The sequence below is a fragment of the Oncorhynchus tshawytscha genome, unplaced genomic scaffold, assembly GCF_018296145.1.
Source record: "Oncorhynchus tshawytscha isolate Ot180627B unplaced genomic scaffold, Otsh_v2.0 Un_contig_1801_pilon_pilon, whole genome shotgun sequence".
Classification (NCBI taxonomy): Eukaryota; Metazoa; Chordata; class Actinopteri; order Salmoniformes; family Salmonidae; genus Oncorhynchus; species Oncorhynchus tshawytscha.
The window spans coordinates 867-72955 of record NW_024608989.1 but is presented as its reverse complement, the minus strand read 5'-3'; the positions used below and the strand labels follow the sequence as shown (position 1 = coordinate 72955).

The 72089-nt window shown below is 44.9% G+C and overlaps 1 protein-coding gene and 1 pseudogene across 1 annotated transcript; both read right to left on the bottom strand.

Moving 5' to 3' along the window:
• Positions 1–41500: 41500 nt before the first annotated feature.
• On the bottom strand, positions 41501–53001 carry LOC121844091 (translation initiation factor eIF-2B subunit beta-like). The gene is given in 9 exon segments (XM_042313972.1): positions 41501–41721; positions 42505–42571; positions 42751–42888; positions 43155–43250; positions 49748–49911; positions 50335–50416; positions 50419–50485; positions 52206–52326; positions 52634–53001. Coding segments are annotated over 9 exon segments (1065 nt in total). The 5' UTR covers positions 52806–53001; the 3' UTR covers positions 41501–41563.
• Positions 53002–58547: 5546 nt separating this feature from the next.
• Positions 58548–69420, bottom strand: LOC121844092 (annotated as a pseudogene).
• Positions 69421–72089: the final 2669 nt, after the last annotated feature.

Below are 72089 nucleotides of genomic sequence, written 5' to 3'. Positions count from 1 at the left end.
GTTCTCTATATACCACAGTACCTTTCAGAGAGGCCAGACTGTTCTCTATATACCACAGTACCTTTCAGAGAGGCCAGACTGTTCTTTATATACCACAGTACCTTTCAGAGAGGCAAGACTGTTCTCTATATACCACAGTACCTTTCAGAGAGGCCAGACTGTTCTCGATATACCACAGTACCTTTCAGAGAGGCCAGACTGTTCTCTATATACCACAGTACCTTTCAGAGAGGCCAGACTGTTCTTTATATACCACAGTACCTTTCAGAGAGGCCAGACTGTTCTTTATATACCACAGTACCTTTCAGAGAGGCCAGACTGTTCTCTATATACCACAGTACCTTTCAGAGAGGCCAGACTGTTCTCTATATACCACAGTACCTTTCAGAGAGGCAAGACTGTTCTCTATATACCACAGTACCTTTCAGAGAGGCAAGACTGTTCTCTATATACCACAGTACCTTTCAGAGAGGCAAGACTGTTCTCTATATACCACAGTACCTTTCAGAGAGGCAAGACTGTTCTCTATATACCACAGTACCTTTCAGAGGCCAGACTGTTCTCTATATACCACAGTACCTTTCAGAGAGGTCAGACTGTTCTCTATATACCACAGTACCTTTCAGAGAGGCCAGACTGTTCTCTATATACCACATTACCTTTCAGAGAGGCCAGACTGTTCTCTATATACCACAGTACCTTTCAGAGAGGCCAGACTGTTCTCTATATACCACAGTACCTTTCATAGAAGCCAGACTGTTCTCTATATACCACAGTACCTTTCAGAGAGGCCAGACTGTTCTCTATATACCACAGTACCTTTCAGAGAGGCCAGACTGTTCTTTATATACCACAGTACCTTTCAGAGAGGCCAGACTGTTCTTTATATACCACAGTACCTTTCAGAGAGGCCAGACTGTTCTTTATATACCACAGTACCTTTCAGAGAGGCCAGACTGTTCTTTATATACCACAGTACCTTTCAGAGAGGCCAGACTGTTCTCTATATACCACAGTACCTTTCAGAGAGGCAAGACTGTTCTCTATATACCACAGTACCTTTCAGAGAGGCAAGACTGTTCTCTATATACCACAGTACCTTTCAGAGAGGCAAGACTGTTCTCTATATACCACAGTACCTTTCAGAGAGGTCAGACTGTTCTCTATATACCACAGTACCTTTCAGAGAGGTCAGACTGTTCTCTATATACCACAGTACCTTTCAGAGAGGCCAGACTGTTCTCTATATACCACATTACCTTTCAGAGAGGCCAGACTGTTCTCTATATACCACAGTACCTTTCAGAGAGGCCAGACTGTTCTCTATATACCACAGTACCTTTCATAGAAGCCAGACTGTTCTCTATATACCACAGTACCTTTCAGAGAGGCCAGACTGTTCTCTATATACCACAGTACCTTTCAGAGAGGCCAGACTGTTCTTTATATACCACAGTACCTTTCAGAGAGGCCAGACTGTTCTTTATATACCACAGTACCTTTCAGAGAGGCCAGACTGTTCTTTATATACCACAGTACCTTTCAGAGAGGCCAGACTGTTCTTTATATACCACAGTACCTTTCAGAGAGGCCAGACTGTTCTTTATATACCACAGTACCTTTCAGAGAGGCAAGACTGTTCTCTATATACCACAGTACCTTTCAGAGAGGCAAGACTGTTCTCTATATACCACAGTACCTTTCAGAGAGGCAAGACTGTTCTCTATATACCACAGTACCTTTCAGAGAGGCAAGACTGTTCTCTATATACCACAGTACCTTTCAGAGAGGCAAGACTGTTCTCTATATACCACAGTACCTTTCAGAGAGGTCAGACTGTTCTCTATATACCACAGTACCTTTCAGAGAGGTCAGACTGTTCTCTATATACCACAGTACCTTTCAGAGAGGCCAGACTGTTCTCTATATACCACATTACCTTTCAGAGAGGCCAGACTGTTCTCTATATACCACAGTACCTTTCAGAGAGGCCAGACTGTTCTCTATATACCACAGTACCTTTCAGAGAGGCCAGACTGTTCTTTATATACCACAGTACCTTTCAGAGAGGCCAGACTGTTCTTTATATACCACAGTACCTTTCAGAGAGGCCAGACTGTTCTTTATATACCACAGTACCTTTCAGAGAGGCCAGACTGTTCTTTATATACCACAGTACCTTTCAGAGAGGCCAGACCGTTCTCTATATACCACAGTACCTTTCAGAGAGGTCAGACTGTTCTCTATATACCACAGTACGTTTCAGAGAGGCCAGACTGTTCTCTATATACCACAGTACCTTTCAGAGAGGCCAGACTGTTCTCTATATACCACAGTACCTTTCAGAGAGGCCAGACTGTTCTCTATATACCACAGTACCTTTCAGAGAGGCCAGAATGTTCTTTATATACCACAGTACCTTTCAGAGAGGCCAGACTGTTCTTTATATACCACAGTACCTTTCAGAGGCCAGACTGTTCTTTATATACCACAGTACCTTTCAGAGAGGCCAGACTGTTCTGTATATACCACAGTACCTTTCAGAGAGGCCAGACTGTTCTTTATATACCACAGTACCTTTCAGAGAGGTCAGACTGTTCTCTATATACCACAGTACCTTTCAGAGAGGTCAGACTGTTCTCTATATACCACAGTACCTTTCAGAGAGGCCAGACTGTTCTCTATATACCACATTACCTTTCAGAGAGGCCAGACTGTTCTCTATATACCACAGTACCTTTCAGAGAGGCCAGACTGTTCTCTATATACCACAGTACCTTTCATAGAAGCCAGACTGTTCTCTATATACCACAGTACCTTTCAGAGAGGCCAGACTGTTCTCTATATACCACAGTACCTTTCAGAGTGGCCAGACTGTTCTTTATATACCACAGTACCTTTCAGAGAGGCCAGACTGTTCTTTATATACCACAGTACCTTTCAGAGAGGCCAGACTGTTCTTTATATACCACAGTACCTTTCAGAGAGGCCAGACTGTTCTTTATATACCACAGTACCTTTCAGAGAGGCCAGACTGTTCTTTATATACCACAGTACCTTTCAGAGAGGCCAGACTGTTCTCTATATACCACAGTACCTTTCAGAGAGGCCAGACTGTTCTCTATATACCACAGTACCTTTCAGAGAGGCAAGACTGTTCTCTATATACCACAGTACCTTTCAGAGAGGCAAGACTGTTCTCTATATACCACAGTACCTTTCAGAGAGGCAAGACTGTTCTCTATATACCACAGTACCTTTCAGAGAGGCAAGACTGTTCTCTATATACCACAGTACCTTTCAGAGAGGTCAGACTGTTCTCTATATACCACAGTACCTTTCAGAGAGGTCAGACTGTTCTCTATATACCACAGTACCTTTCAGAGAGGTCAGACTGTTCTCTATATACCACAGTACCTTTCAGAGAGGCCAGACTGTTCTTTATAAACCACAGTACCTTTCAGAGAGGCCAGACTGTTCTCTATATACCACAGTACCTTTCAGAGAGGCCAGACTGTTCTCTATATACCAAAGTACCTTTCAGAGAGGCCAGACTGTTCTCTATATACCACAGTACCTTTCAGAGAGGCCAGACTGTTCTCTATATACCACAGTACCTTTCAGAGAGGCCAGACTGTTCTCTATATACCACAGTACCTTTCAGAGAGGCCAGACTGTTCTCTATATACCACAGTATATTTCAGAGAGGCCAGACTGTTCTCTATATACCACAGTACCTTTCAGAGAGGCCAGACTGTTCTTTATATACCACAGTACCTTTCAGAGAGGCCAGACTGTTCTTTATATACCACAGTACCTTTCAGAGAGGCCAGACTGTTCTCTATATACCACAGTACCTTTCAGAGAGGCCAGACTGCTCTCTATATACCACAGTACCCTTCAGAGAGGCCAGACTGTTCTCTATATACCACAGTACCTTTCAGAGAGGCCAGACTGTTCTCTATATACCACAGTACCTTTCAGAGAGGCCAGACTGCTCTCTATATACCACAGTACCCTTCAGAGAGGCCAGACTGTTCTCTATATACCACAGTACCTTTCAGAGAGGCCAGACTGTTCTCTATATACCACAGTACCTTTCAGAGAGGCCAGACTGTTCTCTATATACCACATTACCTTTCAGAGAGGCCAGACTGTTCTCTATATACCACAGTCCCTTACAGAGAGGCCAGACTGTTCTCTATATACCACAGTACCTTTCAGAGAGGCCAGACTGTTCTTTATATACCACAGTACCTTTTAGAGAGGCCAGACTGTTCTCTATATACCACAGTGCCTTTCAGAGAGCCCAGACTGTTCTCTATATACCACAGTACCTTTCAGAGAGGCCAGACTGTTCTTTATAAACCACAGTACCTTTCAGAGAGGCCAGACTGTTCTCTATATACCACAGTACCTTTCAGAGAGGCCAGACTGTTCTCTATATACCAAAGTACCTTTCAGAGAGGCCAGACTGTTCTCTATATACCACAGTACCTTTCAGAGAGGCCAGACTGTTCTCTATATACCACAGTACCTTTCAGAGAGGCCAGACTGTTCTCTATATACCACAGTACCTTTCAGAGAGGCCAGACTGTTCTCTATATACCACAGTATCTTTCAGAGAGGCCAGACTGTTCTCTATATACCACAGTACCTTTCAGAGAGGCCAGACTGTTCTTTATATACCACAGTACCTTTCAGAGAGGCCAGACTGTTCTTTATATACCACAGTACCTTTCAGAGAGGCCAGACTGTTCTCTATATACCACAGTACCTTTCAGAGAGGCCAGACTGTTCTCTATATACCACAGTACCTTTCAGAGAGGCCAGACTGTTCTCTATATACCACAGTACCTTTCAGAGAGGCCAGACTATTCTCTATATACCACAGTACCTTTCAGAGAGGCCAGACTGTTCTTTATATACCACATTACCTTTCAGAGAGGCCAGACTGTTCTCTATATACCACAGTCCCTTACAGAGAGGCCAGACTGTTCTCTATATACCACAGTACCTTTCAGAGAGGCCAGACTGTTCTTTATATACCACAGTACCTTTCAGAGAGGCCAGACTGTTCTTTATATACCACAGTACCTTTCAGAGAGGCCAGACTGTTCTTTATATACCACAGTACCTTTCAGAGAGGCCAGACTGTTCTCTATATACCACAGTGCCTTTCAGAGAGCCTCGACTGTTCTCTATATACCACAGTACCTTTCAGAGAGGCCAGACTGTTCTCTATATACCACAGTACCTTTCAGAGAGGTCAGACTGTTCTCTATATACCACAGTACCTTTCAGAGAGGCCAGACTGTTCTCTATATACCACAGTACCTTTCAGAGAGGCCAGACTGCTCTCTATATACCACAGTACCCTTCAGAGAGGCCAGACTGTTCTCTATATACCACAGTACCTTTCAGAGAGGCCAGACTATTCTCTATATACCACAGTACCTTTCAGAGAGGCCAGACTGTTCTCTATATACCACAGTACCTTTCAGAGAGGTCAGACTGTTCTCTATATACCACAGTACGTTTCAGAGAGGCCAGACTGTTCTCTATATACCACAGTACCTTTCAGAGAGGCCAGACTGTTCTCTATATACCACAGTACCTTTCAGAGAGGCAAGACTGTTCTCTATATACCACAGTACCTTTCAGAGAGGCAAGACTGTTCTCTATATACCACAGTACCTTTCAGAGAGGCAAGACTGTTCTCTATATACCACAGTACCTTTCAGAGAGGCCAGACTGTTCTTTATATACCACAGTACCTTTCAGAGAGGCCAGACTGTTCTCTATATACCACAGTGCCTTTCAGAGAGCCTCGACTGTTCTCTATATACCACAGTACCTTTCAGAGAGGCCAGACTGCTCTCTATATACCACAGTACCCTTCAGAGAGGCCAGACTGTTCTCTATATACCACAGTACCTTTCAGAGAGGCCAGACTGTTCTCTATATACCACAGTACCTTTCAGAGAGGCCAGACTGCTCTCTATATACCACAGTACCCTTCAGAGAGGCCAGACTGTTCTCTATATACCACAGTACCTTTCAGAGAGGCCAGACTGTTCTCTATATACCACAGTACCTTTCAGAGAGGCCAGACTGTTCTCTATATACCACAGTACCTTTCAGAGAGGCAGACTGTTCTCTATATACCACAGTACGTTTCAGAGAGGCCAGACTGTTCTATACCACAGTATATACCACAGTACCTTTCAGAGAGGCCAGACTGTTCTCTATATACCACAGTACCTTTCAGAGAGGCCAGACTGTTCTTTATATACCACAGTACCTTTCAGAGAGGCCAGACTGTTCTTTATATACCACAGTACCTTTCAGAGGCCAGACTGTTCTTTATATACCACAGTACCTTTCAGAGAGGCCAGACTGTTCTGTATATACCACAGTACCTTTCAGAGAGGCCAGACTGTTCTTTATATACCACAGTACCTTTCAGAGAGGCCAGACTGTTCTCTATATACCACAGTACCTTTCAGAGAGGTCAGACTGTTCTCTATATACCACAGTACCTTTCAGAGAGGCCAGACTGTTCTCTATATACCACATTACCTTTCAGAGAGGCCAGACTGTTCTCTATATACCACAGTACCTTTCAGAGAGGCCAGACTGTTCTCTATATACCACAGTACCTTTCATAGAAGCCAGACTGTTCTCTATATACCACAGTACCTTTCAGAGAGGCCAGACTGTTCTCTATATACCACAGTACCTTTCAGAGAGGCCAGACTGTTCTTTATATACCACAGTACCTTTCAGAGAGGCCAGACTGTTCTTTATATACCACAGTACCTTTCAGAGAGGCCAGACTGTTCTTTATATACCACAGTACCTTTCAGAGAGGCCAGACTGTTCTTTATATACCACAGTACCTTTCAGAGAGGCCAGACTGTTCTTTATATACCACAGTACCTTTCAGAGAGGCCAGACTGTTCTCTATATACCACAGTACCTTTCAGAGAGGCCAGACTGTTCTCTATATACCACAGTACCTTTCAGAGAGGCAAGACTGTTCTCTATATACCACAGTACCTTTCAGAGAGGCAAGACTGTTCTCTATATACCACAGTACCTTTCAGAGAGGCAAGACTGTTCTCTATATACCACAGTACCTTCCAGAGAGGCAAGACTGTTCTCTATATACCACAGTACCTTTCAGAGAGGTCAGACTGTTCTCTATATACCACAGTACCTTTCAGAGAGGTCAGACTGTTCTCTATATACCACAGTACCTTTCAGAGAGGCCAGACTGTTCTCTATATACCACATTACATTTCAGAGAGGCAAGACTGTTCTCTATATACCACAGTACCTTTCAGAGAGGCAAGACTGTTCTCTATATACCACAGTACCTTTCAGAGAGGTCAGACTGTTCTCTATATACCACAGTACCTTTCAGAGAGGCCAGACTGTTCTCTATATACCACAGTACCTTTCAGAGAGGCCAGACTATTCTCTATATACCACAGTACCTTTCAGAGAGCCTCGACTGTTCTCTATATACCACAGTACCTTTCAGAGAGGCCAGACTGTTCTCTATATACCACAGTACCTTTCAGAGAGGTCAGACTGTTCTCTATATACCACAGTACCTTTCAGAGAGGCCAGACTGTTCTCTATATACCACATTACCTTTCAGAGAGGCCAGACTGTTCTCTATATACCACAGTACCTTTCAGAGAGGCCAGACTGTTCTCTATATACCACAGTACCTTTCAGAGAGGCCAGACTGTTCTTTATATACCACAGTACCTTTCAGAGAGGCCAGACTGTTCTTTATATACCACAGTACCTTTCAGAGAGGCCAGACTGTTCTTTATATACCACAGTACCTTTCAGAGAGGCCAGACTGTTCTTTATATACCACAGTACCTTTCAGAGAGGCCAGACTGTTCTCTATATACCACAGTACCTTTCAGAGAGGTCAGACTGTTCTCTATATACCACAGTACGTTTCAGAGAGGCCAGACTGTTCTCTATATACCACAGTACCTTTCAGAGAGGCCAGACTGTTCTCTATATACCACAGTACCTTTCAGAGAGGCCAGACTGTTCTCTATATACCACAGTACCTTTCAGAGAGGCCAGAATGTTCTTTATATACCACAGTACCTTTCAGAGAGGCCAGACTGTTCTTTATATACCACAGTACCTTTCAGAGGCCAGACTGTTCTTTATATACCACAGTACCTTTCAGAGAGGCCAGACTGTTCTGTATATACCACAGTACCTTTCAGAGAGGCCAGACTGTTCTTTATATACCACAGTACCTTTCAGAGAGGTCAGACTGTTCTCTATATACCACAGTACCTTTCAGAGAGGTCAGACTGTTCTCTATATACCACAGTACCTTTCAGAGAGGCCAGACTGTTCTCTATATACCACATTACCTTTCAGAGAGGCCAGACTGTTCTCTATATACCACAGTACCTTTCAGAGAGGCCAGACTGTTCTCTATATACCACAGTACCTTTCATAGAAGCCAGACTGTTCTCTATATACCACAGTACCTTTCAGAGAGGCCAGACTGTTCTCTATATACCACAGTACCTTTCAGAGTGGCCAGACTGTTCTTTATATACCACAGTACCTTTCAGAGAGGCCAGACTGTTCTTTATATACCACAGTACCTTTCAGAGAGGCCAGACTGTTCTTTATATACCACAGTACCTTTCAGAGAGGCCAGACTGTTCTTTATATACCACAGTACCTTTCAGAGAGGCCAGACTGTTCTTTATATACCACAGTACCTTTCAGAGAGGCCAGACTGTTCTCTATATACCACAGTACCTTTCAGAGAGGCCAGACTGTTCTCTATATACCACAGTACCTTTCAGAGAGGCAAGACTGTTCTCTATATACCACAGTACCTTTCAGAGAGGCAAGACTGTTCTCTATATACCACAGTACCTTTCAGAGAGGCAAGACTGTTCTCTATATACCACAGTACCTTTCAGAGAGGCAAGACTGTTCTCTATATACCACAGTACCTTTCAGAGAGGTCAGACTGTTCTCTATATACCACAGTACCTTTCAGAGAGGTCAGACTGTTCTCTATATACCACAGTACCTTTCAGAGAGGTCAGACTGTTCTCTATATACCACAGTACCTTTCAGAGAGGCCAGACTGTTCTTTATAAACCACAGTACCTTTCAGAGAGGCCAGACTGTTCTCTATATACCACAGTACCTTTCAGAGAGGCCAGACTGTTCTCTATATACCAAAGTACCTTTCAGAGAGGCCAGACTGTTCTCTATATACCACGGTACCTTTCAGAGAGGCCAGACTGTTCTCTATATACCACAGTACCTTTCAGAGAGGCCAGACTGTTCTCTATATACCACAGTACCTTTCAGAGAGGCCAGACTGTTCTCTATATACCACAGTACCTATTTCAGAGAGGCCAGACTGTTCTCTATATACCACAGTACCTTTCAGAGAGGCCAGACTGTTCTTTATATACCACAGTACCTTTCAGAGAGGCCAGACTGTTCTTTATATACCACAGTACCTTTCAGAGAGGCCAGACTGTTCTCTATATACCACAGTACCTTTCAGAGAGGCCAGACTGCTCTCTATATACCACAGTACCCTTCAGAGAGGCCAGACTGTTCTCTATATACCACAGTACCTTTCAGAGAGGCCAGACTGTTCTCTATATACCACAGTACCTTTCAGAGAGGCCAGACTGCTCTCTATATACCACAGTACCCTTCAGAGAGGCCAGACTGTTCTCTATATACCACAGTACCTTTCAGAGAGGCCAGACTGTTCTCTATATACCACAGTACCTTTCAGAGAGGCCAGACTGTTCTCTATATACCACATTACCTTTCAGAGAGGCCAGACTGTTCTCTATATACCACAGTCCCTTACAGAGAGGCCAGACTGTTCTCTATATACCACAGTACCTTTCAGAGAGGCCAGACTGTTCTTTATATACCACAGTACCTTTTAGAGAGGCCAGACTGTTCTCTATATACCACAGTGCCTTTCAGAGAGCCCAGACTGTTCTCTATATACCACAGTACCTTTCAGAGAGGCCAGACTGTTCTTTATAAACCACAGTACCTTTCAGAGAGGCCAGACTGTTCTCTATATACCACAGTACCTTTCAGAGAGGCCAGACTGTTCTCTATATACCAAAGTACCTTTCAGAGAGGCCAGACTGTTCTCTATATACCACAGTACCTTTCAGAGAGGCCAGACTGTTCTCTATATACCACAGTACCTTTCAGAGAGGCAAGACTGTTCTCTATATACCACAGTACCTTTCAGAGAGGCAAGACTGTTCTCTATATACCACAGTACCTTTCAGAGAGGCAAGACTGTTCTCTATATACCACAGTACCTTTCAGAGAGGCCAGACTGTTCTTTATATACCACAGTACCTTTCAGAGAGGCCAGACTGTTCTCTATATACCACAGTGCCTTTCAGAGAGCCACAGTGCCTTTCAGACTGACTGTTCTCTATATACCACAGTACCTTTCAGAGAGGCCAGACTGCTCTCTATATACCACAGTACCCTTCAGAGAGGCCAGACTGTTCTCTATATACCACAGTACCTTTCAGAGAGGCCAGACTGTTCTCTATATACCACAGTACCTTTCAGAGAGGCCAGACTGCTCTCTATATACCACAGTACCCTTCAGAGAGGCCAGACTGTTCTCTATATACCACAGTACCTTTCAGAGAGGCCAGACTATTCTCTATATACCACAGTACCTTTCAGAGAGGCCAGACCGTTCTCTATATACCACAGTACCTTTCAGAGAGGTCAGACTGTTCTCTATATACCACAGTACGTTTCAGAGAGGCCAGACTGTTCTCTATATACCACAGTACCTTTCAGAGAGGCCAGACTGTTCTCTATATACCACAGTACCTTTCAGAGAGGCCAGACTGTTCTCTATATACCACAGTACCTTTCAGAGAGGCCAGAATGTTCTTTATATACCACAGTACCTTTCAGAGAGGCCAGACTGTTCTTTATATACCACAGTACCTTTCAGAGGCCAGACTGTTCTTTATATACCACAGTACCTTTCAGAGAGGCCAGACTGTTCTGTATATACCACAGTACCTTTCAGAGAGGCCAGACTGTTCTTTATATACCACAGTACCTTTCAGAGAGGTCAGACTGTTCTCTATATACCACAGTACCTTTCAGAGAGGTCAGACTGTTCTCTATATACCACAGTACCTTTCAGAGAGGCCAGACTGTTCTCTATATACCACATTACCTTTCAGAGAGGCCAGACTGTTCTCTATATACCACAGTACCTTTCAGAGAGGCCAGACTGTTCTCTATATACCACAGTACCTTTCATAGAAGCCAGACTGTTCTCTATATACCACAGTACCTTTCAGAGAGGCCAGACTGTTCTCTATATACCACAGTACCTTTCAGAGAGGCCAGACTGTTCTTTATATACCACAGTACCTTTCAGAGAGGCCAGACTGTTCTTTATATACCACAGTACCTTTCAGAGAGGCCAGACTGTTCTTTATATACCACAGTACCTTTCAGAGAGGCCAGACTGTTCTTTATATACCACAGTACCTTTCAGAGAGGCCAGACTGTTCTTTATATACCACAGTACCTTTCAGAGAGGCCAGACTGTTCTCTATATACCACAGTACCTTTCAGAGAGGCCAGACTGTTCTCTATATACCACAGTACCTTTCAGAGAGGCAAGACTGTTCTCTATATACCACAGTACCTTTCAGAGAGGCAAGACTGTTCTCTATATACCACAGTACCTTTCAGAGAGGCAAGACTGTTCTCTATATACCACAGTACCTTTCAGAGAGGCAAGACTGTTCTCTATATACCACAGTACCTTTCAGAGAGGTCAGACTGTTCTCTATATACCACAGTACCTTTCAGAGAGGTCAGACTGTTCTCTATATACCACAGTACCTTTCAGAGAGGTCAGACTGTTCTCTATATACCACAGTACCTTTCAGAGGCCAGACTGTTCTCTATATACCACAGTACCTTTCAGAGAGGCCAGACTGTTCTCTATATACCACAGTACCTTTCATAGAAGCCAGACTGTTCTCACAGTACCTTTCAGAGAGGCCAGACTGTTCTCTATATACCACAGTACCTTTCAGAGAGGCCAGACTGTTCTTTATATACCACAGTACCTTTCAGAGAGGCCAGACTGTTCTTTATATACCACAGTACCTTTTAGAGAGGCCAGACTGTTCTCTATATACCACAGTGCCTTTCAGAGAGCCCAGACTGTTCTCTATATACCACAGTACCTTTCAGAGAGGCCAGACTGTTCTTTATAAACCACAGTACCTTTCAGAGAGGCCAGACTGTTCTCTATATACCACAGTACCTTTCAGAGAGGCCAGACTGTTCTCTATATACCAAAGTACCTTTCAGAGAGGCCAGACTGTTCTCTATATACCACAGTACCTTTCAGAGAGGCCAGACTGTTCTCTATATACCAAAGTACCTTTCAGAGAGGCCAGACTGTTCTCTATATACCACAGTACCTTTCAGAGAGGCCAGACTGTTCTCTATATACCACAGTACCTTTCAGAGAGGCAAGACTGTTCTCTATATACCACAGTACCTTTCAGAGAGGCAAGACTGTTCTCTATATACCACAGTACCTTTCAGAGAGGCAAGACTGTTCTCTATATACCACAGTACCTTTCAGAGAGGCCAGACTGTTCTTTATATACCACAGTACCTTTCAGAGAGGCCAGACTGTTCTCTATATACCACAGTGCCTTTCAGAGAGCCTCGACTGTTCTCTATATACCACAGTACCTTTCAGAGAGGCCAGACTGCTCTCTATATACCACAGTACCCTTCAGAGAGGCCAGACTGTTCTCTATATACCACAGTACCTTTCAGAGAGGCCAGACTGTTCTCTATATACCACAGTACCTTTCAGAGAGGCCAGACTGCTCTCTATATACCACAGTACCCTTCAGAGAGGCCAGACTGTTCTCTATATACCACAGTACCTTTCAGAGAGGCCAGACTATTCTCTATATACCACAGTACCTTTCAGAGAGGCCAGACCGTTCTCTATATACCACAGTACCTTTCAGAGAGGTCAGACTGTTCTCTATATACCACAGTACCTTTCAGAGAGGCCAGACTGTTCTCTATATACCACAGTACCTTTCAGAGAGGCCAGACTGTTCTCTATATACCACAGTACCTTTCAGAGAGGCCAGACTGTTCTCTATATACCACAGTACCTTTCAGAGAGGCCAGAATGTTCTTTATATACCACAGTACCTTTCAGAGAGGCCAGACTGTTCTTTATATACCACAGTACCTTTCAGAGGCCAGACTGTTCTTTATATACCACAGTACCTTTCAGAGAGGCCAGACTGTTCTGTATATACCACAGTACCTTTCAGAGAGGCCAGACTGTTCTTTATATACCACAGTACCTTTCAGAGAGGTCAGACTGTTCTCTATATACCACAGTACCTTTCAGAGAGGTCAGACTGTTCTCTATATACCACAGTACCTTTCAGAGAGGCCAGACTGTTCTCTATATACCACATTACCTTTCAGAGAGGCCAGACTGTTCTCTATATACCACAGTACCTTTCAGAGAGGCCAGACTGTTCTCTATATACCACAGTACCTTTCAGAGAAGCCAGACTGTTCTCTATATACCACAGTACCTTTCAGAGAGGCCAGACTGTTCTCTATATACCACAGTACCTTTCAGAGAGGCCAGACTATTCTCTATATACCACAGTACCTTTCAGAGAGGCCAGACCGTTCTCTATATACCACAGTACCTTTCAGAGAGGCCAGACTGTTCTCTATATACCACAGTACGTTTCAGAGAGGCCAGACTGTTCTCTATATACCACAGTACCTTTCAGAGAGGCCAGACTGTTCTCTATATACCACAGTACCTTTCAGAGAGGCCAGACTGTTCTCTATATACCACAGTACCTTTCAGAGAGGCCAGAATGTTCTTTATATACCACAGTACCTTTCAGAGAGGCCAGACTGTTCTTTATATACCACAGTACCTTTCAGAGGCCAGACTGTTCTTTATATACCACAGTACCTTTCAGAGAGGCCAGACTGTTCTGTATATACCACAGTACCTTTCAGAGAGGCCAGACTGTTCTTTATATACCACAGTACCTTTCAGAGAGGTCAGACTGTTCTCTATATACCACAGTACCTTTCAGAGAGGTCAGACTGTTCTCTATATACCACAGTACCTTTCAGAGAGGCCAGACTGTTCTCTATATACCACATTACCTTTCAGAGAGGCCAGACTGTTCTCTATATACCACAGTACCTTTCAGAGAGGCCAGACTGTTCTCTATATACCACAGTACCTTTCATAGAAGCCAGACTGTTCTCTATATACCACAGTACCTTTCAGAGAGGCCAGACTGTTCTCTATATACCACAGTACCTTTCAGAGAGGCCAGACTGTTCTTTATATACCACAGTACCTTTCAGAGAGGCCAGACTGTTCTTTATATACCACAGTACCTTTCAGAGAGGCCAGACTGTTCTTTATATACCACAGTACCTTTCAGAGAGGCCAGACTGTTCTTTATATACCACAGTACCTTTCAGAGAGGCCAGACTGTTCTTTATATACCACAGTACCTTTCAGAGAGGCCAGACTGTTCTCTATATACCACAGTACCTTTCAGAGAGGCCAGACTGTTCTCTATATACCACAGTACCTTTCAGAGAGGCAAGACTGTTCTCTATATACCACAGTACCTTTCAGAGAGGCAAGACTGTTCTCTATATACCACAGTACCTTTCAGAGAGGCAAGACTGTTCTCTATATACCACAGTACCTTTCAGAGAGGCAAGACTGTTCTCTATATACCACAGTACCTTTCAGAGAGGTCAGACTGTTCTCTATATACCACAGTACCTTTCAGAGAGGTCAGACTGTTCTCTATATACCACAGTACCTTTCAGAGAGGCCAGACTGTTCTCTATATACCACATTACCTTTCAGAGAGGCCAGACTGTTCTCTATATACCACAGTCCCTTACAGAGAGGCCAGACTGTTCTCTATATACCACAGTACCTTTCAGAGAGGCCAGACTGTTCTCTATATACCACATTACCTTTCAGAGAGGCCAGACTGTTCTCTATATACCACAGTACCTTTCAGAGAGGCCAGACTGTTCTCTATATACCACAGTACCTTTCATAGAAGCCAGACTGTTCTCTATATACCACAGTACCTTTCAGAGAGGCCAGACTGTTCTCTATATACCACAGTACCTTTCAGAGAGGCCAGACTGTTCTTTATATACCACAGTACCTTTCAGAGAGGCCAGACTGTTCTTTATATACCACAGTACCTTTCAGAGAGGCCAGACTGTTCTCTATATACCACAGTGCCTTTCAGAGAGCCCAGACTGTTCTCTATATACCACAGTACCTTTCAGAGAGGCCAGACTGTTCTTTATAAACCACAGTACCTTTCAGAGAGGCCAGACTGTTCTCTATATACCACAGTACCTTTCAGAGAGGCCAGACTGTTCTCTATATACCAAAGTACCTTTCAGAGAGGCCAGACTGTTCTCTATATACCACGGTACCTTTCAGAGAGGCCAGACTGTTCTCTATATACCACAGTACCTTTCAGAGAGGCCAGACTGTTCTCTATATACCACAGTACCTTTCAGAGAGGCCAGTCTGTTCTCTATATACCACAGTATCTTTCAGAGAGGCCAGACTGTTCTCTATATACCACAGTACCTTTCAGAGAGGCCAGACTGTTCTTTATATACCACAGTACCTTTCAGAGAGGCCAGACTGTTCTTTATATACCACAGTACCTTTCAGAAAGGCCAGACTGTTCTCTATATACCACAGTACCTTTCAGAGAGGCCAGACTGCTCTCTATATACCACAGTACCCTTCAGAGAGGCCAGACTGTTCTCTATATACCACAGTACCTTTCAGAGAGGCCAGACTATTCTCTATATACCACAGTACCTTTCAGAGAGGCCAGACCGTTCTTTATATACCACATTACCTTTCAGAGAGGCCAGACTGTTCTCTATATACCACAGTCCCTTACAGAGAGGCCAGACTGTTCTCTATATACCACAGTACCTTTCAGAGAGGCCAGACTGTTCTTTATATACCACAGTACCTTTCAGAGAGGCCAGACTGTTCTCTATATACCACAGTGCCTTTCAGAGAGCCCAGACTGTTCTCTATATACCACAGTACCTTTCAGAGAGGCCAGACTGTTCTTTATAAACCACAGTACCTTTCAGAGAGGCCAGACTGTTCTCTATATACCACAGTACCTTTCAGAGAGGCCAGACTGTTCTCTATATACCAAAGTACCTTTCAGAGAGCCAGACTGTTCTCTATATACCACGGTACCTTTCAGAGAGGCCAGACTGTTCTCTATATACCACAGTACCTTTCAGAGAGGCCAGACTGTTCTCTATATACCACAGTACCTTTCAGAGAGGCCAGACTGTTCTCTATATACCACAGTATCTTTCAGAGAGGCCAGACTGTTCTCTATATACCACAGTACCTTTCAGAGAGGCCAGACTGTTCTTTATATACCACAGTACCTTTCAGAGAGGCCAGACTGTTCTTTATATACCACAGTACCTTTCAGAAAGGCCAGACTGTTCTCTATATACCACAGTACCTTTCAGAGAGGCCAGACTGCTCTCTATATACCACAGTACCCTTCAGAGAGGCCAGACTGTTCTCTATATACCACAGTACCTTTCAGAGAGGCCAGACTATTCTCTATATACCACAGTACCTTTCAGAGAGGCCAGACCGTTCTTTATATACCACATTACCTTTCAGAGAGGCCAGACTGTTCTCTATATACCACAGTCCCTTACAGAGAGGCCAGACTGTTCTCTATATACCACAGTACCTTTCAGAGAGGCCAGACTGTTCTTTATATACCACAGTACCTTTCAGAGAGGCCAGACTGTTCTTTATATACCACAGTACCTTTCAGAGAGGCCAGACTGTTCTTTTTATACCACAGTACCTTTCAGAGAGGCCAGACTGTTCTCTATATACCACAGTGCCTTTCAGAGAGCCTCGACTGTTCTCTATATACCACAGTACCTTTCAGAGAGGCCAGACTGTTCTCTATATACCACAGTACCTTTAAGAGAGGCCAGACTATTCTATATATACCACAGTACCTTGCAGAGAGGCCAGACTGTTCTCTATATACCACAGTACCTTTCAGAGAGGCCAGACTGTTCTCTATATACCACAGTACCTTTAAGAGAGGCCAGACTGTTCTATATATACCACAGTACCTTTCAGAGAGGCCAGACTGTTCTTTATATACCACAGTACCTTTCAGAGAGGCCAGACTGTTCTCTATATACCACAGTGCCTTTCAGAGAGCCCAGACTGTTCTCTATATACCACAGTACCTTTCAGAGAGGCCAGACTGTTCTTTATAAACCACAGTACCTTTCAGAGAGGCCAGACTGTTCTCTATATACCACAGTACCTTTCAGAGAGGCCAGACTGTTCTCTATATACCACAGTACCTTTCAGAGAGGCCAGACTGTTCTCTATATACCACAGTACCTTTCAGAGAGGCCAGACTGTTCTCTATATACCACAGTACCTTTCAGAGAGGCCAGACTGTTCTCTATATACCACAGTATCTTTCAGAGAGGCCAGACTGTTCTCTATATACCACAGTACCTTTCAGAGAGGCCAGACTGTTCTTTATATACCACAGTACCTTTCAGAGAGGCCAGACTGTTCTTTATATACCACAGTACCTTTCAGAGAGGCCAGACTGTTCTCTATATACCACAGTGCCTTTAAGAGAGGCCAGACTATTCTATATATACCACAGTACCTTTCAGAGAGCCTCGACTGTTCTCTATATACCACAGTACCTTTCAGAGAGGCCAGACTGTTCTCTATATACCACAGTACCTTTAAGAGAGGCCAGACTATTCTATATATACCACAGTACCTTGCAGAGAGGCCAGACTGTTCTCTATATACCACAGTACCTTTCAGAGAGGTCAGACTGTTCTCTATATACCACAGTACCTTTCAGAGAGGCCAGACTATTCTCTATATACCACAGTACCTTTCAGAGAGGCCAGACCGTTCTTTATATACCACATTACCTTTCAGAGAGGCCAGACTGTTCTCTATATACCACAGTCCCTTACAGAGAGGCCAGACTGTTCTCTATATACCACAGTACCTTTCAGAGAGGCCAGACTGTTCTTTATATACCACAGTACCTTTCAGAGAGGCCAGACTGTTCTCTATATACCACAGTGCCTTTCAGAGAGCCCAGACTGTTCTCTATATACCACAGTACCTTTCAGAGAGGCCAGACTGTTCTTTATAAACCACAGTACCTTTCAGAGAGGCCAGACTGTTCTCTATATACCACAGTACCTTTCAGAGAGGCCAGACTGTTCTCTATATACCAAAGTACCTTTCAGAGAGGCCAGACTGTTCTCTATATACCACGGTACCTTTCAGAGAGGCCAGACTGTTCTCTATATACCACAGTACCTTTCAGAGAGGCCAGACTGTTCTCTATATACCACAGTACCTTTCAGAGAGGCCAGACTGTTCTCTATATACCACAGTATCTTTCAGAGAGGCCAGACTGTTCTCTATATACCACAGTACCTTTCAGAGAGGCCAGACTGTTCTTTATATACCACAGTACCTTTCAGAGAGGCCAGACTGTTCTTTATATACCACAGTACCTTTCAGAGAGGCCAGACTGTTCTCTATATACCACAGTACCTTTCAGAGAGGCCAGACTGCTCTCTATATACCACAGTACCCTTCAGAGAGGCCAGACTGTTCTCTATATACCACAGTACCTTTCAGAGAGGCCAGACTATTCTCTATATACCACAGTACCTTTCAGAGAGGCCAGACCGTTCTTTATATACCACATTACCTTTCAGAGAGGCCAGACTGTTCTCTATATACCACAGTCCCTTACAGAGAGGCCAGACTGTTCTCTATATACCACAGTACCTTTCAGAGAGGCCAGACTGTTCTTTATATACCACAGTACCTTTCAGAGAGGCCAGACTGTTCTTTATATACCACAGTACCTTTCAGAGAGGCCAGACTGTTCTTTATATACCACAGTACCTTTCAGAGAGGCCAGACTGTTCTCTATATACCACAGTGCCTTTCAGAGAGCCTCGACTGTTCTCTATATACCACAGTACCTTTCAGAGAGGCCAGACTGTTCTCTATATACCACAGTACCTTTAAGAGAGGCCAGACTATTCTATATATACCACAGTACCTTGCAGAGAGGCCAGACTGTTCTCTATATACCACAGTACCTTTCAGAGAGGCCAGACTGTTCTCTATATACCACAGTACCTTTAAGAGAGGCCAGACTGTTCTATATATACCACAGTACCTTTCAGAGAGGCCAGACTGTTCTTTATATACCACAGTACCTTTCAGAGAGGCCAGACTGTTCTCTATATACCACAGTGCCTTTCAGAGAGCCCAGACTGTTCTCTATATACCACAGTACCTTTCAGAGAGGCCAGACTGTTCTTTATAAACCACAGTACCTTTCAGAGAGGCCAGACTGTTCTCTATATACCACAGTACCTTTCAGAGAGGCCAGACTGTTCTCTATATACCACAGTACCTTTCAGAGAGGCCAGACTGTTCTCTATATACCACAGTACCTTTCAGAGAGGCCAGACTGTTCTCTATATACCACAGTACCTTTCAGAGAGGCCAGACTGTTCTCTATATACCACAGTATCTTTCAGAGAGGCCAGACTGTTCTCTATATACCACAGTACCTTTCAGAGAGGCCAGACTGTTCTTTATATACCACAGTACCTTTCAGAGAGGCCAGACTGTTCTTTATATACCACAGTACCTTTCAGAGAGGCCAGACTGTTCTCTATATACCACAGTACCTTTCAGAGAGGCCAGACTATTCTCTATATACCACAGTACCTTTCAGAGAGGCCAGACCGTTCTCTATATACCACAGTACCTTTCAGAGAGGCCAGACTGTTCTCTATATACCACAGTACCTTTAAGAGAGGCCAGACTATTCTATATATACCACAGTACCTTGCAGAGAGGCCAGACTGTTCTCTATATACCACAGTACCTTTCAGAGAGGCCAGACTGTTCTCTATATACCACAGTACCTTTAAGAGAGGCCAGACTGTTCTATATATACCACAGTACCTTTCAGAGAGGCCAGACTGTTCTTTATATACCACAGTACCTTTCAGAGAGGCCAGACTGTTCTCTATATACCACAGTACCTTTCAGAGAGCCCAGACTGTTCTCTATATACCACAGTACCTTTCAGAGAGGCCAGACTGTTCTTTATAAACCACAGTACCTTTCAGAGAGGCCAGACTGTTCTCTATATACCACAGTACCTTTCAGAGAGGCCAGACTGTTCTCTATATACCACAGTACCTTTCAGAGAGGCCAGACTGTTCTTTATATACCACAGTACCTTTCAGAGAGGCCAGACTGTTCTTTATATACCACAGTACCTTTCAGAGAGGCCAGACTGTTCTCTATATACCACAGTACCTTTCAGAGAGGCCAGACTATTCTCTATATACCACAGTACCTTTCAGAGAGGCCAGACCGTTCTCTATATACCACAGTACCTTTCAGAGAGGTCAGACTGTTCTCTATATACCACAGTACCTTTCAGAGAGGCCAGACTGTTCTCTATATGCCACAGTACCTTTCAGAGAGGCCAGACTGTTCTCTATATACCACAGTACCTTTCAGAGAGGCCAGACTGTTCTCTATATACCACAGTACCTTTCAGAGAGGCCAGAATGTTCTTTATATACCACAGTACCTTTCAGAGAGGCCAGACTGTTCTTTATATACCACAGTACCTTTCAGAGGCCAGACTGTTCTTTATATACCACAGTACCTTTCAGAGAGGCCAGACTGTTCTGTATATACCACAGTACCTTTCAGAGAGGCCAGACTGTTCTCTATATACCACAGTACCTTTCAGAGAGGCCAGACTGTTCTCTATATACCACAGTACCTTTCAGAGAGGCCGGAATTTTCTCTACATACCACAGTGCCTTTCAGAGATGCCAGACTGTTCTCTATATACCACAGTACCTTTCAGAGAGGCCAGACTGTTCTCTATATACCACAGTACCTTTCAGAGAGGCCGGAATTTTCTCTACATACCACAGTGCCTTTCAGAGATGCCAGACTGTTCTCTATATACCACAGTGCCTTTCCTACATCAACAACACAATAGGTAATATCAGCTCACTTGTCCATGGGAATTATAAGCTCCTGTACATTCTTCTTGCAGCAGAACTTATAATAACTCAAATGGAACCCTATTCCCTATTCCCTACCTAGTGCACTACTTTAGACCAGGGCCCATAACCACCCTATTCCCTACATAGTGCACTACTTTAGACCAGGGCCCATAACCACCCTATTTCCTACATAGTGCACTAGTTTAGACCAGGGCACTTAACCAATTCCCTACATAGTGCACTACTTTAGACCAGGACCCATAACCACCCTATTCCCTACATAGTGCACTACTTTAGACCAGGACCCATAACCACCCTATTCCCTACATAGTGCACTACTTTAGACCAGGACCTATAACCCCCCTATTCCCTACCTAGACCCATAACCACCCTATTCCCTACATAGACCCATAACCACCCTATTCCATACCTAGGGTTAGAGTGTAGAGGAGGCAGGTAGCCTAGTGGTTAGAGTGTAGATGAGTCAGGTACCCTAGTGGTTAGAGTGTGGAGGCAGCAGGTAGCCTAATGGTAGAGTGTGGAGGCAGCAGGTAGCCTAGTGGTTAGAGTGTAGGGGCGGCAGGTAGCCTAGTGGTTAGAGTGTTGGACTAGTAACCAGCAGGTAGCCTAGTGGTTAGAGTGTTGGACTAGTAACCAGCAGGTAGCCTAGTGGTTAGAGTGTTGGACTAGTAACCAGCAGGTAGCCTAGTGGTTAGAGTGTTGGACTAGTAACCAGCAGGTAGCCTAGTGGTTAGAGCGTTGGACTAGTAACCAGCAGGTAGCCTAGTGGTTAGAGCGTTGGACTAGTAACCAACAGGTAGCCTAGTGGTTAGAGTGTTGGACTAGTAACCGAATGGTTGCTGGATTGAATTCTCCGAGCTGACGAGGTAAATATCTGTCGTTCTGCCCTCCTGAACAGGCAGTTAACCCAATGTTCCTAGGCCTTCATTGTAAATAACAATTTGTTCTTAACTGACCTAGTTAAATAAATAAAAATCTGAGGTCTGCCAGGTGAAGGATAAGATAGTTTTTTAGTAAAACCTGACTGAATTCACTACTGTATCTCCTAAAGAGCAGAGTTCAGTTTGGTGCGACCTACGTGAACAGAATCTCAATCAATCTCAACCAATTAACAGTCCGCTGATTTTAACCCTACAGATTTGGTGAAGAGAATCTTCATCTGATGTCTCCTCGCTCAATTTACAAGGCCGTGTTTCTGTTCTTTGCCTAAACGAGAAGTAAAATGTCCACGGGGTTCATTCAATGGAATTTCAGCCTATGCAATGTACGGTCTTCCCAATCAAGCTGCACTGTAAAGAAATAGTGTAGTTTCTTGTAAAACTGCTTGTTTGGACTGCAGCTGTAGACCAGACGTAGCTGTGGTTTCCTCCTCCGTGCAGGTGTCTCCTCGGCTCAGACAGCTTTCGTCAGGTCATGTTACCCAACGCAGCCGGAACAGGAGCAATGAAATGAAACTCACAACACACCTCTTTGTGTGTTCCCTTTGTCCTCCCTCTTTCCACCTTCTTCCCTTTCCACACTCTCTCTTTCCCCTCCTTCCCTTTCTTACATCCTCTAGGCGGGATCAAGGAGTTCCTCACTGGGGAAACACGACCCCCTGCCATAATGCGTCCGACACACACACACACACACACACACACACACACGCGCGCGCGGGCGGTTGGGAGCACAAACACACGCACATGCACACACACCGCAGAGTGTCGCTTTCATTAAAGAGTGAACGGGTTCCTAAAAAGACCGGGTGCCACTGGAGTCCATCACAGAGAGACCTATTCTATTGTCATGATGATCAGGGAGACCTATTCTATTGTCATGATGATCAAGGAGACCTATTCTATTGTCATGATGATCAGGAGACCTATTATATTGTCATGGTGATCAGGGAGACCTATTCTATTGCCATGGTGATCAGTGACACCTATTCTATTGTCATGATGATCAGTGAGACCTATTCTATTTTCATGATGATCAGTGAGAACTATTCTATTGTCTTGATCAGGAGACCTACTCTATTGTCTTGATCAGGGAGACCTATTCTATTGTCATGATGATCAGGGAGACCTACTCTATTGTCTTGATCAGGGAGACCTATTCTATTGTCATAATGATCAGGGATACCTATTCTATTGTTATGATCAGGGAGACCTATTCTATTGTCATGATCAGGGAGACCAATTCTATCGTCATAATGATCAGGGAGACCTATTATATTGTCTTGATCAGGGAGACCTATTCTATTGTCATGATGATCAGGGAGACCTACTCTATTGTTATGATCAGGGAGACCTACTCTATTGTTATGATCAGGGAGACCTATTCTATTTTTATGATCAGGGAGACCTATTCTATTGTCATGATGATCCGTGAGACCTATTCTATTGTCATGTTCAGGGAGACCAATTCTATTGTCATGATCAGGGATACCTATTCTATTGTTATGATCAGGGAGACCTATTCTATTGTCATGATCAGGAGACCTATTCTATTGTCATGATGATCAGGGAGACCTACTCTATTGTTATGATCAGGGAGACCTACTCTATTGTTATGATCAGGGAGACCTATTCTATTTTTATGATCAGGGAGACCTATTCTATTGTCATGATGATCCGTGAGACCTATTCTATTGTCATGTTCAGGGAGACCAATTCTATTGTCATGATCAGGGAGACCTACTCTATTGTCTTGATCAGGGAGACCTACTCTATTGTCTTGATCAGGGAGACCTATTCTATTGTCATAATGAGCATGGAGACCTATTATATTGTTATTATCAGGGAGACCTATTCTATTGTCATGATCAGGGAGACCTACTCTATTATCATGATGATCAGGGAGACCTACTCTATTGTTATGATCAGGGAGACCTACTCTATTGTCATGATCAGGGAGACCTATTCTATTGTCATGATGATCAAATCAAATTTATTTAGCTGATATCTCAAAGTGCTGTACAGAAACCCAGCCTAAAACCCCAAACAGCAAGCAATGCAGGTGTAGAAGCACGGTGGTTAGGAAAAACTCCCTAGAAAGGCCAAAACCTAGGAAGAAACCTAGAGAGGAACCAGGCTATGTGGGGTGGCCAGTCCTCTTCTGGCTGTGCCGGGTGGAGATTTTAACAGAACATGACCAAGATGTTCAAATGTTCATAAATGACCAGCATGGTCCAATAATAATAATCACAGGCAGAACAGTTGAAACTGGAGCAGCAGCACGGCCAGGTGGACTGGGGACAGCAAGGAGTCATCATGTCAGGTAGTCCTGAGGCATGGTCCTAGGGCTCAGGTCCTCTGAGAGAGAGAGAGAAAGAAAGAGAGAAAGAGAGAATTAGAGAGGGCATACTTAAATTCACACAGGACAACGGATTGGACAGGAGAAGTACTCCAGATATAACAAACTGACCCTAGCCCCCCGACACATAAACTACTGCAGCATAAATACTGGAGGCTGAGACAGGAGGGGTCAGGAGACACTGTGGCCCCATCCGAGGACACCCCCGGACAGGGCCAAACAGGAAGGATATAACCCCACCCACTTTGCCAAAGCACAGCCCCCACACCACTAGAGGGATATCTTCAACCACCAACTTACCATCCTGAGACAAGGCAGAGTATAGCCCACAAAAGATCTCCGCCACGGCACAACCCAAGGGGGGGGCGCCAACCCAGACAGGAAGATCACATCAGTGACTCAACCCACTCAAGTGACGCACACACACACATGATCAGGGAGACCTATTTTATTGTCATGTTGATCAGGGAGACCTATTCTATTGTCATGATGATCAGGGAGACCTATTATATTGTCATGATCAGAGAGACCTATTGTATTGTATTGATCAGGGAGACCTATTCTATTGTCATGGTGATCAGGGAGACCCATTCTATTGTCATGATGATCAGGGAGACCTATTCTATTGTCATGATGATCATGGAGATCTATTCTATTGTCATGATGATCAGGGAGACCTATTCTATTGTCATGATGATCATGGAGATCTATTATATTGTCATGATGATCATGGAGATCTATTCTATTGTCATGATGATCAGGGAGACCTATTCTATTGTCATGATGATCAGGGAAACCTATTCTATTGTCTTGTCTCCATGTGGGATGTTTGAAAAGTCGGAAACATCCTCAGCTGACAGAGGCTAGTGTGTGTGTGTGTGTGTGTGTGTGTGTGTGTGTGTGTGTGTGTGTGTGTGTGTGTGTGTGTGTGTGTGTGTGTGTGTGTGTGTGTGTGTGTGTGTGTGTGTGTGTGTGTGTGTGTGTGTAACACACTTCACAGGACATGAAAGAGAAAAGACTGTAGACCTTCATGAGGCCCTGGGGGTTGATGACGCTGTGACGGTGGTGTGAGATTTACTGTAAGAACTACCTGTGACACCTAACCGCAGCACACACACACACACACACACACACAAACCCCAGAGTCACAGGCTCCACTGACAATCATCTGGAAGAGTGACCGAAAACCTGAAAAACAAAGACACGCACACACAGTAACACACACACACACTCACAGAAGCACACAGTAACACACACAGTAACACACACACACACACACACACTAACTCTCACATACACACATACCATTATAGTTTTTGCAGGTGGAGACCCAGTCCCAACCAGATTGTCTTTGCTCTTCCTCACGTTGCTGAAATAAGAGTTGTCTATATTAGAGAGGGGTCATTTGAGTTGCACTCAGGAGACGTTACATATGTCAACACCTCACAAGGCAACAAATCATTGGCCAGGAGAAGCTGTGGGATATCACCATGTGGGATTGTCAGAGATCAGATTCAGATTAGGTTACTACCACTAGCGGTTCTGGCGGGGGGCAGTGCCCCTGTGACAACAATGTTGGACCTCCTTGTGGCCCCCTAAACGTGAAGTATGAAATAACTTTTACATAACTAATTTTTGATATCGTGATTATGAACAATGGTCTTTTTCCTGCTAATGCAGTGAAGAGCATCTCCACTGATGTGCTGTGCTGTGGGGCGACACCAGACTATCGAGTTCCTAATCTAACCGCCAGAAGCTATAGAGAAGCACCATCTCCAGCCAGGTGGTTCTCCTGATGAACATTGTTTAAGTTCACCGGGTTCATACTTGTACCCGTACCAGACTGCATGTAAATCAAACTGACTGACAGCTATTGAACAATCACCCATGGGTTTAGATAAAGTACTGTAAATGGCTGAATGGAATCTGGCATTGTCTCAGTACTCCCTCTACAAAGTACGTATAAAGATTCATATTGTTTTTAACTAGGGAAGTCTTATTTACAACGATAGCCTACCTGGGGAACATTGCCTTGTTGAGATTTTTTTTTTTACTTTGTCAGCTCAAGGATTTGAGCCAGAAACCTTTAGGTTACTGGCCCAATGTTCTAACCACTAGGCTACTTGCTCTACCCACTAGGCTACCTGCTCTAACCACTAGGCTACCTGCTCTAACCACTAGGCTACCTGCTCTAACCACTAGGCTACCTGCTCTAACCACTAGGCTACCTGCCTCTAACCACTAGGCTACCTGCCTCTAACCACTAGGCTACCTGCCTCTAACCACTAGGCTACCTGCCTCTAACCACTAGGCTACCTGCCTCTAACCACTAGGCTACCTGCCTCTAACCACTAGGCTACCTGCTCCAACCACTAGGCTACCTGCTCCAACCACTAGGCTACCTGCCGCTAGGCTACCTACTCTAACCACTAGGCTACCTGCTCTAACCACTAGGCTACCTGCCTCCTCTACACTCTAACCACTAGGCTACCTGCTCTAACCACTAGGTGATCTGTCTCTAACCACTAGGCTACCTGCCGCTAGGCTACCTGCTCTAACCACTAGGCTACCTGCCGCTAGGCTACCTGCTCTAACCACTAGGCTACCTGCCGCTAGGCTACCTGCTCTAACCGCTAAGCTACCTGCCGCCCCTAAACTAAACACAAACGACATACAACATCTGAGATGACACCAGCTTATTGTCCCTGGCTGGCAGTCACAGAGGCAGAAGCGTAGGCTGTGGCTTTGACACTGTCAACAACAATGACACGCGAATGGACTCACCAGACAGGGGGCCCTGAGGGAGAGAGAGAGAGAATCTTGTCTAGAAGGAGAGAGCGAGATCCTTCCTGTCACTGTTGGGCGGCGTTGAGCGGCTGCAAAACAGGAAGCTTTCCCTGAGAAGAAACAGAAAACAGCCGTGTAATTAACCTCTGAAGAGAAGCAGTGGGCTGGTTCTCACACATACAGTGCCTTGCGAAAGTATTCGGCCCCCTTGAACTTTGCGACCTTTTGCCACATTTCAGGCTTCAAACATAAAGATATAAAACTGTATTTTTTTGTGAAGAATCAACAACAAGTGGGACACAATCATGAAGTGGAACGACATTTATTGGATATTTCAAACTTTTTTAACAAATCAAAAACTGAAAAATTGGGCGTGCAAAATTATTCAGCCCCTTTACTTTCAGTGCAGCAAACTCTCTCCAGAAGTTCAGTGAGGATCTCTGAATGATCCAATGTTGACCTAAATGACTAATGATGATAAATACAATCCACCTGTGTGTAATCAAGTCTCCGTATAAATGCACCTGCACTGTGTCCCACTTGTTGTTGAGTCTTCACAAAAAAATACAGTTTTATATCTTTATGTTTGAAGCCTGAAATGTGGCAAAAGGTCGCAAAGTTCAAGGGGGCCGAATACTTTCGCAAGGCACTGTATATATATATATATATATATATAATATATCGAAAGCTTGATGATTTGCTAAGGCAAATATATATATATATATATATATAATAATAATAATAATAATAATAATAATAATATATATATATTTGCCTTAGCAAATCATCAAGCTTCGATATGTATATATATAATAATAATAATAATAATAATAAATAATGTATATATATAATAATAATAATAATAATAATATATATATTATAATAATAATAATAATAATAATATATAATAATAATAATAATAATAATAATAATAATAATAATATATATATATAATAATAATAATAATAATAATAATAATAATAATAATATATAATAATAATAATAATAATAATAATAATAATATATAATAATAATAATAATAATAATAATATATATATATATATATAATAATAATAATAATAATAATATATAAATAATAATAATAATAATAATAATATATATATATATAATAATAATAATATATAATAATAATAATAATAATAATATATATATATATATATATATATATATAATAATAATAATAATAATATATAATAATAATAATAATAATAATAATAATAATAATAATAATATATATATATAATAATAATAATAATAATAATAATAATATATAATAATAATAATAATAATAATAATAATAATATATAATAATAATAATAATAATAATAATAATAATAATATATATATATAATAATAATAATAATAATAATAATAATAATAATATATATTTGCCTTAGCACATCATCAAGCTTCGATTGTTTGAATCAGCTGTATAGGGCAAGAGCAAAAAAACAAAAGGAGCCAAACGTACATCTCTTTGAGACGGAGTTTGGGAAACACCAAAGACAAAGCCAGGACATAATACTACAGTTGACTGTTGACTCCAGGTAGTGGTACTCAGGGCATTGTGTGACATCTGTAACATCTGTCGTCATTGGTCACCCAAGCAACTTTGCTTTACTTGGCATTGCGTCAGTAGGCCCACGGGATAAAAACTATGAAACTGTTGTCATCTACATGTGTTTTTCCTAAGTCATATGTTTAATTAAGGGTTCACAGCGAAGCTGAGAAACTTGGTGTTATTGTCAGATTTGCATTTTTAGTTTTTTATTGGCAAGGTCAAACAATTCATGTATAGATGGGTGACTTATTTTATAATTTGCCACACAGGAACTAGAGGCCATGAGTAACTGAGTCTAAAAGAATGGCACCGATTGACCTATAGGAGGCCCTGTAATAAGCAGCCTCACTTAAACCTTCATATCGGTCGTTTGACCTTGAGACTTGAAACTTTGTATGTCTTTCCTCATGCTGATCAAATCTGGCTCAAGGACCAATAAGGTCCGTCTGGATAGAATAAGACAGAATGAATTATCTCTTTTAACTTAGTTTGAGAAAAGCTAAGTCATTAAAGATCAAATTAACACAGGTATGTAGGCCCATGCTACATCTCTGAACTTAGTTTGATGAACCATGCTAAGTCATTAAAGACAAATTAACACAGGTATGTAGGCCCATGCTACATCTCTGAACTTAGTTTGATGAACCATGCTAAGTCATTAAATACAAATTAACACAGGTATGTAGGCCCATGCTACATCTCTGAACTTAGTTTGATGAACCATGCTAAGTCATTAAAGACAAATTAACACAGGTATGTAGGCCCATGCTACATCTCTGAACTTAGTTTGATGAACCATGCTAAGTTTAGCATTGATATCTTTAAAAAATAAGGAAACTATTAACAATTCCCTTTAGTGATGCTAATGTGACGCTAACGCTTAAAATAATCAGAAACAATCTTCTTCTCATGGACTAAAAGCCAGATTCACTCTGAAGTTGGTCTTTGGATTCATCACAGTAGTCCCTAAAGAGTTTGACAAAATAACGTTGATGCATTCATAGATGCCCACACTAGAAATGCACATAGGCTAATATGCTAAAATGCTCATATGCTAATATGGTGATATGTTAATATGCTAAAATGCTCATATGCTAATATGTTAATATGCTAAAATGCTCATATGCTAATATGCTGATATGTTAATATGCTAAAATGCTCATATGCTAATATGCTGATATGTTAATATGCTAATGTGATAAAATGCTCATATGCTAGTATGTTGATGTGTTAATATGCTAATATGCTAAAACATGCTAGAAATATTTAGTCTTCTCAAGAACAATACGACCATCTGTTGTTTATAACAGTCACCAGTCTGCCCCCTAGTGTTCATTGGTTAACCAACATGTAGGAGTATCCACTGACTGGACTAAACATTAGGAGCACCTTCTTAATTTATAGATTTTTTTTTATTCAAACCTTTTTTGGGGGGGTAGATCAGATTTAATATTGCAGAAAGACCTTCCATCAATGTAATTGTCTGTATCATTTCCAATCCCCCATATATATTTTCTGTAAATATACAGTACCAGTCAAAAGTTTTAGAACACCTACTTATTCAAGGTTATTTCTTTATTTTTACTTTTTTTTTTAATACATTGTAGAATAATAGTGAATACATTGTAGAATAATAGTGAATACATAAAAACTATGAAATAACACATTTGGAATTATGTAGTTAACCTTTATTTAACTAGGCAAGTCAGTGAAGAACAAATTCTAAATAACAATGAAGGCCTATCAAAATGCAAAAGGGCTCCTTTTGGGGACGGGATTAAAAATACAAATAAATGTAATTAACATATTGGACAAAACACACATCACAACAAGAGAGACAACACTACATAAAGAGAGACCTAAGACAACAACACAGCATGGCAGAAACACATGACAACAACATGGTAGAAACACAACATGACAACAACATGGTAGCAACACAACATGACAACAACATGGTAGCAACACAACCTGGCAGCAGCACAACATGGTAGCAACACAACATGACAACACAGCATGGTAGCAACACAACATGACAACAACATGGTAGCAACACAACCTGGCAGCAGCACAAGATGGTAGCAACACAACATGACAACACAGCATGGTAGCAACACAACATGACAACACAGCATGGTAGCAACACAACATGACAACAACATGGTAGCAACACAACATGGTAGCATTTAGTTAGAGTGGAAGCCTTGGGACATTTCAGTTAGAGTGGAAGCCTTGGGACATTTAGTTAGAGTGGAAGCCTTGGGACATTTAGTTAGAGTGGAAGCCTTGGGACATTTAGTTAGAGTGGAAGCCTTGGGACATTTAGTTAGAGTGGAAGACTTGGGGCATTTAGTTAGAGTGGAAGCCTTGGGGCATTTAGTTAAAGTGGAAGCCTTGGGACATTTAGTTAGAGTGGAAGCCTTGGGACATTTAGTTAGTTGAGTGGAAGCCTTGGGACATTTAGTTAGAGTGGAAGCCTTGGGACATTTAGTTCGAGTGGAAGCCTTGGGACATTTAGTTCGAGTGGAAGCCTTGGGACATTTAGTTCGAGTGGAAGCCTTGGGACATTTAGTTCGAGTGGAAGCCTTGGGACATTTAGTTAGAGTGGAAGCCTTGGGACATTTAGTTAGAGTGGAAGCCTTGGGACATTTAGTTAGAGTGGAAGCCTTGGGGCATTTAGTTAAAGTGGAAGCCTTGGGACATTTAGTTTGAGTGGAAGCCTTGGGACATTTAGTTAGAGTGGAAGCCTTGGGGCATTTAGTTAAAGTGGAAGCCTTGGGGCATTTAGTTAAAGTGGAAGCCTTGCCACAGTAGAAAAACGGTCTTGTATCCTGTTTTGAACATCCCTTGTCTGTCACATAAATTGTACACTCCATTGTTTGTGTCCCCAGTGTGTTATCTGTGTATTGAGCCATGTCTCTGTTTCTAGACCCTCCTTGCCCCCCCCAGCCAAACAAGCCAACAAGAAGCTGATGATGAGGGCTATTTCTGAGGCCCAGGTCTCCATTAACAAGACTACAGCCTTCCCAGCTGGTATGTTTTGCTTTGTCAATCTGCCTGAATAAAGATGATTACCTTTTTATTATAGTAATCCCTAAAGGTTCATAAAAAATATGTGTTCATTTGCCCCTTCCTGTTGCAAAGATGCCTTCGCTGTCTCACTGTCAATCAGCCTGAATGAAGAATGAATCTTACCTATTGGACATGTGTTGTCCTGTTTATTATCATGACACCTGGGTCGTATTCATTAGGCACCAAATGGATCAAAACGGACTGAAATGGTGAGGGACTACCACTACCTGAACGTTTTAACTAAAAACCTTTTGTTTTTTGTTTGCAATTTATTTATTTTTACTATGTTGTGCACTAATGAGTATGATCCTGTTGCCTTCATGTCTTCCCCTAGTACCACAGAGACAAACGGTTCCCATGGCTCCCAGGACCCGTTCAGCCAGCGATGAGATGAAAGCAGCCATCGAGCTGGTTCAGGAGCACCTCCGCAGCCCCCAGGGGACAGACTTACCCCCCAGTCTCAGGCCCCCAGGCAGCTAGGTACAGTGCATTCGGAAAGTATTCAGACCCCTTGACTTCTTCTACATTTTGTTACGTTACAGCTTTATTCTAAAATTGATCAAATTGTTTTCCCCCCTTCAATCTACACACAATACCTCATAATGACAAAGCAAAAAAAGGATGATAATTTGCTAAAATGTCATTGTTTTTGCTTTGATTATTGTGTGTAGATACATATTTATTTTATCAATTTTAGAATAAGGCTGTAATTAGGGATGCACGATCTATCGGTAAGCATATCGGAATCGGCCGACATTAGCTAAAAATGCCAACATCGGCCCGATGTCTAGTTCAATGGCTGAGATCCCGTTAACGGGATCGATATGACAACAGCCAGTGAAAGTGCAGAGCTCCAAATTTAAAAAACAACAGAAATCTCATCATTAAAATTCCTCAAACATACACAAGTATTTCCCACCATTTTAAAGATGCACTTCTTGTTAATCCCACCACAGTGTCCGATTTCAAATAGGCTTTACAGCGAAAGCACCACAAACGATTATGTTAGGTGAGTGCCTATTCACAGAAAAACACAGCCATTTTTGGGGGGGAGGCTGTAACCCTTTTTTTAAATCCAGGGGTGTGAATATTTTCTGAAGGCCCTGTACCTAGTATTACCTACACAGAGGACAATCTCTAAATGGTTTCTACCACCCATTTAAAATGACCTATCATTTTCATGTCCGGGTTTGTCTAGAGTTAAAGCACGAATATGTTATTTTGCATTTTGATAATTTTCTCGTTCTACTCAACTTTAAAAAAAAAAAATTACTGGAACTTTTTGTTTAAGTCTAAGTCTTTCGTGACTGATCACCAAACTGTGTTCTGGTTTGTCCTAATGCAGTGCTTTTGTTTTTCTAGCTAGACGACAAGAGACGAGCAGCCGAGACTTGAGTCCAGATGATGTGATGATGCTGTTCGGTTATTTTTATTTTTACATTTTCTTATGGTTTAATTATCAACGATCTGGTCAGTCTTTTTAGTTGCTTTTATTTAATTTTTATTTGTGAAACTAACTTTTTTTTTTTTTTTTTTTACCAGACAACTTACACGGTTTTATTAAGTTGTGGTACGGTACATTTTTTTTTTTTTTTTTTTATATTACTGAAAGTATATTAAAGTACTCCACATGTCAAGTTGTTGGTCTATGTATTTTCAATTTAGAGGGAGCCAACTGAGAACGAGAGCTATTTTCATTACATTGCTAGACTGACTGTGTGCCAACCCCTAAACATCTGTCTGGACCTGCCGTTTCCACACATCAAGCAATTTAATTACATTTGTATAAAGCCCTTTTTACATCAGCAGTTGTCACAGAAAAGGTGCTTAACAGAGCAAACCGTACAGAGACTGAAGCACAGAGCGAACCGTACAGAGACTGAAGCACAGAGCGAACCGTACAGAGACTGAAGCACAGAGCGAACCGTGTGACAGAGACTGAGACTGAAGCACAGAGCGATCTGTACAGAGACTGAAGAACAGAGCGAACCGTACAGAGACTGAAGCACAGAGCGAACCGTACATAGACTGAAGCACAGAGACTGAAGCACAGAGCGAACCGTACAGAGACTGAAGCACAGAGCGAACCGTACAGAGACTGAAGAACAGAGCTGAACCGTAAAGAGACTGAGACTGCACAGAAAAAAAACTCCCTGGAAGGCAGGAACCTAGGACGAAACCTAGAGAGGAACCAGGCTCTGAGGGGTGACCAGTCCTCTACTAGCTGTACTGGGTAGAGAGGAACCAGGCTCTGAGGGGAATAGCTCCATAGTTTAGTGAGACAAAGTGCATGATGCATTTTTCATAGGCATACAATAAATCACATTTACATGGCATTTTATAGTCATTTAAAAGATGCTCTTATCCAGAATTACTTTTAGTGCATTCACCTTTAAGGTGAAACTCTCAACCCACATTTCAGCCTTTTCCCAACCACTTCAAAGTTTTTAAAAAATGCATTCAGGTGAGAAGTTGTGGGTGGGGGGAGAATTACTCATAAATATTGATTTTGGTGGTCTGTAAATATACATGTACCCAATGATGTATATAAATACTGGATTGATAATACTATGTTTTGGCCATATTGGCTCTCCCTAGTAAGAATAGTCCACCATTTAAAGCAAATGTATTTATAAAGCCCTTCTTACATCAGCTGTACAAAAGTGCTGTACAAAAACCCAGTCTAAAACCCCAAACAGCAAGCAATGCAGGTGTAGAAGCACGGTGGCTAGGAAAAACTACCTAGAAAGGCCAAAACCTAGGAAGAAACCTAGAGAGGAACCAGGCTATGAGGGTGGCCAGTCCTTTTCTGGCTGGGCCGGGTGGAGATTATAACAGAACATGGCCAAGATGTTCAAATGTTCATAAATGACCAGCATGGTCAAATAATAATAATCACAGTGAACAGGTCAGGGTTCCATAGCCGCAGGCAGGACAGTTGAAACTGGAGCAGCAGCACGGCCAGGTGGACTGGGAACAGCAAGGAGTCATCATGCCAGGTAGTCCTGAGGCATGGTCCTAGGGCTCAGATCCTTTGAGAGAGAAAGAGAATTAGAGAGGGCATACTTAAATTCACACAGGACACCGGATAAGACAGGAGAAATATTCCAGATATAACAGACTGACCCTAGCCCCCCGACACAAACTACTGCAGCATAAATACTGGAGGCTGAGACAGAAGGAGTCAGGAGACACTGTGGCCCCAGTCTTCAATAAAGACTTAAAGGTTGAGACCGAGTCTGCGTCTCTCACACATGGGTAGGCAGACCATTCCATAAACATTTAGCTCTATATGAGAAATCCCTGCCTCCAGCTGTTTGCTTAGAAATTCTAGGGACAATAAGGAGGCCTGCGTCTTGTGACCGTAGTGTATGTGTAGGTATGTACGGCAGGACCAAATTGGAAAGAAATGGAATTCTACAGTATTTCAATTAAATGTTTAATTAAAGGACAAAATTACATGCATTTACATGTATGTTTTGATTACAGTGGGGGGAGTAACATTAGCCATCTCAAAATATTAAGGGATTTTCTTAAGATGTTTTTCATAATTTGTTTGTATGTATCTCACTTATAATTTAAAAGTCAGCATTAATGTGTCTGTAATAGAATAGATGTGCCAAAAATAAATATAGACATTTAATATATGCATTTAATTTATCTTCCTAAATAATGGTGGGGGAGAACCAAGATGGAGGCAAGGTCGCTTCAACACAATGGTGAGGGAGAGCCAAGATGGAGGCAAGGTGGCTTCAACACAATGGTGAGGGAGAGCCAAGATGGAGGCACAGTGGCTTCAACACAATGGTGAGGGAGAACCAAGATGGAGGCAAGGTGGCTTCAACACAATGGTGAGGGAGAGCCAAGATGGAGGCACAGTGGCTTCAACACAATGGTGAGGGAGAGCCAAGATGAAGGCAAGGTGGTTTCAACACAATGGTGAGGGAGAGCCAAGATGGGGGCAAGGTGGCTTCAACACAATGGTGAGGGAGAGCCAAGATGGAGGCAAGGTGGCTTCAACACAATGGTGAGGGAGAGCCAAGATGGAGGCAAGGTGGCTTCAACACATCAAGTGTATTTATAAATAATATATAAATCAAAGCATACTTAACTGGAGTACACTGGCACACTCTGATAATAAAATGGTGCATCTGGAACAAATATGGCTCTGGGCCAATGGAGGCTCGTCAGAGGAGGAAGGGGAGGACCATCTTCCTCTGTGAATTTCATAAAAATAAAATAGTGAAACATTCAAAACTGTTTTCCTTTTTTAGATAAAAACCATTTTTGTAATGAAGGTCTAGAGTCACCTCAACAGCACTCTCTTGGGTAGCAAATCAAATTTGATTGGTCATATACACATATTTAGCAGATGTTATTGCGGGTGTTGTGAAATGCTTGTGTTTCTAGCTCCAACAGTGCAGTAATATCTAACAATACACATATGTGTATGTGGATAGAATATTTAGTATATCTGTAGAATACGTAGGGTAGAAATGTATATACTGTATTGTAGTCAAGGCCATCCTATTCAACTACTGCTATACATATACTAATGAAGTGGGTAAAACAGTATGTAAACATTATTAAATGTCTTGGGCCGACTTGTGTTGACTGTTTAACAGTCTGATGGCCTTGAGGTAGAAGCTGTTTTCAGTCTCTCGGTCCCAGCTTTGATGCACCTGTAATGACCTCGCATTCTGGATGGTAATGTGGTGAACAGGCTGTGGCTGAGATCCTTGATGATCTTCTTGGCCTTCCTGTGACACTGGATGCTGTAGGTGTCCTGCGTTGGGCTGACCGCACCACCCTCTGGAGAGCCCTGTGGTTGCGGGCGGTGCAGTTGCCGTACCAGGCGGTGATACATCCCAACAGGATGCTTTCAATGGTGCATCTGTAGAAGTTTGTGAGGGTCTTAGGTGCCAAGCCGAATGTCTCCAGCCTCCTGAGGTTGAAGAGGCGCTCTTACGCCTTCTCCACCACACTTTCTGTGTGGGTGATCCATTTCAAATCAAATGTATTTTATTGGTCACATACATATTTATCAGATGTTATTGGTCACATACACATATTTAACAGATGTTTTTGGTCCATACACATATTTATCAGATGTTATTGGTCACATACACATATTTAGCAGATGTTATTGCGGGTGTAGTGAAATGCTTGTAAAATGCTTTCAGATTGTCAGTGATGTGTACACCGAAGAACTTGGAACATTTTCACCTTCTCCACTGTGGCCCTGTCGATGTGGCTGGAGGCGGGCGTGCTCCCTTCACGGTCTCCTGTAGTCCACGATTAGCTTCTTTGTTTTGTTGATGTTGAGGGAGAGGTTATTTTCATGGCACCACTCCGCCAGGGCCCTCACCTCCTCCCTGTAGGCCGTCTCATCATTGTTGGTACACGTGTGGCCATGCAGTCATGGGTGAACAGGGAGTATACCATCAGTATTCATGCAAAAAAAAAAAAAAAAAAAAAAAAAAAGCATCATGCAAAATATATTGCCACACTCCACTTACCAAGACTATTCCCAAATAAAGTTACTCGTTAAGGTAAGCTAGGACAACAACATAGAAACCGTGTCACAGTCATATTAAGTCAAGTAAATTGTAAGTAAATAAGTAAATTGTTCACCAATAAAGTAATTATCAGCGCTATTGGGAAAAGACAAATTGTAAGCGTTATTTTTACATATCTTACTGAAGAGTCACCTACAATAACTGGACAAGATTTCAGAAACGGATGTGCTACCATAGGACATGTTTAAACCGGTGCCAGAGCCAGAGGCGCGCGGAATGTCAACACCGCTGCGATTCCACAAGAGGCCACTGTAGAAGCCGTGTGACGTCACGAATTTAACTTCAAATGCCTTTAAAATCCTCTCGTTTCTCGCCGGGCGCAGTGGCGTGCGCCTGTAATCCAAGTTGCTGGGAGGCTTAGGCTGGCGGATCGTTTGAGCTCAGGAGTTCTGAGCTCCAGTGGACTATGCCGATCGGGTGTCCGCACTAAGTTCGGTATCGATATGGTGCTCCTGGGGGAGCCCGGGACCACCAGGTCGTCTAAGGAGGGGTGCACCGGCCCAGGTCGGAAACGGAGCAGGCCAAAGCCCCCGTGCCGCTCAGTAGTGGGATCGCGCCTGTGAATAGACGCTGTGGTGCAGCCTGAGCAATATAGCGGGACACAGTCTTTTTGAGCACAACATTTGTATTATTATTTTTTTTAAACGTTGTTTTGCATTTGTAACATAAATATTCTGAAACTACATTTAGTGTTGAGTATCATCAGGAAGATACTGCGATATCCATTATTCGATTAATTTCTAAAGATAATGTTAATTTATTTGCTTAATTTTTTGCCCTTTTCTCTGATTTAGCCACGATGTTGTGAAAAACTGTTCATAGATGGGAGTCCCTCGACTGCCTCCTGTTGGTGCTCCGGTGTAAATTACTGGTTTTCTGATCAGTTCCTCGCGAGCTCCAGTAATGGACGCTGTTGTGGTAAATTAATATCACTGTAAAGCAATAGTAATGTAAAAAAAAAAAAAAAAAAGTTGTCTATAATTTCAATGGCGAAGCTGCATAAATGTGGGAGGAATGCAGATGTGACGCCATTGTTTTAGCACATGGTTCAATGTGCCAATAAAGTCACCACAACCGAACTGTTTAGTTTTTTTATTTTTCAAAATGCCGCTGTCTTGGGAGCTAGAATTGGGACGATCGTGTATACTGCGTTAATGATACAAAAAAAGAGTAATGGAGAGCACTGCAAACGTAACATTTGAGGTAATGGAGAGCACTGTATAACACTGCAAACTTAATATTTCAGGCATTTGTGGTAAGTACCTGAGGGCTGCCATCTTCATGCATGTCAAATCAAATTGTCGTCACATGCCCCGAATACAACAGATATTCCTTACCTTATGTAAGCACGTTCATCTGCTTACTTACTTAAGCCCTTTAACCAACAATGCAGTTAAGAAAATACCTCTAAAGTATGAGATAAGAATAACAAATAATTAAAGAGCAGCAGCAAATTACAATAGTGGGGCAAAATACAGGGGGTACCAGTACAGAGTCAATGTGGAGGCTATATACAGGGGGTACCGGTACAGAGTCAATGTGGAGGCTATATACAGGGGTACCGGTACAGAGTCAATGTGGAGGCTATATACAGGGGGTACCGGTACAGAGTCAATGTGGAGGCTATATACAGGGGGTACCGGTATAGAGTCAATGTGGAGGCTATATACAGGGGGTACCGGTACAGAGTCAGTGTGAGTCAATGTGGAGGCTATATACAGGGGGTACCGGTACAGAGTCAATGTGGAGGCTATATACAGGGGTACCGGTATAGAGTCAGTGTGGAGGCTATATACAGGGGTACCGGTACAGAGTCAGTGTGGAGGCTATATACAGGGGTACCGGTACAGAGTCAATGTGGAGGCTATATACAGGGGTACCGGTACAGAGTCAGTGTGGAGGCTATATACAGGGGGTACCGGTACAGAGTCAGTGTGGAGGCTATATACAGGGGTACCGGTACAGAGTCAATGTGGAGGCTATATACAGGGGGTACCGGTACAGAGTCAATGTGGAGGCTATATACAGGGGGTACCGGTACAGAGTCAATGTGGAGGCTATATACAGGGGTACCGGTACAGAGTCAATGTGGAGGCTATATACAGGGGGTACCGGTATAGAGTCAATGTGGAGGCTATATACAGGGGGTACCGGTACAGAGTCAATGTGGAGGCTATATACAGGGGGCACCGGTACAGAGTCAGTGTGGAGGCTATATACAGGGGTACCGGTACAGAGTCAATGTGGAGGCTATATACAGGGGGTACCGGTACAGAGTCAATGTGGAGGCTATATACAGGGGGTACCGGTACAGAGTCAGTGTGGAGGCTATATACAGGGGGTACCGGTACAGAGTCAATGTGGAGGCTATATACAGGGGGTACCGGTACAGAGTCAATGTGGAGGCTATATACAGGGGGTTACGGTACAGAGTCAATGTGGAGGCTATATACAGGGTGTTACGGTACAGAGTCAATGTGGAGGCTATATACAGGGGGTACCGGTACAGAGTCAATGTGGAGGCTATATACAGGGTGTTACGGTACAGAGTCAATGTGGAGGCTATATACAGGGGGTACCGGTACAGAGTCAATGTGGAGGCTATATACAGGGTGTTACGGTACAGAGTCAATGTGGAGGCTATATACAGGGTGTTACGGTACAGAGTCAATGTGGAGGCTATATACAGGGGGTACCGGTACAGAGTCAATGTGGAGGCTATATACAGGGGGTACCGGTACAGAGTCAATGTGGAGGCTATATACAGGGGGTACCGGTACAGAGTCAATGTGGAGGCTATATACAGGGTGTTACGGTACAGAGTCAATGTGCGGGTGCACCGGTGTCGAGGTCATTGAGGTAATTATGTATATGTAGCTAGAGTTATTAAAAGAGGCTATACATAGATAAATAACAGAGTAGCAGCAGCTTGTAGGGAGGGCAATGCAAATAGTCTGGGTAGCCATTTGATGAGCTGTTCAGGGGTCTTATGGCTTGGGGGTAGAAGCTGTTTAGAAGCTTCTTGGACCTAGACTTGGCGCTATGACTAGAGTGGCTGGAGTCTAAGCATTTTTGGGCTTACAGCCTGGTATAGAGGTCCTGGATGTTAGGAAGCTTAGCCCCAGTGATGTACTGTGCTGTACCCACTACCCTCTGTAGTGCCTTGCGGTCGGAGGCCGAGCAGTTGCCATACCAGGCAGTGATCCAACCAGTCATGCTCTTGATGTTGCAGCTGTAGAACTTTTTGAGGATCTGGGGACCCTTGCCAAATCTTTTCAGTCTCCTGAGGGGGAATAGGTTTTGTCGTGCCCTCTTCACGACTGTCTTGGTGTGTTTGGACCATGTTAGCTGGTTGGTGATGTGGCCACCAAGGAACTTGAAGCTCTCAACCTGCTCCACTACAGCCCCGTTGATAAGAATGGGGGCGTGCTCAGTCCCCCTTTTCCTGTAGTCCACAATCATCTCCTTTTGTCTTGATCACATTGAAGGAGAGGTTGTTGTCCTGGCAACACACGGGCAGGTCTCTGATCTCGTCCCTATAGGCTGTCTCATCGTTGTTGGTGAACGGGCCTACCTCTGTTGTGTCATCAGCAAACATAATGATGGTGTTGGGAGTCGTGCCTGGCCACGCAGTCATGAGTGAACAGGAAGTACAGGAGGGGACTGAGCACGCACCCCTGAGGTGCCCCCGTGTCGAGGATCGTCGTGGTGGACGTGATAAGCATTAAAATTAGAACGCAGCCCGAAACAAATTCTTAAAAATTGCAGCAAATCAAGACTGTATAAAAACATAAGTGGTTTCACAAATCATTGACAAACCAAAACACACTAAACCTTTTTATTATTATCATTATTTTTATTATTATTATTATTATTATTGAGTATTGTCTGCATATCATTACAGGTCGTGGTCCTCAGGGTGGTAGAGCTCACTCATCAGCCGGTAGATGTAAGAGGGAGCGTTGCCGCCGATGTTAGAGATGAACAGAGTGATGAGTTCAGGAGGAACGTAGTCGAACACTGGGCAGTGCACGTTGACCTTGGATAGAATCTCTCCTACAGAGACAAACACATAGAGGTCAGAATCTCTCCTATAGAGAAACAGAGTAAAGTCACATGTTGAACACAGGGCAGTGCACGTTGACCTTGGTCAGAATCTCTCCTATAGAGAAACAGAGTAAAGTCACATGTTGAACACAGGGCAGTGCACGTTGACCTTGGACAGAATCTCTCCTATAGAGAAACAGAGTAAAGTCACATGTTGAACACAGGGCAGTGCACGTTGACCTTGGACAGAATCTCTCCTATAGAGAAACAGAGTAAAGTCACATGTTGAACACAGGGCAGTGCACGTTGACCTTGGACAGAATCTCTCCTATAGAGAAACAGAGTAAAGTCACATGTTGAACACAGGGCAGTGCACGTTGACCTTGGACAGAATCTCTCCTATAGAGAAACAGAGTAAAGTCACATGTTGAACACAGGGCAGTGCACGTTGACCTTGGACAGAATCTCTCCTATAGAGAAACAGAGTAAAGTCACATGTTGAACACAGGGCAGTGCACGTTGACCTTGGACAGAATCTCTCCTATAGAGAAACAGAGTAAAGTCACATGTTGAACACAGGGCAGTGCACATTCACCTTGGACAGAATTTTTAAAAACATGTTTTTGCTTTGTCATTATGGGGTGTTGTGTGTAGATTGGGGGGGAAATACTAAAATACATTTTAGAATAAGGCTGTAATGTAACAAAATGTGGAAAAAGTCAAGGGGCCTGAAAAGTTTCCCATAATGCACTGCAGGTGAGAAAAAAGGATGGGCAAAGAATGCAAGTTTACCTTCTGTGAAGGGAAGCACCTCGTGTGGGGAGACAAACTTATGGAATGTGTCCTCTTCATTGGGAAACTGAGAACACAAAACCAAAAATCCAACCAGTCAAGTCACACAGTGATGAATATAACAGAAGACAACGTCACAGTCCGAGGGTGTTTGGCCTCACCTATCAGTGAAGCAGGGCTCACTGACAAGCACACTTCTATTCAGAAAGTCACTATTCTATTCCTGACGACTGTTGTTATGACTACCTGAGGAGAGAGCTTGAACATGGGAGCGCAGACAATGAGCGGAGTCGAGTGGTGCCTGGCTGCTAGAGCTACAGTGTGGGTTCCGTTGACCGCCCTGAGCCCGCCATTGGCCAGAACCGTCTGTGTTCCGATGATGACCTGGTGAGAGGATAACCAATAGGAGGAACAGAACAGATTCAAAACTGGTTTAGTTGCGTTGACAACAGACAAGCGTCCTCTAGTGAACAAAAGACTAAGACAAAAAACAACAAAAAAGTCATTGTTAAGTAAATCAAGAGTTCTGATGAAATAATAATTTTGAATTAAAATGCATCGATATTACTAAATGTTCCGTCTGTGTAAAAAATTATTATTTTTTTTTTAAATCAAAATAAAGCAACAAACAGTAAAAGTGTGAAATTCACCTTATTCACTCGGGACATCACTGCAAATATGGCGGCGTCGGCTATTACCGTGGTCTCGATGCTGGCTTTGGAGAGATTCGTAGCCATTTCATGACCCTTGGGAAAGAGGCAGGCAGAAGGGTCGTTACTACGGTGTGTTGCCCAAATGTAAAATGTTCATTATTCAATAACTTCCAAGAGAGACAGTAAATTCATGAAATAGATTAAAACATGGGGGGTATGACATTTAAATGTTTTTAATTAAATTGGGATCGTTAATGTTAAGAAAATATCACGAACAGAAATGTTTAAAATCACAGTGCAGTTATCACAAAATATTAAATAATGTGTGGTTTGAAGGACGGGTGGAATAAATGGGAAACAATGCATTAAAACTCCATAAAATATATAATTCTATAGAGAGCAGGGCCTTAATATAACAAACAAAGTCAAGGGGGTCGGTCTGAAAGCACTGTATCTAGAACCAGTGGGTGGGGGACAGCAGCTAGGTGAGCGCCGTCTGGTAGGTATCCAAGACTGTGGTAGATTGAACTGCACTGACCCCTAGCAGTCATAAGTAGGACCAGATTTGAAGAGTGAATTCACATCATTTTAATGATTTTTCACTCTCTCATCTTTTAGCACGAGAAACACGAAAGCAGCCATTTTGACTGGTTATGAATTGTATTGTTTTTTTCTTACTCCGCCATTTTTAAAGTGATGCCTCCCTCTGTCCTTGACTTGTCCTAAACTAATCTATACAAAATACTGTCTAAATCCGTCTATATAAAATACTGTCTATACAAAATACTGTCTAAATCAGTCTATACAAAATACTGTCTATACAAAATACTGTCTAAATCAGTCTATACAAAATACTGTCTAAATCCGTCTATACAAACACACTGCCGTTGGAATCTTAATATCACAAACAGAACTGGAACCAGTTTTAGGAGGCCATGTCATTTTAATGGTTTTCCCCAGCTCCTCCTCCCCCCTCCTCCCGACAGCGAGGCCTGCTCCCCCTCCTCCCGGCAGCGGGGCCTGCTCCCCCTCCTCCCGGCAGCGGGCCTGCTCCCCCTCCTCCCGGCAGCGGGGCCTGCTCCCCCTCCTCCCGGCAGCGGGGCCTGCTCCTCCTCCTCCCGGCAGCGGGGCCTGCTTCCCTCCTCCTCCTATCTCCCGGCAGCGGGGCCGGCTTCCCTCCTCCTCCTCCTCCCGGCAGCGGGGCCTGCTCCCCCTCCTCCTCCTCCCGGCAGCGGGGCCTGCTCCCCCGGCAGCGGGGCCTGCTCCCCCTCCTCCCGGCAGCGGGGCCTGCTCCCCCCCCGCAGCGGGGCCTGCTCCCCCTCCTCCCGGCAGCGGGGCCTGCTCCCCTCCTCCCGGCAGCGGGGCCTGCTCCCCCTCCTCCCGGCAGCGGGGCCTGCTTCCCTTCTCCTCCTCCTCCTCCTCCTCCTCCTCCCGGCAGCGGGGCCTGCTCCTCCTCCCGGCAGCGGGGCCGGCTCCTCCTCCCGGCAGCGGGGCCGGCTCCTCCTCCCGGCAGCGGGGCCGGCTCCTCCTCCCGGCAGCGGGGCCGGCTCCCCTCCTCCTCCCGGCAGCGGGGCCGGCTCCCCTCCTCCTCCCGGCAGCGGGGCCGGCTCCCCTCCTCCCGGCAGCGGGGCCGGCTCCCCTCCTCCTCCTCCCGGCAGCGGGGCCTGCTTCCCACCTCCTCCTCCTCCCGGCAGCGGGGCCTGCTCCCCCTCCTCCCGGCAGCGGGGCCTGCTCCCCTCCTCCCGGCAGCGGGGCCTGCTCCCCCTCCTCCCGGCAGCGGGGCCTGCTCCCCCTCCTCCCGGCAGCGGGGCCTGCTCCCCCTCCTCCCGGCAGCGGGGCCTGCTCCCCCTCCTCCCGGCAGCGGGGCCTGCTCCCCCTCCTCCCGGCAGCGGGGCCTGCTTCCCTCCTCCTCCTCCCGGCAGCGGGGCCTGCTTCCCCCGGCCTCCTCCTCCTCCTCCCGGCAGCGGGGCCTGCTTCCCTCCTCCTCCTCCCGGCAGCGGGGCCTGCTCCCCCTCCCGGCAGCGGGGCCTGCTCCCCCTCCCGGCAGCGGGGCCTCCTCCTCCCGGCAGCGGGGCCTGCTCCCCCTCCCGGCAGCGGGGCCTGCTCCCCTCCTCCCGGCAGCGGGGCCTGCTCCCCTCCTCCCGGCAGCGGGGCCTGCTCCCCTCCTCCTCCTCCTCCCGGCAGCGGGGCCTCCTCCCCTCCTCCTCCTCCTCCCGGCAGCGGGGCCTCCTCCTCCACCCGGCAGCGGGGCCTGCTCCTCCTCCCGGCAGCGGGGCCTGCTCCTCCTCCCGGCAGCGGGGCCTGCTCCTCCTCCCGGCAGCGGGGCCTGGGCCTCCTCCCGACAGCGGGGCCGGGGCCTCCTCCCGACAGCGGGGCCTCCTCCCGACAGCGGGGCCTCCTCCCGACAGCGGGGCCTCCTCCCGACAGCGGGGCCTCCTCCCGACAGCGGGGCCTGCTCCCGACAGCGGGGCCTGCTCCCCCTCCTCCCGACAGCGGGGCCTGCTCCCCCTCCCGACAGCGGGGCCTGCTCCCCCTCCCCCGACAGCGGGGCCTGCTCCCCTCCCGACAGCGGGGCCTGCTCCCCTCCCGACAGCGGGGCCTGCTCCCCTCCCGACAGCGGGGCCTGCTCCCCTCCCGACAGCGGGGCCTGCTCCCCCCCGACAGCGGGGCCTGCTCCCCTCCCGACAGTTGAAGGTGCCGTGCCCAGTTGACAATCACCCCTATAATTACCTCAAAATATAATCTCAAAATGGTATGTACCCTCTTATCAGTCCACCGAATCACAGAAGTCTTATCAGTCTACTCTGGCCTACTAGGGAGTACACAATGAGAGTGTGTGTAATTTACCACGGCAATAAGACCCAAGACGAACGGATGCACATGCTCTGTTAGTGTCGCTACAAGATCTGAATGAAAACGCCTCCGATGGAAGAAATGAATCATGATGTCACTGATGATTATTCTGCCTCTGAGCCTCAGTCTGAACCTACACCTCCGAGGCCTATGTGCAAAAAAAGCCAGAACAGTATGCACTGAGCAGGTGCCCGCGCCACCACCCAATAAAAGCAGGTGACAAAGCTACGGGCCGATTATCAGCACAACATGGTCCTCACAGAGAGGGCAGGCCTTACATCTCAAGCAAACATCAACAGCGCACTCACCAGCTTTGGTTGTTTATGTGACATGCTACAGTACATCAGGGACTGTGGCTGAGACGCACAGGGAGCAAAGAGACACTGCCTGTGAGCGTTTATTTAAATGCTGTACGGCTCAGTACATCACTGGGACCACGCTTCCTGTCTATCCAGGACCTCTATACCAGGCGGTGTCAGAGGAAGGCCCTAAAAATTGTCAAAAAGACTCCAGACACCCAAGTCATATACTGTTCTCTCTACTACCGCACGGCAAGCGGTACCGGAGCTCCAAGTCTTGGTCCAAGAGGCTTCTAAACAGCTTCTACCCCCAAGCCATAAGACTCCCGAACATCTAATCAAATGGCTACCCAGACTATCTATTATATACCTTGTCTATTTGCATTGCCCCCCATTTTATACCGCTGCTACTCTCTATTGTTGTCATCTATACATAGTCACTTTAATAACTCTACATGTACATATTACCTCAACTAACCGGTGCCCCCGCACATTGACTCTGTACCGGTACCCCCTGTATATAGCCTCCACATTGACTCTGTACCGGTACCCCCTGTATATAGCCTCCACATTGACTCTGTACCAGTACCCCTGTATATAGCCTCCACATTGACTCTGTACCGGTACCCCCTGTATATAGCCTCCACATTGACTCTGTACCGTAATACCCTGTATATAGCCTCACTATTGTTGTTTTACTGCAGCTCTTTAATTACCTGTGACTTATTTATTATTCTTATCCCCAAAAAAAGGAAACAGCATTGTTGATTAGGGGCTTGTAAGTAAGCATTTCACTGTACCTGTTGAATTCGGCGCATCTGACTAATAAAATTAGATTTGATGTGTATGTGGAGCACTCTGTGGAGAAAGCATGTACATGGACAGCTTCTGGTCAGACATGTACTGTATGGGATACGTTACGGGATCGCTCTAGAGATCCTACTTTACGGGATCGCTCTAGAGATCCTACGTTACGGGATCGCTCTAGAGATCCTACTATACGGGATCGCTGCAGAGATCATACTTTACGGGATCGCTCTAGAGATACCATACTTTACGGGATCGCTGCAGAGAGATCATACGTTACGGGATCGCTGCAGAGAGATCATACGTTACGGGATCGCTGCAGAGAGATCATACGTTACGGGATCGCTGCAGAGAGATCATACGTTACGGGATCGCTCTAGAGATACCATACTTTACGGGATCGCTGCAGAGATCCTACTTTACGGGATCGCTGCAGAGATCATACTTTACGGGATCGCTCTAGAGAGATCATACGTTACGGGATCGCTGCAGAGATCATACTTTACGGGATCGCTGCAGAGAGATCATACGTTACGGGATCGCTGCAGAGAGATCATACGTTACGGGATCGCTGCAGAGAGATCATACTTTACCTCCATTTTGATGGCAAAGAAATTAGAATGAGACGTCTGGAACTGACAAATTCAAAATGGTGTCCTACGTTTGGACCAAGTATAGACAATAATTGACTCCTGTCATATCAACACTTACGTCTATATTCATTAGAATGCCATTTATTTTGTGCTGACTTGAACTATTTATCAAGCACATTTGGCGCTTATAATGAAGTTTAGGCTACTAACGATTTCCTTTGCGTTTTAAATTATTTTATCGTTATAAAAATAAGCTTTTACTGTTTTCCAACTCATACAGTATGCTTTCTGTTTCCTAGTTGTAACAAAGGCACTCGACTAAAGAAAATTGAGTGAACACTTGAATTGTTTTGTTTTTCCCATGTAGCCTTACATAAAACATAAACTAATACGGTAGAATTTGAAATAAAATTTAAAAAAATGTATTCCAATGTATTAACACACTGAATTTGTTCAGCAAGAATGACTGCTCGTTAGCTTGAAGAGGGGTTCCTCGAGGCACAGCGTTCGTAGTGTTGAAGAGGGGTTCCTCGAGGCACAGCGTTCGTAGTGTTGAAGAGGGGTTCCTCGAGGCACAGCGTTCGTAGTGTTGAAGAGGGGTTCCTCGAGGCACAGCGTTCGTAGTGTTGAAGAGGGGTTCCTCGAGGCACAGCGTTCGTAGTGTTGAAGAGGGGTTCCTCGAGGCGTTCAGTGTTGAAGAGGGTAGTGTTGTAGAGGGGTTCCTCGAGGCACAGCGTTCGTAGTGTTGAAGAGGGGTTCCTCGAGGCACAGCGTTCGTAGTGTTGAAGAGGGGTTCCTCGAGGCACAGCGTTCGTAGTGTTGGAAGAGGGGTTCCTCGAGGCACAGCGTTCGTAGTGTTGAAGAGGGGTTCCTCGAGGCACAGCGTTCGTAGTGTTGAAGAGGGTTCCTCGAGGCACAGCGTTCGTAGTGTTGAAGAGGGGTTCCTCGAGGCACAGCGTTCGTAGTGTTGAAGAGGGGTTCCTCGAGGCACAGCGTTCGTAGTGTTGAAGAGGGGTTCCTCGAGGCACAGCGTTCGTAGTGTTGAAGAGGGGTTCCTCGAGGCACAGCGTTCGTAGTGTTGAAGAGGGGTTCCTCGAGGCACAGCGTTCGTAGTGTTGAAGAGGGGTTCCTCGAGGCACAGCGTTCGTAGTGTTGAAGAGGGGTTCCTCGAGGCACAGCGTTCGTAGTGTTGAAGAGGGGTTCCTCGAGGCACAGCGTTCGTAGTGTTGAAGAGGGGTTCCTCGAGGCACAGCGTTCGTAGTGTTGAAGAGGGGTTCCTCGAGGCACAGCGTTCGTAGTGTTGAAGAGGGGTTCCTCGAGGCACAGCGTTCGTTCCTCGAGTGTTGAAGAGGGGTTCCTCGAGGCACAGCGTTTGTTGAAGAGGGGTTCCTCGAGGCACAGCGTTCGTAGTGTTGAAGAGGGGTTCCTCGAGGCACAGCGTTCGTAGTGTTGAAGAGGGGTTCCTCGAGGCACAGCGTTCGTAGTGTTGAAGAGGGGTTCCTCGAGGCACAGCGTTCGTAGTGTTGAAGAGGGGTTCCTCGAGGCACAGCGTTCGTAGTGTTGAAGAGGGGTTCCTCGAGGCACAGCGTTCGTAGTGTTGAAGAGGGGTTCCTCGAGGCACAGCGTTCGTAGTGTTGAAGAGGGGTTCCTCGAGGCACAGCGTTCGTAGTGTTGAAGAGGGGTTCCTCGAGGCACAGCGTTCGTGTGTTGAAGAGGGGTTCCTCGAGGCACAGCGTTCGTAGTGTTGAAGAGGGGTTCCTCGAGGCACAGCGTTCGTAGTGTTGAAGAGGGGTTCCTCGAGGCACAGCGTTCGTAGTGTTGAAGAGGGGTTCCTCGAGGCACAGCGTTCGTAGTGTTGAACATTTAAACCATTTTTTTTTTTTAAATGTCAGTTTAAACTTTAAAAGAACATTTGACATTTGTCACATGATCCCCAGCTCCCACGTGTGTTCCTTCTGTGAATATACAGGCGTGGGATAGAGGCAAGATGGAGGGAGGGTTGATGGGAGTGAATGAGGGATGAAAGGATGGCGTATACCTGGCAGAAGGGGGCACACTCGGCCACGATGACGTGGAACTTGCGTTTCCTCGCTGCGTCTTTGAGGAAGGCCTCGACGGTGCGTGAGCGGCCGACAGTCATGATGACCTCGTTGGAGTGGATGTGCTCCAGGGCCTGCATGGCGATGTTGTCTGTGGTGCCATCTGGGAGAAAGAAGAAGACCGTTAGCTCAGTGCTGCTTGACCATGATTATACCCATGGGGAGGTGTAGTGTAAAAACAACAGAGACAATTGGTTTAAACTAAATGAGACGTTCGTTTGAATCATTTGGATTTCAGCCACAACCAAGTATAGAACTATGACCTTAATAGGTCTATGAAGGAGGTGGAGAAGAGAGAGACTGATGGTGGAGTATGTGTGTGTGCTCTAAGACAGTGTTTCCCAATTCTGGGTCCTCCAGTACCCCCAACAGCCCGGACAATCATACTCAATTCAACTCATTGAGGGCACAATGATTAGTTAACAAGTTGAATAGGTGTGCTTGTCCGGGGCTACATAAAAATGTTTTAAAAAATACTTTGGAGGGCCAGAGTTGGCAAACACTGTTCTAAGTGAACGTGTCTTACCTAGCTCTGTGAGGAGTTCATTGATGGCCTCTATGACATTAGCTTTGAGATGAACAAAGTGTTGTCTGAAGTTCTCCTCGCTCAGCCCCCTGACGTTAGCAACTTGTGAAGGGATTCCTGCTGGTCTGTCTCCTCGCTGCTACCACGAGACCTAGGGGATACAACACACACACACACACACACACACACACACACACACACACACACACCAGGAGAGAGAAAAAAACTTCACATTTCCAAATATTGCATCATTTGGCACCTTGCCATGGCAACTATTGTTGTTGAGTTCCACAGAACACAAGCAACGTTAGCAGCAGACGCTCAAACAACTTCAATCATTTGTGGTTGTTGCTTGTAGCTGCATGTCAGCATATTCATAAACTCACCTGGCATACTCCTCCTCCTCCCTGATGATAAACTCACCTGGCATACTCCTCCTCCTCCCTGATGATAAACTCACCTGGCATACTCCTCCCTGATGATAAACTCACCTGGCATATTCCTCCCTGATGATAAACTCACCTGGCATACTCCTCCCTGATGATAAACTCACCTGGCATACTCCTCCCTGATGATAAACCCACCTGGCATACTCCTCCCTGATGATAAACCCACCTGGCATATTCCTCCCCCACCTGGCATATTCCTCCCTGATAAAACCCACCTGGCATATTCCTCCCTGATGATAAACCCACCTGGCATATTCCTCCCTGATGATAAACCCACCTGGCATATTCCTCCCTGATGATAAACCCACCTGGCATATTCCTCCCTGATGATAAACTCACCTGGCATATTCCTCCCTGATGATAAACTCACCTGGCATATTCCTCCCTGATGATAAACCCACCTGGCATATTCCTCCCTGATGATAAACCCACCTGGCATATTCCTCCCTGATGATAAACCCACCTGGCATATTCCTCCCTGATGATAAACCCACCTGGCATATTCCTCCCTGATGATAAACTCACCTGGCATATTCCTCCCTGAATAAACCCACCTGGCATATTCCTCCCTGATGATAAACTCACCTGGCATATTCCTCCCTGATGATAAACTCACCTGGCATATTCCTCCCTGATGATAAACTCACCTGGCATATTCCTCCCTGATGATAAACTCACCTGGCATATTCCTCCCTGATGATAAACCCACCTGGCATATTCCTCCCTGATGATAAACTCACCTGGCATATTCCTCCCTGATGATAAACTCACCTGGCATATTCCTCCCTGATGATAAACCCACCTGGCATATTCCTCCCTGATGATAAACCCACCTGGCATATTCCTCCCTGATGATAAACTCACCTGGCATACTCCTCCCTGATGATAAACCCACCTGGCATATTCCTCCCTGATGATAAACCCACCTGGCATATTCCTCCCTGATGATAAACCCACCTGGCATATTCCTCCCTGATGATAAACCCACCTGGCATATTCCTCCCTGATGATAAACCCACCTGGCATATTCCTCCCTGATGATAAACCCACCTGGCATACTCCTCCCTGATGATAAACCCACCTGGCATATTCCTCCCTGATGATAAACCCACCTGGCATATTCCTCCCTGATGATAAACCCACCTGGCATACTCCTCCCTGATGATAAACCCACCTGGCATATTCCTCCCTGATGATAAACCCACCTGGCATATTCCTCCCTGATGATAAACTCACCTGGCATATTCCTCCCTGATGATAAACTCACCTGGCATATTCCTCCCTGATGATAAACCCACCTGGCATATTCCTCCCTGATGATAAACTCACCTGGCATATTCCTCCCTGATGATAAACCCACCTGGCATATTCCTCCCTGATGATAAACCCACCTGGCATATTCCTCCCTGATGATAAACCCACCTGGCATATTCCTCCCTGATGATCTTGAGGACGCGCAGTACCATGTTGCCCACGGTGGTCTCAGACGGCTGGGCGGCTGTCATTCTCCTCCCTTCCTTGCGAATAATTTCCATCAGGTCGCCTAATCATCAAATACAAGAGGATATATTTTATCATACAATTATTCCTAGTAATGAATTGTGTTTTTAGACATGGCTAAATCACGAACCCATTGGACCTGTTCCAACAATTACAGACGAAATGACAGTCTATCGTAGCAGTTCACATTTTGACATAGAAAATCGATTTGATTAAAAAAAAATAACCCGTGGCAGATATACTATCTAACGTTAGCGAGGAGGTAAATTAACTAGCTAACTACCCGAAAGTTAAGCTATCGAATAAACTGAAAATTCTCCTATTAACTATAAGACTTTAGATAACGTTACCTGCGCTGCTCCATCGTGCCTGGGCTGTTACTTTCCGGAGCAAAGCTGTCGTTTCTCTGGCGGTTTCTCCCGACCCTCGGATCGGTCCTGTCCCACAACCTCCCCGCTTTAAATCGGCCAGAAAAGCCTCAATTCGCTCTGTTAAATCTGCTTCTTTGTCAGCCCCGGGCATTCTGTTATCTGAATTCACCAGCTGACCTTAACTCGATGCTTTATCAAAACAAGTTGGTGTTGTCGACATAGAAAATGATAGAGATCTCTAGTAGCCAAAAGGCAATTTTAGCATGAACTTTTAGCACGGGCAGCGCCATTTAGGGCTTCCGCCATGCTTCCGATATTTTAAAGTAGTTCATTGGGTGAGGCGTCCTATGTGTTGTAGCCTCAATGGCGCTGCCCATGCTCTCACAGATGCCGTAGTGGAACAAATATAAAGACGAGTACTCTATCTATCTCTATGGTTGTAAATCATTTGCATAGGGAAGTCACGTGAACCGGAACCAGATTGCGCGTGAAAGGAGGATGCTTCCGGTACATTATTCTAGTCCAATGCTGATTGGACCAAATTATTAGAAGGACATCTTGTAATATTTTCAGATTTCATAAAAATAGATTTCACCAGTTTTCGCATAAAATAGACATTTAACCAATACCATTTACTTTCTATAAGAGTATCTATGTCATGAGCCTTTGCTAGGTAAAGCCCTGCCTTATCTCAGCTCACTGGTCACCATAGCAGCACCCACTCGTAGCACGTGCTCCAGCAGGTATATTTCACTGGTCACCCCAAAGCCCATTCCTCCTTCAGCAGCCTTTCCTTCCAGTTCTCTGCTGCCAATGACTGGAACGGACTGCAAAAAATCACAGAAGCTGAAGACTCATATCTCCCTCACTAACTTTAAGCACCAGCTGTGAGAGCATTTCACAGATCACTGCACCTGTACATAGCCCATCTGTAAATAGCCCATCCAACTACCTCATCCCCATACTGTTATTTATTTTTCTCCTTTTCACCCCAGTATCTCTACTTGCACACTCATCTTCTGCACATCTATCACTGCAGTGTTTAATTGCTATATTGTCATTATTTCACCACTATGGCCTATTTATTGCCTTACCTCCCTTATCTTACCTCATTTGCACACACTGTATATAGACTTTTTCTATTGTGTTATTGACTGTATGTTTGTTTATTCCATGTGTAACTCTGTGTTGTTGTTTGTTTTGCACTGCTTTGCTTTATCTTGACCAGGTCGCAGTTGTAAATGAGAACTTGTTCTCAACTAACCTACCTAGGTGAAATAAAATAATAAAATAAAATGATCTAAAGTGAAACATTAAACCTATTTCCAATGATAATATAGACAGACATATGATGGACCATGTGGTGTCCCTCCCTTAGAGGTTATTCAAATCTACAAGCAACACGTTTTGTACATCCATCCAATATTTTATTGAATAAAAGCCCAAACACAAACCTTTACAAATTGATATCAATCAATATAGAAATCATTGATTGAAAACATTGCAAATGTTCACTGTTAAAAATGTATGTATCCCACATGGTTTTCGTTTTTTTTTTAAACGATTTGGTGCTATTTTCACAAATATGTACAGAACCCCAAACTGGTAACACTTGTAATGCAGCCAGTCTTATATTCAAATCCTTTCAATATTAATGTATTTGGTTTGTAGACATCGTTCACTACACAACCATTAATTCAAAATATAAGTTTACTGTGAAATAAGAACATTGGTTTAATCACCAAAACACAACCTAATGACATCTCCTTAATTTAGTTATTTTAACCAATTAATCCAAAAACACGTTTAAGATACGTTTCAATTTGCTCTTTGAATGTAGTATGCTCCAGTAGTGTAAATTACAGTACATGACACTGTTTCACATTCGGCAATACACTTGCACTACCCATTAAAATGAACTGGACTTGAAATGTCAATAACTTCTATCCCATGTCTGATCATTGAAGACATGGGATAGACATGGGGGCTCTGGTAATCTTTCATAAGGTAATCAAAGGAAAGAAAAGTTTAAGGCGTTAGATTGCATCAAACCTGTCTGGAACATTTGTCCGTAGGTTCTCATCGAAATCACAGTAAATATCCTAATTGTTCATGCACCAGGCCTGATATAGGTCTGGATTGACGTCATTGCATGAGTCATCCATGGCCTAGAGGGTGGTGGTTCGCTCGTGGGGGTGGAAGTGTCTTCCACGTGTACAGGTGTACTTAATGTATTGTACTCAGGTGTACTTAATGTATTGTAGTGGTTCTGTACGTGTCTGTTTTTTTACCTTTATTTAACTAGGCAAGTCAGTTAAGAACAAATTCTTATTTTCAATGGCAACAGTGGGTTAACTACCTGTTCAGGGGCAGAACGACAGATTTGTACCTTGTCAGCTCGGGGGTTTGAACTTGCAACCTTCTGGTTACTAGTCCAATGCTCTAACCACTGCCGTCACTATAGTTCATAAGAGCATGGCACTAGCAACACCAGAGGTGTGGGTTCCATTCCTACTGGGATCACGTACCAAAAAGTGGACTGTTGTCGCTTTTGGTAAAAGTGTTTGCTGTGTAAATGGACCGTACTACCCAATGCTATTTTAGTGAAGCATTTATTTATTGTTAAGGACTTTCTGGATTATTTGCGTATTGGCATTGTATTACTGCAACGCAGGAGCTAGAAACACAAGCATTTCGCTGCGCCTGCTGTGACATCCGCTAATCTGTGTACGCGACCAATAAACTTTTTAATTTGTAACATATAGTACGTCTGACTTTGTCAATATCAGATTTGTTTTACTTACTGTGAAGTAAAATCATAATAATAATACATAGTTACTTACGTTTCTACAGACATCCATTGTCATTATTTAGTTCTCAAAATCTGTAGTAGACAAAATGTAAAATCGATCCATTTACCAAACGTTCCGTAGGTTTAATCAAACGTTCCGTAGGTTTAATCAAACGTTCCATTGGTTTAATCAAACGTTCCATGGTTTAATCAAACGTTCCATGGGTTTAATCAAACGTTCCATGGGTTTAATCAAACGTTCCATGGTTTAATCAAACGTTCCATGGGTTTAATCAAACGTTCCGTAGGTTTAATCAAACGTTCCGTAGGTTTAATCAAACGTTCCGTAGGTTTAATCAAACGTTCCGTAGGTTTAATCAAACGTTCCGTAGGTTTAATCAAACGTTCCATGGGTTTAATCAAACGTTCCATGGGTTTAAGTGATCCCTGATAAAGAGCAGTTGGATTATGTAATAGGAAAACCTCTTAAAAGAGAATCATACCTAAAGTAATGTGAGCATTGAGAAAAGCAATGACTGTATATGAACATGTATTGCAATGTGAAACATGCATTTCTAGATGAAACAGATTAAATTTGGTGTAAAAATAAAGTGACTGTTGTACTTAGTCAATTGAAAATGTGCTTAGTTTTGAAACGGGCTTTTTGATGATCTGTTTCGAATTTCGTATTAAGAGTTGTGGAAATATACCACATACATGTGAAAATTGCACCAATGAGATTTAAAAAATAAAATAAAAAACATTTTAAACCAACCCCAAATCCTCACCTAGCCCAAACCCCAGAATTATCTCCAAAAGAAAGCTGGACGGATCTTGGATGGTTGGTGTAGATTCAAGGGTCTCAAAAGAAGAAGAGACATTTCCCAAAAGGCCCTGCAGCTCTACTCGTCTTATAATCTATTCAGATGGAAAAGTACATAGATGTGGCTGTTATCTTTTGTACATCTTTTAAAAACTTAAACGCGTGCCATGGTTCCGCTATAAAATGACCTAGTTTTCAAGATTATATTGACTGCATCTCAAATGCCACCCTATATAGTGCAGTACTACCCTGGTCAAAAGTAGTGCACTAGGCCTATAGGGAATAGGGTTCCATTTGAGAGATAGCTACTCTTTCCCTGAACTTATTAACCCCCCCAATAACTGCCCTGCATTTACAATCAAAACAAACTAAAGCCACTCAAATTTAGCTACCAAACATGTATGCAAATTAATTAACTGGCAAAAGCATAAAAGTTCAGTGGTCGCCGTGGTTTCTATTCTGAGTGACAACACATTCCACCTGTCGTTCATAGAGGCCTTCAATTTAAAAAAAAAAAATATTTAAAAAAAAAGTCCCCAAGAATATCGTCTATGCCCAAACGGTACCCTAGGGAATAGGTTGCCATTTTGGGCTGAACCCTATATCCTACAGGTCGCTTGGCATGGCAAAGATTTTATAAAACGATATAAAGGGGGAATAGACCTTTCTCAAAGGTGCATCCATTCATCCCAACAAAATCAAACTCCAGATCAAACTATACAGGTTAAAAATGTCAAATTAAAATCAACAAAGCATCAGGTGCTTATTCAGCAGGATGATAATACATTTCAGAACAAATTGCAGATTGAACAGACGTGCGTTTCAAGCCTGGACTTGAAATCTGTGTATATTCTACATTGGTTTGTTAATGTTTCACTCCACTGAATGAGTCCCAGGTGTACATGGCTTTCAGAGAATAAGCTACCCTCAGTGCTCTCAGCACCACAACCCTGAATCCTTCCCGGCTCATTATTTTTTGTTGTCATTATAGGGTATGTCCAAACACCATCTTACTCCCTATACAGTGCACTACATTTGCCAGGAGGGTGGGGGAACCAGGAGCCCTATGGGGGGAGGGGAAAACCAGGAGCCCTATTGGGGGAGGGGAAAACCAGGAGCCCTATTGGGGGAGGGGAAACTGGTGAGCCCTATGGGGGAGGGAACAACCAGGAGCCCTATGGGGGGGAGGGAACAGGAGCCCCATGGGGGGAGGGAACAGGGAACTTTACATGGGGGGAACAGGAGCCCTATGGGGGGAACCCGGAGCCCTATGGGGGGGAGGAGGGAAATCCAGGGCCCTATGGGGGGGAGGGGGAAATCCAGGAGCCCTATGGGGAGGAACAGGAGCCCTATGGGGGAGGGGAACAGGGCCCTATTGGGGGAGGGAACAGGAGATGGGGGGAGGGAACAGGAGCCCTATGGGGGAGGGAACAGGGGGGGGGGAGGAACAGAGGCCCTAAGGGGGGGAGGAACAAAGAGCCCTATGGGGGGAGGAACCAGGAGCCCTATGGGGGGAGGGAACAGGAGCCCTATGGGGAGGGAAACCAGAGCCCTATGGGGGAAACAGGGGGGGGAGGAAACAGGAGGAGCCCTATGGGGGAGGGGGAAACCAGGAGCCCTATGGGGGGAAACAGGAGGGGGGAAAGGAGCCCTATGGGGGAGGGAAACAGGAGCCCTATGGGGGGAGGGGGAACAGGAGCCCTATGGGGGGGGAACAGGAGCCATGGGGGAGGGGGGAACAGGAGCTATGGGGGGAAACAGGAGCCCTATGGGAGGGGGTGGGCCCTATGGGGGAGGGGGAACAGGAGAGGGGAAAACCAGGAGCCCTATGGGGGAACAGGAGCCCTATGGGGGAACAGGAGCCCTATGGGGTGGGGGAACAGGAGCCCTATTGGGGGGGGGGAACAGGAGCCCTATGGGGGGGAACAGAAGCCTATGGGGGCTCTGGTAAGCAAAAAATAAAACATGTAGAGCACTCGAGGGAATATGGTGTCATTTAAAACACAGGCTGCTGTCCTCACTCCTGAATAGTGGTGGTTCCAGGTGTGTAAGGGTCAAAATAAGAACACTGGAAGAGATCGAGACTGGCACACTGTCCAATAAAGGACTACAATTATTCCCGTTTTGCCTCAGGTTTTGGATTTATTCCTTTTTTGTCTCGACAGTACGCGGGTCTCCATCTCCTCCAGTCACAGCTAGTTTTGATGACGTTAGTCCGAAGATGGTGGAGATTGATCGGGTAAGCATTTGGCGTCTCCCCAGGCAGAGTGGTGATGCCTCTACTCAATGAGCTTCTTTGCCTTGAAGAAACGTCGCAGGTAGAAGACCTGCCAGGTGGCTGTTTCCGATCAGACAGCACATAGAGAAGATGCTGAAGTACAGGACACGTGTGTTGGTGGACTCTGAAGAAGGAGAACAGAGGAGAAATATACTAACATTACAGAAGAGACTTGTTTTGTTTCATTTTTTTTCTCCTCCAATTATATTTCATTAGTATTTATTTTCAAACTTTATTGAGACTTTGTTATACACATACTTTATATAAAATTGTGACTTGTTAGAGATGCGTAGGTGATTTTACAATGAGCTAAGACTAAGCATTAGTGGGCCAATACATAACTCGAGAAATGTAACAGCAAGTTCCACAAGAATGTGCATGTACTGACAACAAATGGGAGGTTTGTGTTTAAATTTGAGTTCCACAATCCTTTACCAAGTTAGGATCAGGCTAGAATACATTGTGGTACTACTTTATCGGTACAAGTGCTTTTTTACCGTTGGTATCCCTCATCTCCTCCTCTCCTCCTTCATGTAGGCAAAGTCATTGACGATGGACTCCGATAGGTCCTCCAGCCCTTAGCTCCCACTCCAGGGGCTTCAGCTTCTCCACCTTCAGCGATCTGATTGGACGAGACAACAACAAAATCATCAACGCAACGCCACAATCCATCCCATGTCAGTAGTGTTTATTGGATTGGATGTTTGATGGATGGAACAAATACATTAAATTGTTTTAAAAGTTTGAGAAATGTGAGTGGTCTTCTGTAGTTCAGTTGGTAGAGCATGGCACTTACAATGCCTGAAAGTGGGTTTGACTCCAGGATCAACCAAATGTAAAAATGTATGCATGTATGTATGCATGCATAACTGTAAATCACTTCGGATTAAAATGTCTGTTAAATGGCAAATATTTTGTATTATATTATTCAAATGAGGCTTGGACTGTGCTGTGACCCAGTTTGTCCAGTTGGGGTCGCTCTTGAGCTATTCAGCAGTACTGCCAGATCAGCAGAGAACAGCTTGTGTTCCTGTTGAACTAATCTGTCTGGTATGTAGAACGCTCTACCCTTCCTCCTGCTTTAGTTTAGCAAACGTATTGATTCCCAAGCAGAGAATCTGGTCACACATGCTACAACTTTTTAAAAGGATGTGATATGATTAGCAGATGTTGGAAATCGTTTCGTTCAGAACAGAACCGTTATTATTTGTGTCCTGTTCCGACCAGCAAAATAAAGTTCTGAACCGGGTCGAACCACAAAATGTACTGGTCTATATCGTTCCTTTCTGTTCCTTTTAAACCTCATATACACACACACACACACACACACACACACACACACATAGCTAGAGAAGCTTGCTGTGGAGTAGTGCCGCTAAGTTTGCTGTGGATGCTGATTAAACTTGCTGTGGAGTGAGTGCTGATTAGAAGCTTGCTGTGGAGTGAGTGCTGCTTAGAGAAGGTTGCTGTGGAGTGAGTGCTGCTTAGAGAAGCTTGCTGTGGAGTGAGTGCTGCTAGAGAAGCTTGCTGTGGAGTGAGTGCTGCTAGAGAGGCTTGCTGTGGAGTGAGTGCTGCTAGAAGGTTGCTGTGAGTGAGTGCTGCTAGAGAAGGTTGCTGTGGAGTGAGTGCTGCTAGAGGTTGCTGTGGGAGTGAGTGCTGCTAGAGAAGGTTGCTGTGGAGTGAGTGCTGCTAGAGAAGGTTGCTGTGGAGTGAGTAAACAATTTCATCTGTATTGGAAAGTCATTAAATGCAAATACTATTTTAATCATAATGGAAGGCTAACACACTGTGCTGCCAGTCAGTGTTGGGTGCGAGGTGCAACTGACATTTTTAGGGTGTGTAGAGGGTGGAGATGGAGGCTTGGAGCGCTGGACATCTTGTGATGACATGCATTATACCTACAGAGGAACGGCTCCTATGGAGGCTACAGTCGTCTTTTAGGTGGAGGGGCTACAGTAGCCTTCGGTGGGGGAGGGGCTACAGTAGCCTTTAGGTGGAGGGGAGGGGCTAATATTGGCCTTCTGGGGGAGGGCTGCAGTAGCCTTCGGTGGGGAGGGGCCAGTGCCTTCGGTGGGGAGGGGCTATAGTAGCCTTCGGTGGGGGAGGGGCTATAGTAGCCTTCGGTGGGGGAGGGGCTATAGTAGCCTTCGGTGGGGGAGGGGCTACAGTAGCCTTCTGGGGGGAAGGGCTACAGTAGCCTTCTGTGGGAGGAACGGCTCCTATGGAGGAGCTTTGAATGTCTTTATAAACTCGCTAACAAGCTTCTGTGTTCAGAGCGGCACCAGAATTAAAAACACATCTTACCTTTTTGTAGTTAATAAATCCAATGTGAAACTTGATAACTAGAGTATACTTAATTAACATGAAAGTCAATCCATTATTCTCCAATTAAAAATATCTCCCTAATTTCCAAATTACGCGTGTAACGCCGTCAGTATGCTACAGTAACCTAGGCTCCAGAGGGGGGGGCTACAGTAACCCTAGGCTCCAGAGGGCTACAGTAACCTAGGCTCCAGAGGGGTCTACAGTAACCTAGGCTCCAGGGGGGTCTACAGTAACCTAGGCTCCAGGGGGGCTACAGTAACCTAGGCTCCAGAGGGCTACAGTAACCTAGGCTCCAGAGGGGGAGGCTACAGTAACCTAGGCTCCAGGGGGAGGCTACAGTAACCTAGGCTCCAGAGGGGGAGGCTACAGTAACCTAGGCTCCAGAGGGGGGAGGCTACAGTAACCTAGGCTCCAGAGGGAGGGGCTACAGTAACCTAGGCTCCAGAGGGAGGGCTACAGTAACCTAGGCTCCAGAGGGAGGGGCTACAGTAACCTAGGCTCCAGAGGGGGGCTACAGTAACCTAGGCTCCAGAGGGGGGAGGCTACAGTAACCTAGGCTCCAGAGGGGGCTACAGTAACCTAGGCTCCAGAGGGGGCTACAGTAACCTAGGCTCCAGAGGGGGAGGCTACAGTAACCTAGGCTCCAGAGGGGGAGGCTACAGTAACCTAGGCTCCAGAGGGGGGAGGAGGCTACAGTAACCCTAGGCTCCAGAGGGGGGGAGGCTACAGTAACCTAGGCTCCAGAGGAGGGGCTACAGTAACCTAGGCTCCAGAGGGGGGGCTACAGTAACCTAGGCTCCAGAGGGGGAGGCTACAGTAACCTAGGCTCCAGAGGGGGGCTACAGTAACCTAGGCTCCAGAGGGGGGCTACAGTAACCTAGGCTCCAGAGGGGGCTACAGTAACCTAGGCTCCAGAGGGGGGAGGCTACAGTAACCTAGGCTCCAGAGGGGAGGCTACAGTAACCTAGGCTCCAGAGGGGGGGCTACAGTAACCTAGGCTCCAGAGGGGGGAGGCTACAGTAACCTAGGCTCCAGAGGTGGGGGCTACAGTAACCTAGGCTCCAGAGGGGGGGCTACAGTAACCTAGGCTCAGAGGGGGCTACAGTAACCTAGGCTCCAGAGGGGGGCTACAGTAACCTAGGCTCAGAGGGGGGCCTACAGTAACCTAGGCTCCAGAGGGGGCTACAGTAACCTAGGCTCCAGAGGGGGGGGAGGCTACAGTAACCTAGGCTCCAGAGGGGGGCTACAGTAACCTAGGCTCCAGGGGGGCTACAGTAACCTAGGCTCCAGAGGGGGGTCTACAGTAACCTAGGCTCCAGAGGGGGGTCTACAGTAACCTAGGCTCCAGGGGGGAGGCTACAGTAACCTAGGCTCCAGAGGGGGGCTACAGTAACCTAGGCTCCAGAGGGGGGCTACAGTAACCTAGGCTCCAGAGGGGGGCTACAGTAACCTAGGCTCCAGAGGGGGGCTACAGTAACCTAGGCTCCAGAGGGGGAGGCTACAGTAAACTAGGCTCCAGAGGGGGGTCTACAGTAACCTAGGCTCCAGAGGGGGGGCTCAGGGGTCTACAGTAACCTAGGCTCCAGAGAGGGGGTCTACAGTAACCTAGGCTCCAGAGGGGGGGCTACAGTAACCTAGGCTCCAGAGGGGGAGGCTACAGTAACCTAGGCTCCAGAGGGGGGAGGCTACAGTAACCTAGGCTCCGGAGGGAGGGGCTACAGCAACCTAGGCTCCAGAGGGAGGGGCTACAGTAACCTAGGCTCCAGAGGGAGGGCTACAGTAACCTAGGCTCCAGAGGGGGGGCTACAGTAACCTAGGCTCCAGAGGGGGGCTACAGTAACCTAGGCTCCAGAGGGGGGGGCTACAGTAACCTAGGCTCCAGAGGGGGGGCTACAGTAAACTAGGCTCCAGAGGGGAGGCTACAGTAACCTAGGCTCCAGAGGGGGGGGCTACAGTAACCTAGGCTCCAGAGGGGGGCTACAGTAACCTAGGCTCCAGAGGGGAGGCTACAGTAAACTAGGCTCCAGGGGGGGGGGCTACAGTAACCTAGGCTCCAGAGGGGGAGGGGGTCTACAGTAACCTAGGGTCCAGAGGGGGGTCTACAGTAACCTAGGCTCCAGAGGGGGGGCTCCAGGCTACAGTAACCTAGGCTCCAGAGGGGGGCTACAGTAACCTATGCTACAGTAACCTAGGCTCCAGAGGGGGGGCTACAGTAACCTAGGCTCCAGAGGGGGCTACAGTAACCTAGGCTCCAGAGGGGGGGGCTACAGTAACCTAGGCTCCAGAGGGGAGGCTACAGTAACCTAGGCTCCAGAGGGGGGCTACAGTAACCTAGGCTCCGGAGGGGGGCTACAGTAACCTAGGCTCCAGAGGGAGGGGCTACAGTAACCTAGGCTCCAGAGGGAGGGGCTACAGTAACCTAGGCTCCAGAGGGGGGCTACAGTAACCTAGGCTCCAGAGGGGGGGCTACAGTAACCTAGGCTCCAGAGGGGGGGGCTACAGTAACCTAGGCTCCAGAGGGAGGGGCTACAGTAACCTAGGCTCCAGAGGGGGGGCTACAGTAACCTAGGCTCCAGAGGGGGGGGCTACAGTAACCTAGGCTCCAGAGGGGGGGGCTACAGTAACCTAGGCTCCAGAGGGGGGAGGCTACAGTAACCTAGGCTCCAGAGGGGGGCTACAGTAACCTAGGCTCCAGAGGGGGGGAGGCTACAGTAACCTAGGCTCCAGAGGGAGGGGGCTACAGTAACCTAGGCTCCAGAGGGGGGGAGGCTACAGTAACCTAGGCTCCAGAGGGGGGGAGGCTACAGTAACCTAGGCTCCAGAGGGGGAGGCTACAGTAACCTAGGCTCCAGAGGGGGGAGGCTACAGTAACCTAGGCTCCAGAGGGGGGCTACAGTAACCTAGGCTCCAGAGGGGAGGCTACAGTAAACTAGGCTCCAGAGGGGGGCTACAGTAACCTAGGCTCCAGAGGGGGGGGCTACAGTAACCTAGGCTCCAGAGGGGGCTACAGTAACCTAGGCTCCAGAGGGGGGAGGCTACAGTAACCTAGGCTCCAGAGGGGGGCTAACCTATGCTACAGTAACCTAGGCTCCAGAGGGGGAGTAACCTAGGCTCCAGGGGGGCTACAGTAACCTAGGCTCCAGGGGAGGCTAACAGGCTAGGGGGGCTCAGTAACCTAGGCTCCAGAGGGGGGCTACAGTAACCTAGGCTCCAGAGGGGGGAGGCTACAGTAACCTAGGCTCCAGAGGGGGGTCTACAGTAACCTAGGCTCCAGGGGGACAGGCATGTTGTACTGTACAGGCATGTTGTACTGTAGAGTACTCACCCACACAGGCATGTTGTACTGTAGAGTACTCACCCACACAGGCATGTTGTACTGTAGAGTACTCACCCACACAGGCATGTTGTACTGTAGCGTACTCACCCACACAGGCATGTTGTACTGTAGAGTACTCACCCACACAGGCATGTTGTACTGTAGAGTACTCACCCACACAGGCATGTTGTACTGTAGAGTACTCACCCACACAGGCATGTTGTACTGTAGAGTACTCACCCACACAGGCATGTTGTACTGTAGAGTACTCACCCACACAGGCATGTTGTACTGTAGAGTACTCACCCACACAGGCATGTTGTACTGTAGAGTACTCACCCACACAGGCATGTTGTACTGTAGAGTACTCACCCACACAGGCATGTTGTACTGTAAAGTACTCACCCAGGCATGTTGTACTGTAGAGTACTCACCCACACAGGCATGTTGTACTCTCACCAGTAGCCGGTGTCTGTTAAGGCATCCCCACTCATGAGCCTCGAGCTCAGATCAGTATTAGATTCTCAATACAACCCATGATATGATCACACACACACACACACACACACACACACACACACACGTACCAGCAGCTTGTCCAGCACACGCATTGTGTAATACCCAAATTACACTCCCTCGGCTGTCTCCTGAAGTCCACGATCACAGTATAGGGCATACAGTATAGGGAAGACAGTATAGGGGAGTACAGTATAGGGGAAGACAGTATAGGGGAAGACAGTATAGGGGAATACAGTATAGGGGAATACAGTATAGGGGAAGACAGTATAGGGGAAGACAGTATAGGGGAAGACAGTATAGGGGAATACAGTGATTGTGAACTTCAGGAGACAGCCGAGGGAGCACTGCCCTCTGGTCAAATGAAAGACTTCGTCTCTACTCACCTCCTCGTAGTTCTTAGCCTCTACACCGTGCTTCATGTCCAGATTAACCAGCTGGTCGGGGACTCTCCCAGTTCCTGGGTGACAGAACATACACCTTTATTCAGTACATTTCCATGCAAAGGCTTTAACTCGGCTCATTTAATAACAGCAAGCAATAACACCAGTTGTCAGGACTCGTTCCAGTCACGTGGAGTGCGTTCAGCAGGACGCAATGTTTTGTTTCACTCGGATAGAAATGGGATATGTTGAAATGCATTGTTCAGCTACTGAATGTTAACCCCGCTCTAGATAATTTCCCAATCCACTGGTTTCTTGCACTTCATATTTCCAAATAATGAATCTCATGTCATATACAGTGTCAACGTTCATAATCACTACGTTATCTGTGCATGGTGACACGGTGTCGTACTCTGGGTTGTTCTGAACACAATGAGCCTGTTTTGTCGTGTCTCACACACCTGAATCCTCTCAGGACTCCTTTCTATGGGCACCAATGGGATGATCTGTTTCCCTGAATTACACGTGAAAGCCCAACACTGTAATATGTTTTATAACAACTCATGTTGGCCATAGAAGAAGCTTTCAAATGATGCCCACCTGACCCTGATTGGTGATTTATAAATGGTCTGTTTTAGGGTTGCCTAAACGACAGTTGTGGGGATGCTGTTTTGTGTCCCAAACAAAACAACTACAAGTGTCCTTGCTCTAGTTCCTCGACGACTCAGCGAGGAGCTCAAAAAAAGCAACTTATAGATGAACTCTTTGAGTCATAAAAGTGCATTGAAATGACTTAGGAACTGTGTACACTGGAGAGAGGAGTGGGGCCACTTGGAGACACCAGTTTGTCATCTCAGAACCCAGAACCAAATGTAGCATGTGCTGGCCAGCCTATAGATGTGGTAGAGGGGTCAATGGAACACAGACCGCGGGGAGACAAAAGGAGGACGCCGGATTGGCGCACATTCAACAAATATGATCAAAAACATGTGGATTTATCAAATCTGTCATGATTTACGTATTGTAAAAGGCAGTGTGGAATACACATATAAACAATAGCCTAAATGTAGGCTAACTTTGCAGGGGGGCAATGAGAAGATCCGGGAAGATCTTTCCCACAAGCGTTTCCATGGCATTTCCATTGTTTGGGTCAAGTTCCATTGACTTCTTGACCGCATTGAATGCCTGAAATCTAGAACCTGTTTTGCTAACATTTCACTCCATGTACAGTGCCTTCAGAAAGTATTCAGACCCCTTGATATTTTCAACATTTTGTTACGTTACAGCCTTATTCTAAAATGTATTATGTTGTTTTTTCCCCCCTCATCAATCTACACACAATACCCTATAAAGGATTAAGCAAAAACAGGTTAAACATCACATTTACATAATTATTCAGACCCCTTTCTCAGTACTTTGTTGAAGCACCTTTGGCAGTGATTACAGCCTCAAGTTCTCTTGGGTACGAAGCTACAAGCTTGGTACACATGTATTTGGAGAGTTTCTCCCATTGTTCTCTGCAGATCCTCTCACGCTCTGTCAGGTTGGATGTGGAGTGTTGCTTGCAGAGCTATTTTCAGGTCTCTCCAGACATGTTCAAATCGGGTTCAAGTCCGGGCTCGGTCTGGGACACTCAAGAACATTCAGAGACTTGTCCCGAAGCCACTCCTGCATTGTCTTGGCTGTGTGTTTAGGGTTGTTGTCCTGTTGGAAGGTGAACTGTCGCCCCAGTCTGAGGTCCTGAGCTCTTTGGAGCAGGTTTTCATCAAGGGTCTCACTGTACTTTGTTCATATTTCCCTCGATCCTGACTAGTCTCCCAGTCCCTGCCATTGAAAAACATCGCCACAGCATGATGCTGCCATCACTGCCATCACCATGCGTCACTGTAGGGATGGTGCCAGGTTTCCTCAAAATGTGACACTTGGAATTCAGGCCAAAGAGTTCAATCTTGGTTTCATCAGACCAGACTATCTTGTTTCTCATGGTCTGAGAGTCTTTAGGTGTCTTTTGGCAAACTCCAAGCAGGCTGTCTTGTGCCTTTTACTGAGGAGTGGCTTCCGTCTGGCCACTCTACCACAAAGGCCTGATTGGTGGAGTGCTGCAGAGATGGTTGTCCTTCTGGAAGTTTCTCCCTTCTCCACAGAGGAACTAAAGTGTCCTGTCAGAGTGACCATTGGGTTCTTGGTCACCTCCCTGACCAAGGCACTTCTCCCCCGATTGCTCAGTTTGGGTAAGGAAGAGTCTTGGTGGTTCCAAACTTCTTCCATTTAAGAATGATGGAGGCCACTGTGTTCTTGGGGGCCTTCAATGCTGCAGAAATATTTTGGTACCCTTCCCCAGATCTGTGCCTCGACACAATCCGGTCTCTGAGCTCTATGGACAATTCCTTCCACCTCATGGATTGGTTTTTGCTCGGACATGCACTGTCAACTGTGGGACCTTGTATAGACAGGTGTGTGCCTTTCCAAATCATGTCCAATCAATTGAATTTACCACAGGTGGACTCCAAGTTGTAGAAACATCAAGGATGATCAATGGAAACAGGATGCACCTGAGCTCAATCTACACTTATGTAAATAAGCAATTTCTTTTTTTGTAAATATATTTGCACAAAAAAAAAACAGTTTTTCGCTTTGTCATTATGGGATACTGATAAGGAAAAAAATATTTAATCAATTTTAGAATAATTTTGAAACAGTCAAGGGGTCTGAATACTTTCCCGAATGCATAGCATTACAAAGAGTGGCAAGGAGTGGCACGATAACTCATTTGTTAACAATTTGTCACAAGACACTACTTGTGGATGGCATAATGCAGTTAAACTATCAATTACAAACATCTAGGTGAAGGAGTACCCATCACTCTCTGTAAAACACAGAAGAAAAACTATACACATTATCTATGTCCCAAATGCCATCAGGGAACTACTTTTGACCAGGGCTCATAGGCCCTGTGGTCAAAAGTAGTGCACTTAAATAGGGAGCCATTTTGGGACGTGACTGACTTACCCATTGGTGACTTGCTCTCAAAGCACACTTCAAACATGTCATAATCTTCTGTTGTGAAGGCAAACTTCCCTTTCGTTGCATCTTCCTTCAAGTAGAGGATGTGTCCCGATGAGTCTGTGATCTAAAAACAGTAGACAAACAAAATGACACGAATAAAAAAAAGTTGAGAGATACATCACACGTTATGACGGCTGCTGTATCACGGCAGTCGCTGTGGGCAATGTTGTGTTTACTTAAATGACGTGTAATGAAAAATAACTCACAACACGATAATGTGCTAAATGTAACCGTATAACTTTAGACCGTCCCCTCGCCCATTACCCGGGCTCGAACCAGGGACCCTCTGCACACATCAACAACAGTCACCCACGAAGCATCGTTTACCCATCGCTCCACAAATGATGGCAAATGATATACCTATTTTAAATCCTGCGTGCCCTGTGCTGACATCCACATGATAAATCTACAGCATGCTAACATAGCTAGCCTAGCTAGCAGGTTACACGTATCACAGAGTGGTTGATGGGGGGGGGAGTTAAGACTGACGTGTAACATCCTGAATGAATGTTCACCAACTCAACTGACACTAAAACATTTTTTTTTTTTAAATGGGGTTAGCAACACAATAACAGTTAGCTCTGATCTGCACATTTTTTTCCCCCAATTCCTTTACACATGTAATACTTCATGAACTTGGTTTGAGAAATGTACAATCCTACCTATTTTAATGTCAACAAACACATTTTCACAGGGTAAGAACCAGGAAGGATGTGTCACAGGCCCAACCAAGCTAACCATAGCTAGCAAAGCTAACCATAGCTAGCAAAGCTAACCATAGCTAGCAAAGCTAACCATAGCTAGCAAAGCTAACCATAGCTAGCAAAGCTAACCAGAGTTAGCTACAAACTAACAACAGTCCGCTATTGGAAGCAAATACACACAGATAACAGGGCGCTGAGGTTATCATATCCACGTATTGCATTTCGTTGTGATAACGTTACTTCTCATCGGGAAATAATATGACCGAACTACGTTTTGGGCCTTCAATGCTAACAGTTAGCAGCTAACTAGCGTAGCCGAGCAACGTCGGTATTACCCAAACATCATCAAACTCACCTTCAGGTTGGTTTTAGTGTTGGACTCGTCGTTGATATCATACTCCCCCGTGACGAGCACGTCTTTGTGAATCTCTTCCCGTAGACATTTTCTTGAATTTACAGGTAGAAAGAAAGAAATAGAAAATACAGATTCAATGAGAACAGGTAAAAGCAGTAAGGCAGCGAACCGAGCCATGGCTACAAGCCGAATAAAACACGAGCGACAACTGCAGCTCCGCTGAAGAGCTCCCTCTTACACCTCGATTTCTCCACAGCAGGGAGGGCTACTGACAATTTGGTCTGATGATAGATAGATAGATAGATAGATAGGATAGATAGATAGATTAGATAGATAGATAGATAGATAGATGATAGATAGATAGATAGATAGATAGATAGATAGATAGATAGATAGATAGATAGATAGATAGATAGATAGATAGATAGATAGATAGATAGATAGATAGATAGACAGACAGACAGACAGACAGACAGACAGACAGACAGACAGACAGACAGACAGACAGACAGACAGACAGACAGACAGACAGACAGACAGACAGACAGACAGACAGACAGACAGACAGACAGACAGACAGACAGACAGACAGACAGACAGACAGACAGACAGACAGACAGACAGATAGACAGATAGATAGATAGATAGATAGATAGATAGATAGATAGATAGATAGATAGATACATAGTCTTAACTCAAGCAGCTCTGTCGCATGCTGGGTATGTACATAGTCAATGGTAGGCTTCGAGGGGACTCCTATGGTAGGTACACCTATAGCTCATCTCTTGGTGACCTCAACCCAGACTCTCAGAGCGTTCAGTCAGCCCACTGACACCCCTATCAGATCAAAGCAAAATCACAGTCTACTTGAACAGAGGAATACTCAATCATGAGGCATCAAAGCCAAAGGAACTGAGTAACATTAAGAAATGCTATAAGATATAAGGAATGCAGTTTGGAAACCTACCAAAAAACAATTAGGCAACTACAAATTCAATCCCTTTTAGACAATTTCCTGGGTAAAACGTTCCACTGTAATAGTGAAGGTGTAAACTTGGCAGTAGAAAATCTTAACAGTTTTTTTGACCTCTCAGCTTCCCTATCAAATCTAAAAAATCTCAAGTAGAAAACTGAAGAAAATGGACAACAATGACAAATGGTTTAATGAAGAATGCTAAAACCTATGAAAGAAATTGAGAAACCTGTTCAAACAAAAACATAGAGACGCAGAAAATCTGAGTCTACACCTTCACTATGATGAATCACTAAAACAATACAGAAACCCAGAAAACCTGAGTCTACACCTTCACTATGGTGAATCACTAAAACAATACAGAAACCCAGAAAATCTGAGTCTACACCTTCACTATGGTGAATCACTAAAACAATACAGAAACCCAGAAAATCTGAGTCTACACCTTCACTATGGTGAATCACTAAAACAATACAGAAACCCAGAAAATCTGAGTCTACACCTTCACTATGGTGAATCACGAAAACAATACAGAAATACACCACAGAAAAAGAAGGAACAGCATGTCAGAAATCAACTCAATGTAACTGAAGAATCCATAGAATCTAATCACTTCTGGGAAAATTGGAAAACACTAAACAAACAAGAACACAAAGAATTATCTATCCAAAATGGAGATGTATGGGTAAACCACTTCTCCGATCTTTTTGGCTCTATAACAAAGAATAAAGAGCAAAAACATATGCAGGATCAAATACAAATCTTAGAATCAACTATTAAAGACTACCAGAACCCACTGGATTCTCCAATTACCTTCAATGAGCTACAGAACAAAATAAAAACCCTCCAACCCAAAAAGGCATGTGGTGTTGATGGTGCCCTTAATGCAATGGTCAAATATACGGACAACAAATTCCAATTGGCTATACTAAAACTCTTTATATCATCCTTAGCTCTGGCATCTTCCTCAATATTTGGAACCAAGGACTGATCACCCCAATCCACAAAAGTGGAGACAAATTTGACCCCAATAACTACCGTGGGATATGCCTCAACAGCAACCTTAGGAAAATCCTCTGTATTATCATTAACAGCAGACTCGTACATTTCCTCAATGAAAACAATGTACTGAGCAAATGTCAAAATGGCTTTTTACCAAATTACCATACGACAGACCACGTATTCACCCTGCACAGCCTAACTGACAAACAAACAAACCAAAACAAAGGCAAAGTCTTCTCATGCTTTGTTGATTTCAAAAAAGCCTTCGACTCAATTTGGCATGAGGGTCTAATATACAAATTGATGGAAAGTGGTGTTGGGGGTAAAACATACGACATTATAAAATCCATGTACACAAACAACAAGTGTGAGATTAAAATTGGCAAAAAAAACACGTTTCTTCACACAGGGTCGTGGGGTGAGTCAGGGATGCCGCTTAAGCCCCACCCTCTTCAACATATATATCAATGAACTGGCACGGGCACTAGAAAAGTCTGCAGCACCTGGCCTCACCCTACTAGAATCTGAAGTCAAATGTCTACAGTTTGCTGATGATCTGGTGCTTCGGTCACCAACCAAGGAGGGCCTACAGCAGCACCGAGATATTCTGCACAGATTTTGCCAGACCTGGGCCCTGACAGTAATTCTCAGTAAGACCAAAATAATGGTGTTCCAAAAAAGGTCCAGTCGCCAGGACCACATATACTAATTCCATCTAGACACCATTGCCCTAGAGCACACAAAAAAACTATACATAGCTTGGCCTAAACATCAGCGCAACAGGTAACTTCCACAAAGCTGTGAACGATCTGAGAGACAAGGCAAGAAGGGCCTTCTTTGCCATCAAAAGGAACATAAAATTCAACATACCAATTAGGATCTGGCTAAAAAATACTTTAATCA